This window comes from Zingiber officinale, chromosome 8B (genome assembly GCF_018446385.1).
Source record: "Zingiber officinale cultivar Zhangliang chromosome 8B, Zo_v1.1, whole genome shotgun sequence".
Lineage (NCBI taxonomy): Eukaryota > Viridiplantae > Streptophyta > Magnoliopsida > Zingiberales > Zingiberaceae > Zingiber > Zingiber officinale.
In genome coordinates this window covers 25068043-25126506 of record NC_056001.1, presented here as the reverse complement: position 1 = coordinate 25126506, position 58464 = coordinate 25068043, and the positions used below count along the sequence as shown (strand labels likewise).

The 58464-nt window shown below is 34.7% G+C and overlaps 5 protein-coding genes and 1 pseudogene across 8 annotated transcripts; 4 read left to right on the top strand and 2 right to left on the bottom strand.

The window, feature by feature from the left end:
• Positions 1–22034: 22034 nt before the first annotated feature.
• LOC122015311 (protein disulfide isomerase-like 5-2) lies at positions 22035–27089 on the top strand. Its single transcript, XM_042572136.1, has 5 exons — positions 22035–22364; positions 23352–23455; positions 23699–24069; positions 24457–24764; positions 26574–27089. The coding sequence occupies exons 1-5, from the start codon at positions 22125–22127 to the stop codon at positions 26889–26891; spliced, it is 1341 nt and encodes a 446-aa protein (XP_042428070.1). The 5' UTR covers positions 22035–22124; the 3' UTR covers positions 26892–27089.
• Positions 27090–33122: 6033 nt separating this feature from the next.
• LOC122015312 lies at positions 33123–35183 on the top strand (annotated as a pseudogene).
• Positions 35184–39513: 4330 nt separating this feature from the next.
• Positions 39514–41974, top strand: LOC122017793 (probable alkaline/neutral invertase D). 2 transcript variants are annotated; one of them, XM_042575486.1, is made up of 5 exons: positions 39514–39627; positions 39732–40164; positions 40343–40774; positions 40855–41413; positions 41501–41974. In XM_042575486.1, exons 2-5 carry the CDS (start codon positions 39742–39744, stop codon positions 41794–41796), a joined length of 1710 nt encoding a protein of 569 aa, XP_042431420.1. In that variant the 5' UTR covers positions 39514–39627; positions 39732–39741; the 3' UTR covers positions 41797–41974. The 2 variants fall into 2 exon arrangements, with proteins under 2 accessions (XP_042431420.1, XP_042431419.1); XM_042575485.1 differs by having other exon boundaries at positions 39557–39622.
• A 645-nt stretch (positions 41975–42619) lies between these two features.
• Positions 42620–44863, top strand: LOC122016802 (V-type proton ATPase 16 kDa proteolipid subunit). The gene is made up of 3 exons (XM_042574201.1): positions 42620–42828; positions 42917–43202; positions 44475–44863. The coding sequence occupies exons 1-3, from the start codon at positions 42753–42755 to the stop codon at positions 44605–44607; spliced, it is 495 nt and encodes a 164-aa protein (XP_042430135.1). The 5' UTR covers positions 42620–42752; the 3' UTR covers positions 44608–44863.
• Positions 44864–45648: 785 nt separating this feature from the next.
• LOC122016003 (magnesium transporter MRS2-F-like) lies at positions 45649–49818 on the bottom strand. Its single transcript, XM_042573133.1, has 6 exons — positions 49293–49818; positions 48296–48538; positions 47488–47616; positions 46663–46802; positions 46354–46486; positions 45649–46107 (listed from the first exon to the last, which is right to left on the bottom strand). The coding sequence occupies exons 1-6, from the start codon at positions 49689–49691 to the stop codon at positions 45829–45831; spliced, it is 1323 nt and encodes a 440-aa protein (XP_042429067.1). The 5' UTR covers positions 49692–49818; the 3' UTR covers positions 45649–45828.
• Positions 49819–52304: 2486 nt separating this feature from the next.
• LOC122014775 (flagellar attachment zone protein 1-like) lies at positions 52305–58143 on the bottom strand. Of its 3 annotated transcripts, none has more exons than XM_042571194.1 (3): positions 57794–58143; positions 55123–55218; positions 52305–54903 (listed from the first exon to the last, which is right to left on the bottom strand). In XM_042571194.1, exons 1-3 carry the CDS (start codon positions 57953–57955, stop codon positions 52567–52569), a joined length of 2595 nt encoding a protein of 864 aa, XP_042427128.1. In that variant the 5' UTR covers positions 57956–58143; the 3' UTR covers positions 52305–52566. The 3 variants fall into 3 exon arrangements, with proteins under 3 accessions (XP_042427128.1, XP_042427129.1, XP_042427127.1); XM_042571195.1 differs by adding an exon at positions 56800–56935 and having other exon boundaries at positions 52305–55218; positions 57794–57930; XM_042571193.1 differs by having other exon boundaries at positions 52305–55218.
• Between the last annotated feature and the right edge of the window lie 321 nt (positions 58144–58464).

Sequence of the window (58464 nt, the reverse complement as noted above, 5' to 3'; positions counted from 1 at the left end):
CATTAAAGGAGACTTTTTCTAGTGCGCTTTTCATCGCCCTGGATTAACAACTTTCTTGGTTGTAACCAGGTTAACTGTTGAGTTTATGTTTTATTTCTGTTTCTTTATTTCAGTTATTTTATTATTGCTATTGCACTTTTGAGTTGAAAAATCCGAGAAGGATATAGTTTTTATTTTTCAGAAGTAATTCATCCCCCTCCCCCCTCCCCTCTTACCGGTCTCCGCTGCACCAACATCTTGTACTCGTACGGCCACAGTGTTTCCTTGATTATAGAGAATCCTTACCGAATGGGTTCTCTTCAGTCTCAACTTCTAACGTTCCTTGACGCGAGATTGACCTTAACAAGGTAGCCTACGGTAAGAGTGATACCTGGCTAATAGCTTGACTGTGCCAGAGGTACAGTTCAACAGCTACTGCCCTTAACGCACTATCCCCACACTTGTGGCCAGCGAGCAAAACTTCCCTCGCGCAGTCGCCAATGTGGCCCGCCTAGGACTCGTGTGACAATCTACGTGGATAATCCCTCTCCTCAATTATATAAGGTTTTACGTATATGGTAAAGGTATGATTTTTTTTTTCTCAAGTGAAGACTGCTATTCTCCCTCATTATGGCTCTCTCTATATGTCTCGGAGCTGACTGAACCGTCAGAGGTACCACGCTAACAACGTTGGCCCCTCTTGACGCACTTTGATTTGTAGGCCGTCGAGTTTTGACTAGTCAGACAATGAACCCCCTGCAATTCCAAGGATAAAGGGAGAAGAGCGACTCGAGTGCGAGGAAGAGCACCATCAGTGTAACGATCTCAACTGCAATTAAGTTAAAACATGGAGAGTTATTTTTTATGGTATTATTTTCCCATTGGGTTCAGATGTCAACAAACATTAGGAAGGGTATCTAATAATCAGAAAAGGTTTTGATTTTCTCTTGTATAGTTTACTGGGTAAAAATTATATGAGCACCCACTATTTGTAAAATTGTCATGGGCGTCACATTTCTAATTAAAATCAAATAGGTGCTCCATTTAACATGAATGACCTAAAATATCCTTACATTATGAGATCATTTGATTATGTAGAAACTAACAATTAACTTCTACAGTGGTAGAAGCTAGTTGCTTGATCCTATAATATTGATTTTGTATAATTTGAATTTACTTTTTTGAGTGATAATTTAATTAAAATAATATTTCAATGAGTAAAATAAACGATAAGGATTTCATGATACTCATTACATTTCAAAATGAACATTATTTGATCACGATTGACCATGTAAAAGCTAGCATGTCGCGCCTACAACGTAAAGAAGCTAGTTGCTAGTTCTACAATAATGACTTTATATCATTTTGATTTTATTTCTTTGAGTGATAACCTGATTAAAATAATACTTCAATAAGCAAAATAAATGTGTACACTCTATGACACTCATTATATTTTGAATGAACGTAATTTAATCATTAGAGCAAAAGGTAATATCACTCACCCAAGCGACCTAGTATCGTCGGACCCACGACAAGATGCAAGCGGATAAATCACAGGGGACATTTTATCCTAGTGCAGTGACTCTTTGTATGAGGGAGGTCAGACACCCAAAAATATATTTTACACTCGTTAGGAATTGACCCTAAGATCTATTAAAGTAAGCACTCATATATGTACCAACTACGGTAACCTGTGGGGGCAAAAATGTAATCTAATCATAATCATGCGTGTAGAAACTAGCATATAGCTTCTACAACGTGTAACAACTACCTATTAATTTTTACATGTTGTAAATGTTAGTTGGTAATGTTTACACCTTATAGAAACTACTTGGTAGCTTTTACACTAGTGTTAAATTCATAAGTATCTTTAGAATAAAATCATGGGAGGGTGCCCATTTATTTTTTTTTTAAAATGCTAATTTAATGTTTCTCTTCATGTGGGATGTTTTTATCCTAATTTATTTACTTTTTCTATTTTGCCTCCTACTTTAGAATATTTTGTTTTACTTTTATAGTTTTTAAAATAAAAAATAAATATTTTCTCTTATGTAATTGAAATGATATTGTTCATCATGTGCGCTCTGACTAGGAGTTCAAGTAAACAAACATTATTTGTTTGTCAAATTGTTTACTATGTTGCTTAGACATTTTTACTCTTTAACCTTTTTTAATAAAAAAAACCATTTTAAGCCTTAGCATGATTTTTTCTCAAATGAATTTAAATTTTAAAAAAATGTTTTGAAAGGATTCCTTACCTTTTTATTTCTATTGCTTTATGATTTAGTTGCTTAGTGTCTTTTTATTACATATTGCATTGACTATCAGTTTAAGCATCTCATTTATTATATTATTCAAAGAAAGTAATTATGATGAGTTTAAAATAATAATTTTATGTAAGTTAGACACTAAAAAAATAATAGGACGATTGAATTTTCCATCGCTATTTTATCAGTAATTGGGATTATCAATGGAATAACGATGAAATTTGTGATATCAAAAGTAATTACGTCGAAAGTACAAATTATCGATAGAAATGATATTCCGCGACGAAAAATTATATTTCATCAGTAAAATTTAATGATAAAGTAACTATCCTGTCGTTATAGAGTAAACAGAGGATAACGGAATTTATCGATGGAATCGTCAATTCCGTCGGTAATTACCGACTGAATCGTTAATTCTGCCGGTATATCGAAAGTTTACGGTGTCAATTCGATATTTTTACCAAAGGTATGGTATTTTCCGTAGGAAATCACCGACGGAATCATATTTCCGTAGGTAAAATTTAATAAAAAATTTAAAAAAACTCCTTTTATTTAAATGTATCCTATATATAATTTTTATATCAATAAAAATTTTCACAAACGATGACAAGACAAATACAATCCACACATAAATCACAATCCATATAATATACTCACAAATACAATGCTCACAACATACAAACAATCAAACTATCGAAAATTCAAATACAAAATACAATCATAACTGTCCAAAATTCAAATATAAAATATAATCATAAAATCTTTGGTCTCCTGGTCTACATATCTCCATGTAGTAGTAGAAATGCAAACTCTTTCTTTAAATTTTCTGATAATATATGTCACTACTCGATGACCATCAAAAGTAAATCTGCACATAAAAAATATTAAGAAATAAGATATATGTTATATAAATAAAGAAGTTGAATTATTAATAATAAAAAAATACTTAGGACTCTCCAACAACCCTAAGCACTGTAAATCTATAGAGTGGTGTTGGATGTTCTGCCATGATATATAATATCTACAAAATAACATTATACCAATCATAATAAAGTTTACTAAATAATAATTAAGCAACAAAACATGATTGAAGCACAACTTGATGAATAATAATGCTAAAATTTAATCAATACTAGACTCTAGAGGTATTTCTACTCAACATTAACAGTTTCTAAGTCATTGTCGCTTGACTCTGTTAGTTCAACAAGATCCTCACTGCTAGATATCTCTCCATCATCTATCTCCTCGTAAGTGACATTAACATCTACAAGTAATTGTGATGTAGATTCGAATTGTGAATCAATTGAATGTCTCTCTACTTCGTCATTCTGAAATGCATCATGGTTTTGATCAGTGATGGTGTTCGACATTTCTATAGTCGAATGAGGCTTCATTCGACAAACATATAATCATTCACTAGATCTTCTTCTCTTCGTAGATATTCAAGATAAAAAACTTGACTCGTTTGTACCCAAAAATGAAAGGTTCAAACTTATTGAACCTTCTATTTGCATTAAGCTCAACTAAATTATAATTTGGATGTATTCTGATACCTGTTCTTGGGGTCGGATCTTACCATGAACATTTAAACAACACATGTCTTTTTATAGGTAATGCAGGATATTCAACCTCTATGATTTCCTCAAGTCTACCATAGTAATCAAACTCAGTGTTATTGTTATTGATAGATCTTTTAACGCAAACATCAGAATTATAAGTTAATTTTCGTGAATCTCATTGTGTCATGTGGAATTTGAGATCATTAACATAGTAACTAGAGTAAACCATGATATGACGGAGGGGTCCTGATGCAAGATTCAATATTCTATCATCTTACACATTTGATATTCTGTGATTTTTCACCTATCAAAATAGTTATTATATAAATTAAGATCGAACTTAATTTAATGAAGATTAATGAAAATTTCTCAAACTTACCTATATTTGAAACCATAATGCAAATTCGGTCTCTAACTTTTCAGCTACCTAACTTGCACCCATTGATAGATCTTGTAGATATAATTGTTGTTCGTACAAGCTATGAAAGAAGGTAATTTTAAGACAATTAGGATATAAAAAAAAAACAATGAGATAAATGTTTGATTAGAGAAATCAACTTACTTTATGTATGATTTAACTTCATCACAGTTTAAGGGTATGTATGTTCTTGCAACATGGTAATCTTGTTGAGTTAACCATGTTAGAGTGTATACTAAAAGCCTAGCTTTTGGTATAAATATTTATCTAGAAATAAGAATCTTATTGGTCAAATGTCTACATTTATGATAAATGTAGTTGCTCAATTAATTTATATTGTAGATAACATGGTGTGTGGTGTCACACACAGAAGATCATGTTATTGGTTCCTTATAAATTATAAACAGTAGCTCACGACCAAGATGGAAAGGAGCAAACCATTGGAAGGTCGTAGTGTAATTAGGTATTAGTTTATCTTAACTATATAATTACACTAGTACACTTAGAGTGTATTGAGTAGGACCATTTGAGGTCGTTCCTTTTATACTGACTTTATGAAGGAACAAAGACCTCAGTTATTATGGAAGTGTGTGCTCTTAATCCTAATATAATAACAAGCACATATATTTGATATTTATTTCTTTAATTTATCAATGGGTGAGATTTAGTTCGATGAATCAATAAGCCCGATAAGTTGGAAAATGATATCACTTATAGTGTGTGTTGTTGATTATAGAAGGAAACTGTGTCCTAGTAATCTAGGTTGAGAATGTCCCCAAGAGGAGCTCATAAGGATTGTCATGTTAAACCCTGCAGGTGGACTTAGTCCGACATGATGATGAAGTTGAGTGGTACTACTCTTGTAGCTAGATATTAATTAAGTGAGTTGTCAGTTAACTTACTTAATTAGTGGACATTGTTATCTTAAACACAGAGACTAACACACTCATAATAAGAAGGAGCCCAAAATGTAATTTGGGATTGGTGCGGTAGTTCAATAATAATTCTCTAGTGGAATGAACTATTATTGATAAAATTAAGTTGTGTGTTCGGGGCGAACACAGGATGCTTAATTTTATCGGGAGACCAAAACCAATTCCTCCTCTCGGTCCCTATCGTAGCCTCTTAATTATAGAGTACTATACACACCTATACCCACCTTCTTACCCATCCTATAGAGGGCCGGCCAAGCTAGCTTGGAGACCAAGCTAGGGCCGGCCATGTTTTGGTTCATGGGTGAATTCATGTGGCCGGCCCTAGCTTGAACTCAAGCTTAGGTGGCCGGCCCTATTAAAATTAAAAGGAATTTTATTTTTTAAAATTTTCTTATGTGGATAATATGATTTAAAAGAGAGTTTAAAAATTTAAATCTTTCCTTTTATAAGATTCTACAAAAGATTAAGAGAAGAGTTAAATCTCTTTCCTTATTTGTAGATTAAAAGGTTGATTTTAATTTTGGTAAAAACTTTCCTTTTAATCATGTTCATGATTTAAAAGAGAGTTTAAAAATTAAATATCTCTTTTATAAAGCTTCTACAAAGATTAAGAAAAGATTAGATATCTTTCCTTATTTGTAGATTGGAAGAGATTTTAATTTTTAAAGATAACTTTCTTTTTAATCCACATGTTTAAAAGAAATATTTTAATTTATAAAATTTCCTTTTTATTTACCATCATGAAGGGAAAAATTATTAGAGAAATTTTTTATAAAATTTTCGGAAACAAATTAGGAAAGTTTTAATTCTTGATTGAATTAAAATTCCTTTGCTTGGTTTAAAGTGGCCGGCCACATTGATGATGAGAAAAAAATTATTTTTAATTAAATAAATTTTCCTTATCAATTGCAAAAGAATTAAGGAAATTTTTATTTAAATTTCCTTATTTGCCAAGGCCAAGGATTATAAAAGAGAGGGTAGAGGTGCCTTCATGGCTAACAACTCTATTATTTTTCCTCTCTCTTTTTCTTCCGTGGTATGGCCGGCCATCCTCTCCTCCTTTCTTCTTTTTGATGGCCGAACCTCATCCTTCTTGTGGAGACTCATATGGTGGCCGGATCAAGTTTAGAGAAGAAGAAGAAGAAGGAGAGAAAGAAAGCTTTGTTTCTAGCATCCCTTGGAGCATGGTGGTGGTGGTCGAACCTCTTCATCCTAGAAGAAGTTTTGATGGCTGAAATTTGCAAGGAAGAAGAAGGTGCTTGGTGGTTCTCATCTCGGAAGATCGTTTCCCACACAACGTCCGAGGTTAGAAGAGGAATACGGTAGAAGATCAAGAGGTCTTTCTAAAAGGTATAACTAGTAATTTTTGTTTCCGCATCATACTAGTTATTTTTGGAAATAATACTAAATACAAGAGGCATACGATTCTAGAGTTTCGAATTTGTTTTCGATATAGTGTTCTTTTGTTTTTCTTTCCCTTGTAATTTGATTGTTCTTTTCGGTTGACCTAAAGTTATTTTAGGAAATTAAATATTAGCTTTCCTTAAAAGGTTTTGTCTAGTCAGTGGTGGTTGCTCCCATATCCAAGAAGGCCATGTGCCTCGCCACGTCAGTACTGAGAACCAATTTTGAAAATTAATATTTAATGGAATTAAATAACTTAGGTGATTTGGATCAAACGTGTTAAGTTCCGCAGGAGATCCAAGTCAAAACCTAAAAGAATAAATAGATTAAGTTTTGGATCAAACGTGTTAAGTTCCGCAAGCGATCCAAAATTTAATTTAAAAGAACACATGGTAGCTAGGAAAAGGTTCAGACCTTTGTACAAAATTTTTGTACAGTGGAACCTCTAGGTTTTCCGAGTAGCAACCAACAATTGGTATCAGAGCTAGGGTTTTGCCTCTGTGTATTTGGTATTAGGTTAATTATGCACATGTCATACATAATTTAGGCAGGTTAATAGTAGGATGTGCTAACTTTGTGGATGCAGGATCCAACTATTATGGCTTTTAATTATTATGTGTGTGATTGGACCCTTGGACATGTCAAGGGCATTTATATGTGTGTGCATGATTGTATTAAAATACAGCAGGAGCTGTATTTAGTTTTATTAGGATTTTATTTTTGATCTAAATATATGTACATTCCTTTTATGGAATATAGGATCAAAATGTAAAATTCTATTTATGTCGTGGATCGAATCTTGCAAAGCGTGGAACCTTCTAAGGACCAGAGGCGCAACGGAACTAGGAGCAAGATGGATGCGACAGCTAGACCCGGTGGCGGTGGCCAAATATAGCAGCAGCTTGGGATGACAACACACGGAGGACAACTAGAGATAAAAGCCATAATAGTTGAAAATTAGATTTTCTATTTATTGCTTTTATATTGTGCTATGTGTGCATGTTAGTTTACAAGTTTAGTAGGCTAGCATAGTTAAAATTCCTCATTTATAAATAACTAAGTGGGAGAGGGATTTTTAAGTAAATCCCATGGTCTCCATTACTGGTTTGTAAGTGATGCAAACAAGCTTGCGCGTTGGCTCTGAGTGCCTTCCTCCATAACGGATGAGCTTGTTTGCAGATCACTAGAACAGACTTCCATTTTTGGATGACTATAGGAAGTTAATTAAGAGCGTGTGATCTTCCCCAACGGAAGGGGCATAATCTTATTAATGGACTTAGTGTCAAGTAATGGTATACACTTAGACACATCTAATAATATCCTCCCCATCGTAGTCACTGCTATTATTTGTGTGACCAAATGAAACCAACTATTAATTTGTCATAAAACTAGGTTGACAAGATAATAAAATTAAAGGGTTAAACCCCCTCTTACAAATGATTGATTTTGTATACGTCCACACTAACGTGGCATACAAAATTAACGGTGTTTGAGATAATTTTATTTGTCATAAAGTTACGTTGACAAGATAGTTAATGGGTAAAACCCTCCTCTTACAAATGTTGATTTTGTATACGTCCACACTAACGTGGCATGCAAAATTCACGGTGTTTTGAGGTGTTGGTAAATTTAAATAGTATTGTTAGAGGAATCAATATTATTTTAAATTTAGAGTCTTGACCAAATATTTGATTAAAGATAGACCAACTATTAATTTTATTCGTCATAAAGTAAGCTTGACGAGATAATAAAATTAAATGATAAAATTTCCTCTTTGAATTTGTATACGTCCACACTAACGTGGCATACAAAATTCATGGGGATTTTTAAGGAGTTGGTCTTAATCAAATATTTTTGTGGTTCTTAGGATGATGGTCAATCCCTAGCTGATATACTTTAGGATAGACTTAAAGGTCCCAATTATAATTGATTGGAAATAGGATTTGGACATTAAGGTAGACTGTCCTATTAGAACTAAGAACAATATAGGTGTATTTTATTCATTAGTTGATACATGTTTAGTGGAGTTATCTACCGGTACCTGGTGTGTAGATATGGGAGCCACTGATCATGTCTGCAATTCATTGCAGGGTTCCAGACCGACAACTAAATGAAAATAAAAAACACCGTCCACATGGGCACTACTGCAAAAGTAGCAGCTGTTGCAGTGGGAGAGGTTTATTCTCTAATAGGAATAAAATTTGGATTATTAGGAATTGTCTTTACATACTAAGTTTAAAAAGAACCTGATTTCAGTTTCTAAACTATTATAGAATAGATATTGTGTCTATTTTGATAACAAAGTTGTTATCAAGAAAAATAGGCAAGTTATCTATTCTGGTATGTTGGTTGACAATTTATAATCCAATAACTCCCACGATGCAACAAATGAAAATTAATAACACATCTTCTAACATAAGAGAAAGCAACCTTCGAAAATGAACCAATTATATCTTTGACATCTAAGGCTAGGTTATATTAACTTAAGTAGGATTCATTGGTAGCTGATGAACTTTCGGGTTCATTAGTAGTGGAAATCTTTCCAACCTACGAGTCTTACTTGGAAAGAAAATAACCAAGGAGCTTTTAAGTCTAAGGGGTATGGAGCCAAAGATATATAGGAATTGGTTCATTCTGATTTGTGTGATCCTATGACTATCCAAACAAAAGGTATTTTCAAATATCTTGTCTATTTTATAGACAACTATTTGAGATACGAATACATTTACTTGATGTGTCGCAAGTCTAAGTGCTTTGATTAGTTCAAAGAGTACGAGGCTGATGTGGAGAAACGTCAAAGTAAACGTATCAAGACACTACGGTGAGATCGTAGTGGCAAGTACCTTTTTGGGAGAATTTAGGAGTCACTTATCAGAAGTAGGGATTCAATCTCAACTAATTGCACCTGGTACACCCCAACAGAATGGTGAAGAAAAAGGAAGGTATAGAACTCTTATGGAAATAAGTAGATTGATGAGTTATTTAGAATATTACTAAAATCATTTTAAAGATATACTCTGGAAATGGAAATGAATATAGTACCTTCCAAAGACAGAACTCTCTACACATATAGAATTGCTGAATAGGTGTAAGCCTATTTCGAAGCATATTCGGATTCGGGTAGTCCAGCACATATGCAGAAGAGAGACAATGATAAGTTGGACAGGAATTCACTTGTTTGTGGGATATCCTAGTAAAATGAAAGTAGGTTTATAGTCTTAAAAATCAGAAAGGTCATTGTTAGCATCAATGACCGATTTTTAGAAAAAGACTATGTAATAAACCATGTACCCATAAGAAAATTTGTTCTTAAGGAAATAATAAAAGGCATGTCTAATCTAGTACCAACTGTACAAGATTAGATACCACAAGGAAACTGCAACACGTATCACAAATGATACACAATTGCAGAAAGTGTCTTGTCGTAGTGGGAGGGTTGTTAGGCAACCTAAAAAGATTCAAGTTTTGGGAGAGTTTTTTGGACTCGATCCCTGGAGGACATGAACCTGATCTCCGGACATATGACGAAACACTCCAAGATAAAGATGCAACATCTTGGCAAAGAGTAATGAATAACAGAATTAGAATATATGTATTCTAATAAAATCTGGAAACTTGTAGAACCACAAAATGGTGTAAAAGCCTTTGGGTGTAAAAAGGTCTATAATAGGAAAAGAGGGATAGAAAGGAAGGTAGTAACTTTCAAAGCAAGGCTTGATGAAAAAGAAACTTTTTCACTGGTAGTCATGCTTAAGTCTATCCGGATTCTTTTATCTATTTGGCAAGTGGATGTCAAGACAGCATTCCTTAATGGAAGTCTTGATGAAAGCATCCATATAAAGCAACCAGAAGGGTTCATTGCAAAGGGCTAAGAGCATCTTGTGTGCAAGTTCAATCAGTCTATGGACTGAGACAAAGCTTCAAGGTCTTGGAACATCCGGTTTATCAAAGTAATCCAGACCTATGGATTTATTGAGTAAACGGATAAGTCTTGTGTATACAAAAGGTGTGATGGAAACGTGGTGGTATTTCTTGTACTATACGTAGATAACATTTTTGGTAGTTGGAAATAATATCAAAATGTTGTCAGGAGTAAGGGTATGGTTGTCCAAATAATTCGATATAAAGGACTTGGGAGAATGTATATATTTTTGAGATCAAAGTGATAAGGGATCGAAAGGAAAAATATATTTTACTTATCCCAAGCTTGATATATCGGAAAATCCTTGCTCGTTTTAAGCATGCAAAACTCCTCGAAAGGTTTCTTACCTTTTAAGCATGGAGTGTCTTTATCTAAAGAGATGTCTCCGATGACATCAAAGGAGATTGAGGACATGTAGGCAGTTCTTTATGCTTCGGCAGTTAGACAACCTAATGTATGCTATGCACGAGATCAGAAATCTATTTTGCCAAGGGCATAGTTAGCAGATATCAAAGTAACCCTAGACAAGGACATTGGACAATAAAGCATATATTAAAGTACCTTAGAGGCGCTAGAGATTATATGCTAGCTTACAAGGCAGTTAATTTGGTCCCTGTGGGTTACACGGATTTTGACTTCCAATCGGATAGGGACAATAATAAGTCGACCTCGGGGTTTTGTGTTTACTTTAGGAGGTAAAGTCATAACTATGGAAGAGTGATAAGCATAGGTATTTTTCTGGACTCCACCATAGAAATTGAGTATATGGCAAGCCTCTGAGGTAGCCATAAAAGCTAAATGACTTAATTACCTCAAGATAGACTTAGATATGATTTCTAGTTTGTCCAAAGATTATTACAATTTATTGTAATAATGATGGTGCAGTAACAAACTCGAAGAAATCATGAGTCTATAAGGCAAGTAAACACAATAGAGCGCAAGTACTACCCAATACGAGAAATTGTATAACGAGGAGAAGTTGTTGCCGTCTAGATTGCATCAGATGATAACCTAAGGTTCTTAAGGCAAGAGCTTTTTGAAAGGCATGGGAATCATATGTATGGCAGCAGATATGGCAGCTTAGTCTTTTAGTATAAGTGGGAGATTGTTAGAGTGTATACTAAAAGCCTAGCTTTTGGTATAAATATTTATCTAGAAATAAGAATCTTATTGGTCAAATGTCTACATTTATGATAAATGTAGTTGCTCAATTAATTTATATTGTAGATAACATGGTGTGTGGTGTCACACACAGAAGATCATGTTATTGGTTCCTTATAAATTATAAACAGTAGCTCACGACCAAGATGGAAAGGAGCAAACCATTGGAAGGTCGTAGTGTAATTAGGTATTAGTTTATCTTAACTATATAATTACACTAGTACACTTAGAGTGTATTGAGTAGGACCATTTGAGGTCGTTCCTTTTATACTGACTTTATGAAGGAACAAAGACCTCAGTTATTATGGAAGTGTGCTCTTAATCCTAATATAATAACAAGCACATATATTTGATATTTATTTCTTTAATTTATCAATGGGTGAGATTTAGTTCGATGAATCAATAAGCCCGATAAGTTGGAAAATGATATCACTTATAGTGTGTGTTGTTGATTATAGAAGGAAACTGTGTCCTAGTAATCTAGGTTGAGAATGTCCCCAAGAGGAGCTCATAAGGATTGTCATGTTAAACCCTGCAGGTGGACTTAGTCCGACATGATGATGAAGTTGAGTGGTACTACTCTTGGAGCTAGATATTAATTAAGTGAGTTGTCAGTAACTTACTTAATTAGTGGACATTTGTTATCTTAAACACAGAGAGACTAACACACTCATAATAAGAAGGAGCCCAAAATGTAATTTGGGATTGGTGCGGTAGTTCAATAATAATTCTCTAGTGGAATGAACTATTATTGATAAAATTAAGTTGTGTGTTCGGGGCGAACACAGGATGCTTAATTTTATCGGGAGACCAAAACCAATTCCTCCTCTCGGTCCCTATCGTAGCCTCTTAATTATAGAGTACTATACACACCTATACCCACCTTCTTACCCATCCTATAGAGGGCCGGCCAAGCTAGCTTGGAGACCAAGCTAGGGCCGGCCATGTTTTGGTTCATGGGTGCTTCAAGGTGGCCGGCCCTAATTAAAATAAAAGGAATTTTATTTTTTAAAATTTTTCTTATGTGGATAATATGATTTAAAAGAGAGTTTAAAAATTTAAAACTTTCCTTTTATAAGATTCTACAAAAGATTAAGAGAAGAGTTAAATCTCTTTCCTTATTTGTAGATTAAAAGGTTGATTTTAATTTTGGTAAAAACTTTCCTTTTAATCATGTTCATGATTTAAAAGAGAGTTTAAAAATTAAATATCTCTTTTATAAAGCTTCTACAAAGATTAAGAAAAGATTAGATATCTTTCCTTATTTGTAGATTGGAAGAGATTTTAATTTTTAAAGATAACTTTCTTTTTAATCCACATGTTTAAAAGAAATATTTTAATTTATAAAATTTCCTTTTTATTGACCATCATGAAGGGAAAAATTATTAGAGAAATTTTTTATAAAATTTTCAGAAACAAATTAGGAAAGTTTTAATTCTTGATTGAATTAAAATTCCTTTGCTTGGTTTAAAGTGGCCGGCCACATTGATGATGAGAAAAAAATTATTTTTAATTAAATAAATTTTCCTTATCAATGACAAAAGAATTAAGGAAATTTTTATTTAAATTTCCTTATTTGCCAAGGCCAAGGATTATAAAAGAGAGGGTAGAGGTGCCTTCATGGCTAACAACTCTATTATTTTTCCTCTCTCTTTTTCTTCCGTGGTGTGGCCGGCCATCCTCTCCTCCTTTCTTCTTTTTGATGGCCGAACCTCATCCTTCTTGTGGAGACTCATATGGTGGCCGGATCAAGTTTAGAGAAGAAGAAGAAGAAGGAGAGAAAGAAAGCTTTGTTTCTAGCATCCCTTGGAGCATGGTGGTGGTGGTCGAACCTCTTCATCCTAGAAGAAGTTTTGATGGCCGAAATTTGCAAGGAAGAAGAAGGTGCTTGGTGGTTCTCATCTCGGAAGATCGTTGCCCACACAACGTCCGAGGTTAGAAGAGGAATACGGTAGAAGATCAAGAGGTCTTTCTAAAAGGTATAACTAGTAATTTTTGTTTCCGCATCATACTAGTTATTTTTGGAAATAATACTAAATACAAGAGGCATATGATTCTAGAGTTTCGAATTTGGTTTCGATATAGTGTTCTTTTATTTTTCTTTCCCTTGTGATTTGATTGTTCTTTTCAGTTGACCTAAAGTTATTTTAGGAAATTAAATATTAGCTTTCCTTAAAAGGTTTTGTCTAGTCGGTGGTGGTTGCTCTCATATCCAAGAAGGCCATGTGCCTCGCCACGTCAGTACTGGGAACCAATTTTGGAAATTAATATTTAATGGAATTAAATAACTTAGGTGATTTGGATCAAACGTGTTAAGTTCCGCAGGAGATCCAAGTCAAAACCTAAAAGAATAAATAGATTAAGTTTTGGATCAAACGTGTTAAGTTCCGCAGGCGATCCAAAATTTAATTTAAAAGAACACATGGTAGCTAGGAAAAGGTTCAGACCTTTGTACAAAATTTTTGTACAGTGGAACCTCTAGGTTTTCCGAGTAGCAACCAACAAACCATCTAGAAATAGCTGCACCCATTGGTTTACTAGAAAATTTGAAAATAGAAAGCATCGGTTGGTCTATATTCTGAGCATCATCGGAATTTCTAGGACACTTGCAATGTCTGGTTTTAACATTATCAGCAAAATAATAGGAGCAGAAGGAAAATGTTTCCTCAACTAGATAAGCATTACATATTGACCCCTCAACTCTTGCTTTGTTACGAACATTATTCTTTAATTTTCTCAAAAACCATTCAAATGGATACATCCATCTGTACTGCACAGGACCAGCTATTCTTGTCTCATATAATAAATATACTAGTAGATGTTCCATTGAATAAAAAAACTAGGTGGAAATATGCGCTCCAGCTTACAAAGTATGAGAGGAATATCTGCTTTTAACCGAAGCATATCGATTGTCATAATACACCTTACTGTCAAATCTCTGAAAAACAGACTCAACTCCGTAAGTGCTTGTCAAATATTATTGGGAAGTAAATCATGAAAAGTTATTGAAATAAATCTTTACATGAACACGTGGCAGTCATGACTCTTCATTCCAAACATCTTTAACTTGTTCATATCAACGCATCGAGCCATATTCGAAGCATATCCATCTGGGAATTTGATTTCTTTCAACTAACTACATAAAGCTTGTTTACCATCTTTGTCGAATGTATAACAAGCTTTTGGAAACTTATTGGTTGTTTCATTCTGATGTACCTCTGGTATGTTGACTAGTTCTTTTAATTCCTTAGTGATTTTGCAGTATCCTTAGTTCTTTCATGTACATTTATCACAGTGTTAAAGATATTATCAAAGAAATTTTTCTTAACATGCATCACATTTATATTATGTCAAATGAGTAGATACTTTTAATAAGACAACTCTTAGAAATTGCTCCTTTTCTTCCAACTACATTTGCACATCCTAACATGATATTTAATTATCTCATCAGAATTAGGCTGAGATATTGGGAGAAATCCATAACTATCTATTTGTTCAATGATTTCTTCACTTGAAGCATGGACTATTGGGGGAGGTTTTCTCACTACAATATTCTTTAAAAAAAAAATTCTTATTTCGCCTAAATGGGTGATCAACTGGTAAAAATTTATGATGATTATCAAACCAAGATACCTTCCCACTGCAAGGTAATGAAAATGCATCGGACTCTGTCATGCAATGTGGGCATGCTAATTTACCAGCTGTGTTCTATCCCGATAACATTGAGTATGCTGGAAGATCATTGATCGTCCATAATAAGGCAGCAAGAAATGTAAAATTAGTTTTACTTGCAACATCATAAGTTACCGACCCTACATTCCATAATTTATTTAGCTCGACAATCAGAGGTTGAAAAAAAATATCTATCTTATCTTTGGGATTGGTTGGACTAGGAATAAACACGGTAAGGAACATAAATTCATCTTTCATGCACATCCATGACGGTAAATTGTTAAGTGTTAATATGACTGGCCAAGATGAATATTGCTATCTTGACTGATCAAATGGTTGAAATCTATTTACAGAAAGCCCCAATCTCACATTACATAGTTCCATTGCAAAGGAGAGAAATACAATATCAAGATGTTTCCATATAGGGGAATCACAGGGATGACACATTATACCTCCTTCATGCTCATGATGCTACATCATGTGGCAAGTTGTAGCGGCAGATGCATATAAGAGTTGAAGTCTAACAGTCAACGGAAAATAATATATTACTTTCCAAGCAATATTTTTCTTCTTCTTCCCTGGTATGCGAGTACGATGCTTAAAACGAGGGTGAGTACAGATTTTGCATTTATTCATATCACTGTCTTTATTCCAAAATATCATGCAGTTATTTATACAACAATCAATCTTCTCTACATGCAAATCTAAAACTCTGATCAATTTCTTTATTTCATAGAAGCTATCAGTCATTATGTTATTAGCAGGGAGTAACTCTGACATTATTTGACATATGTCTTCGTAACATCTTTCAGAAAAATGATGTTCTGCTTTCATATTCAATAACCTTGCAGTAGCTGATAGTTGAGAATGGCCAGAAGGAATGTCTTCCCACACTTCTTTTTCACTAGCCTTTAACATTTCATATAGTTGCTGATATTCAGGTGTTGATATTTCATCTATATTGAAATAATCAACTGCATTCATCGCATCGTGAACCATTGATTGCATTGTAATATCAATATTAGTTGATGTTTCAAGAGCGATAACAGTTGTCCTAGATGACGAACCACTAGAAGGCTCAATTGTTTCATGTAAATAAAGCTCTCTGTGGCAGTAACAATTGTTGTAATTTGACACAAAACTATTTCTACATATATATGTATTTTTACAGTATCCTCATCACAGAAATCTCTATTTTGACATTTTCTATGATTACATGGACACCGTAACTCGGCACTATTCATACATTCTGGATGACTTTTAGCAAAGTTCATAAACTGTTCAACTTCAACAATAAAATCATCTCTGATAAATCCATTTTCTAATCGATTGTATATCCAAGCATTGTTCATATACATTGTTACCTAATGAGAATATAATTTAAAAAGTTATTAAATTTGTATCATTTGAAATAAGTTTAAATAAAGCATGTGCAATTTCATCTCACGATTTTCGTATCATATTACCGAAAATCTCCTCTACACTAAAACAAATGAATGATAAACTTAGAATATAATGGTATTGCTTAGAGTATCATTACAAACTTAGAATATCATGTTATTTCTTAGGGAATCATTACAAACTTAGACTTTCTAATAAACATATGTTGTTGCTTAGAATATCATTAAATGAAATAACAATACATATAATAAAACTAACTCTAATAAACAAAAGATAATGCAAGTAAAATAAATCTAATATATAGAACAATGGACATGCAAACTATCAAATCCACATGAACATCACATCTAAGTTTTATTTATCTCGGATATTTGAGATCCTCTACATGAGTTTAAATAGGTTCAAACAAATAGATATTAGCCACAAATATGCAATGAAACAATTAAGGAACTCTATGGCTGAGCAAGCGCCTACAACTGGTCGCTAGCAGCTCCTATGGTGGTCGGTTGCGGCCACGAGCTAACTCCTGCGATAGTCGACAGAGGCCGTGAGCAGGCCCCTACGGCTAGCCACGAGCAGGCCCCTACGGCTAGCCGCGAGCAAGCCCCTGTGGCTGCCGGCCGACTACGAACAGGCCCCTGCGACGGTTGACCGCTCACGTGCACGTGAAACGAAAGAGATAAGGGAGGAGGAGAGGAGCATACTTGAGTTGTCGGTTACCGATCGCCGAGAACGCGGAGAGGAGAGGAGATCACCGAGAAAGTTCACGGGGGAGAGGAGAGGGAGATCTGCCGAGAAAGTTCGCGGGGAGAGGAGAGGGAGATTGCGTGCCCTAATTTCCAATTAGGTTTACTGACAGAATTCAAATTCCGTTGGCAATTTCCGACAGAATTCAAATTCCATCAGTAATTACTGACGTAATTTGAATTTCATAGGTAAACTATAACCCCCCAACCCATAAACCCCTAATGAACCCCTAAACCCGTAAACCCTTAAGCCCCGATTTGCCGACTGAATTAAATTCAGTCTTTACTTATCGACTGAAATTATCATTCAGTCGAGAATCGCCGACTGATTAATTAAATTCAATCGGTATTTTTCTGACTGAATTAAAATCAATCGGTAATTAGTAACTGAATTATATTTAGTCGGGGATACCATCATTACTTGCATGATTTTTTATATTGTGAAATGATTTTAATAAGTAATTTTTTTTTATATTCCCTGAGTTCTTATTTTGTCAAACTAATTTGGATAGTTTTTTTCCCTAATTCATTATAATTTATGCACATTCAGAGGCACTTCTAAGCTATTTGTTCATATGAGTAATTTATTATTACACCATACTAATAGGGAGATTTTTAATGAATATTTTGATTTAATAATTTGTTTGTCTATTAATTTTAATAACTACAATAAATAAATATTTTTAGGATGAAACATATATTAAAATATTATCTTGATTTTTTTAAAGGATATTTTTAATGAAAATAATAATAAAGATTATCGACACTTCATGAGTATGATGCAATAATAAAATACTTAGGAGAATAAAAGGCAGTCCAAGTTTTCTTTAATATGGGATATTAGAAAATGATCCATTGTAACTTTATCTTGATTTACTCGAGATTATTTTTGAGTTTCGAATCCATAACCTCTAGATTCCATAATATCAAATTTACTATCGGCTAAGGTTCCTTTTATTTAAGAGAATAAATAATAAACTCAGAGCTTCAATCCTAATTAATGGGCAAAAAAGGCAATTCACTTGTTCTCAGTGTCCCCGACAACCTATTCTTAGATTAACATGGAGGAGATAACCATTAGTGTAGTGGCCAAGATATGGAGGTAGACATATTTGAACGCGTTGAGTTTCAATATCATGACCCAATATGACAACACCTCATGCCTTAATCATTACACCGCCCCGAAGGGTCTTGAATTCTAATAAAGATGAATATTCTAAAAGTCAATTAAGTATATATATGATAAATTATTGAACCACATAGTCAAAGTTGTCAAATACCCAAATCACATAGGTATTCAAAATTTCAAATCATGCACTCCATATTCATTTTGTCCCTCTATATTTACTTCAATCAATTACTATAGTGTAGCAATCGATTCGGAATACTATTCACAAGCACAGTAAAGTACTGAATCGACTATTATACTATAGCTATCAATTAAAAAAATTCAATTCGTGTTTAAAAAATTATTACTCTCAAATATTTACGTATAAAAAAATATACGAGAGTATGAATATAATCAAAAGAACTAGACGAATACATATGACATGATTTCATGTCATTCGGAACTCTCTAAGTCCATCGGTTGATTTTGACTGATTTTAGCTAAAATCGGCTAATGGAATTAAAGAGTTCAGAATAACATAAATTCAGATCCTATGTGTTCGTCTAGTTCTTTTGATTATATACATACTCACTGTTAGGGTCGAAATATGCTAGGGGTGGTGAATAGCTCGTCGCGCTCGTCGTTGCTTGCTTCTTGGTGATGATATGCAGCTGAAAAAATAAAAAATAAAAATACAACGCTAACACAAGGATTTACTTGGTATCTACCTCAAGAACAAGTGACTAATCCAAGGATCCAAACACACGAGCACTCTCCACTAATGAAAACACTCTTTTATAGTAATTACCAAAGGCTAAAAGCCTTGTACAAACCCACACAACAAATACAACTCACGCAAGAAGAAAACACAAAAGATGCAAATAAAAACTCCTTCTTCTTGCTTACTTGTTGTTTGTTGTTGCCTCTTGAACCTTGAAAGTGTACCTACACTTATCTCCAAGAGCCTTTAAGATCTGGCTATGAGAGTGGAGAAATCGCTGGAAAGGTCGCTGTGATCCCGCGGAGAAGAAAGTCGAAGAACTGCCAAGGGAATCACTCGCCAACGGCTATAACCTGCGCAACGGTCAAATCCCAATCGATTGAATTGCTCTTAATCGATTGGGGAGACTTTGAATCGATCGGTTGATCGATTCAGAGCACCTCTGTGCTCTTTGAAAATCGCCTGAATCGATTGCCCGATCGATTCAAGGCTTATCGCGTGATTTCCAGTGCTCCAATCGATCAACTGATCGATTCAGAAGCTCACTGTTCGCTTAGAAACTCTTCCAATCGATTGGGGAAGTTTTGATCGATTACCCAATCAATCCAGACCATTTCTGCATGAAATTACATCAACCAATCGATCGAACCCCCCAATCGATTGGCCAATCAATTGGCAAGTAGAAAAATGTGTAGAGCTTGAAATGAACTTCGTTTTGCATCCGAGATCATCTTATTCCGATACCCGAGTCAAAAGTTATAGCCTTCGGAAGTTTACTATGTTCGAATTTCCTAGTTCTATGCCAACTCCCTATTGGACTTACGACTGTTAAGTGTTCGATCAACTTTTGACCCATCTGGACTTTTTCTCCTCGCCCCAAGTGTCCAGTCAACCTTGACCCACTTGGACTTACCATCTCGTGCTAAGTGTCCGGTCCTCCATGACCCACTTGGACTTCCTTCCACCAGATGTCCGGTCATCCTTGACCCATCTGGATTTCCTCTTGCCAAGTATCCGGTCAATCCTTTGACTTACTTGGACTTCCAAACACCAGGTGTCGAGTCAACCTTGACCCACCTAGATTTCCACATGTCTGGCTTCACTCACCAGGTCTTTCCATCTGCTTAGCTTCACTCACTAGGACTTCCCATCTGTCTGGTTTCACTCACCAGGACTTTCACCTAGCTTCACTCACTAGGGTTTTCACCTGGCTTCACTCACTAGGATTTTTCATCTGCCTAGCTTCACTCACTAGGACTTTCATCTGCTTGGTTTCACTTACCAGGACTTTCACCTAGCTTCACTCACTAGGATTTTCACCTGGCTTCACTCACCAGGACTTTCCATCTGCTTGACTTCACTCATCAGGACTTTCACCTAGCTTCACTCACTAGGATTTTCACCTGGCTTCATTCACTAGGATTTTTCATCTGCCTAGCCTTCAAATATGACTTTCTCAGTCAAGTATCCGATCAACCCTTTGACCTACTTGACTCTTCTTCACTTACTAACTGGTCAACCTTAACCAGAGAAAAATTGCACCAGCAATCTCCCCAAACGAACGATTGCATCTGCAATCTCCATGTATTGTCAAACATCGAAACTCAAACATCAAGACTCAAGTTTGAGCCAACTCAAGCCTAGTCAACCTTGACCCAGAGGATATTACGTCAACACTCTCAAACATCATTTCCATACCCCAAATTGAGAACATTAATTTTTTTAGCATAAAAAAAACTAATTCATGTTAAAATAATATTACTCTCAATATGGCATATGAAAATGATATTTGAGTGCATAGATATAATCAAAAAAATTAGATAAATATATATGACTTGATTTCGTATGATTACTAACTCTCTAAATCTATCAACTGATTTTAATCGATTTTCAACATTATTTCCATATGTCATGTTAAAAGCATCAATGTTTTGAACACTAATATATTAAAAAAAATTCAATTCATGCTAAAATTTTTTTATCATTTTCAATATATATATATATATATATATATATATATATATATATATATATATATATATATATATATATATATATATATGAAAATGATAATATAAATATAATAAGGAGAACTAAATAAATACATAAAATTTAATTTCATATTATTTCGAGTATTTTAAGTTCATCCGTGATTTCGATCAAAATCGATTGATGAATCTAAAGAGCTCAAAAAGATATAAAATCATATTAAAATTATTTATTTAATTCTTTTGATTATATTTATACTCGTAAAATATTATTTTCATATATCATATTGAAAGTAATATTATTTTTGTCAAATTTTTTTTTTATTGATGGTTAGAGTATAACAGACTATATTAATGAACCGTATCTCAAATTGAGCGTGTGATATGAATGTTGTAATTTTAAAATTTACCGAGTATTATTCAGTAATTTGCAGAAGTATATATAAGCTGTGTTTTGAATTTATAACGGATAAGTGAATCAGAAAGGAATTGTTAAAAAATAATAATTAAGATGCTCCAAGGAAGTTTTCACAGCTGCACCATAGCCGGGGAGTCTTTATTGTTTATTATATTATATATATCTGAGGGAGTACATTGGTAATGTATTATTTCTCATCTACATATTTACCGAGAATTAAGCTAATTAAAAATGAATTAATATTGTGGCAATGATATTAAGTTGATAAATAAAATCTAGCCTTTGAAATCACACGTCATCATATAATTTCGGGGTTAAAATAACTACATGATAATAATAATTTTGCCAATGTAAAACCCGATCCGATCGACGCTCCCAACTGCGAGTCTGCGACCTGAACAACTCCCCGACCCTAAACGACGGGGATGAAGACGACCAAGCACGCCCGCCGCCGCCTACTCCCACCGCTGATCTCCGTTTGCGCCTCCCTTTGGTGGCTTTCCACCGTTGCTTCTGTAGCGGCTACTTCCGATGAGTTCCCTAGGGATGGCACCGTCATCGAACTCGACGACAAGAACTTCGACCGCGCGATCTCCTCCTTCGACCATATCCTAGTCGATTTTTATGCCCCCTGGTGTGGACACTGCAAGAGGCTTGCTCCTGAGGTACGCATCCCTGCCAAAGTTCGTTTTTTTTTTCTTTCTCAACTATGTTGAGTTTGTTCGAGAAGCGGATCTGAGATCTGAGCGTCAGGAGATGAAAGGGTTTTACTTTCTTTCACCCTATTTTTCTAACCTTTATTTGAATATCATGCAAGTGGATGTGGTTCGAGCATTTTTCTGTTATGCTCGGGATCAATCAATAACCTAACGAGGAGTTTCTAGAGTTAGGTTTCAGTAACTGACCGATCTCTTACTGTGCACATTCCCAAATCATTTTAAACAATAAAACCTTGATTGGAGTTTACTGACCGAATAATGATAGGTTTTTCTGGATTGTTATGGATTGCATACAAAAGGAAAATTTCTTTTCTTTTCGCTAACTAACTTGATTGACTTGACAATGAAAGTAAGTGATTTAGTGTCTTATAAGTTTTGTTCTCAAATTGTCCATGGTAGCCAAATCAAGAGGGATTCTACATTAATGGTTCTTAAATAGTACGTTTATGTATGTTCTACAGCAAGTGCATAGCTACATGAACTCCGACATATTTGGGTTTATTATTTAGCTAGATCAAGATTTTGACTAGTTGTATGTTTTTGCATTATATTGCTATAATCTTATCGAACATCATACCAAGTTCCTCATGCTTCAATAAGATGCTTCACATTAAACTTCAAGATGCAGTGGTATCTCAGTATCTTTGAAATAGCTTTTAATGACTATGCTGCAAGCTACTTTTTGTTCATATGATATTTAGTTGGAGCTTTTGATCTTGCTTTCTTTTTTAAAATTAAACTGAAGGTATGAGGCCCTCTAGATTGAGGGTTCAAGATTGGAATCCAATTAAGATAGTAAATTACTATCCTAGAACTCAAAACATTTGCTCTGTAAATTACACTCGGACACTCTTCTAGCAATATATGTATATAATATTCTGGCAATGAGATTATTTCAAGATGCATTAATAATACATTTTTGCAATTTTGCAGTTGGATGCGGCTGCTCTAGTGCTGGCTCGGCTAAATGAACCAATAGTGATTGCTAAGATAAATGCTGACAAATACAGAAAACTTGCTTCCAAATACGACATAGAGTATATGTTCTTCTTTTCACTTTGAGTTCCTTGAAGACCTAGTCTATCACTGCACCATGAATCCTGCTTTGTTCAAAAAGTAAATTTGTAAACAATAATATGATACAGGTTGAGAAAGTCGAAGATGGGCTAATGGGATCTTAATTCTTTACTGAAATGTGTATTATCTATGTATATATCATGCATGATCTGTGGCATTTGGTTTTACATTAAGCTATTTTTTTTCCATTATGTCAAGTGCAGTGGCTTTCCTACAATGAAGGTTTTTATGTATGGAGTGCCTATGGAGTACACTGGCCCAAGGAAAGCTGACTTGCTTGTGCTATTTCTAAAGAAGTTTGTTGCTCCTGATGTTTCATTCCTTGAATCTGATAATGCAGTCCGTAACTTTGTTCAAATGACTGGTTCCGATTTCCCTTTGTTTATCGGCTTTGGATTGGATGAATCTGTTATTCTGGAACTCGCCCGCAAGTACAAGAGAAAGGCCTGGTTTTCCATAGCAAAAGATTTCTCTGAGGAAATGATGGTAGCATACGATTTTGACAAAGTTCCAGCATTGGTATCTCTTCATCCCAAATATAATGAACAAGGAGTTTTCTATGGCCCGTTTGAAGGTGAGTTCAAAAAAGGAATAACTAAAGAATGCGGGTAGCAATTCGTCTTATTAAACTACAAAAGTTGAGATAGGATGTAGTACAATAAAAGATAAAACATAGTTCCTCAAGAAATGCCTGTCTAACTATGTTGCTTTGCTTGCTAACTGCTTGCTAAGGGCATAATTGAACAAAGCCAGTGAGTTGCTTTATGATCACTGGTTGCTTGAAATTATTAAATTTATTCGTAAAGAAGGAAGTCTTATCTGTTTTTGTTTTCATGTCCTATATTTAAGCTGGTTGAAGTGATAAAAGAATCAAATGCTTCTCAGATATCTATATTTTGACCGCATACATTATACTTTGTCCGTACAAGACTGAATTTGGTTCTCAAACTTGAATTTGCAGGGGAATTCTTGGAAGATTTTATACGGCAAAACCAGCTGCCTCTTATTGTTCCTATTAACTTTCAAACACTCAAGTTAGTGAATGATGATGAGAGGAAAATCGTGTTGACAGTTGTGGAGGATGAGTTAGATGAAAATTCACTAAAATTGGTCAAAACATTGAGGTCTGCTGCCAATGCTAATCGAGATTTAATATTTGGTTATGTCGGGTTAAAGCAATGGGGAGATTTTGTTGATTCATTTGATGTCAGTAAGAGCTCAAAACTTCCGAAGCTTCTTGTTTGGGATGGAAATGAGGAATACCACGTGGTAAGTAGGTACTTGCATTCATAAAAATTAAGCCAGTTTTTTAAATTAGTAATTGAATGTCATTTTTGTTAACCAATGTCATATATCTATCATCCAAGCTTCTATGATGTAATCTTCTGATTATTTAGTTGTTAATAGTTGAAATATAATTCATCTTATCTCTTGTCCCAATTACTTAAGTGTTTCTATGCACTGAGTTGACCAATAACTTTTAGTTACATTATGCTGCAGAAGCTGTTGCTTAAAGTTATGATGGTTATCATTAAAACATTTACATTCATAAGAAGCTTACTTGATGGACAGATGGAGTACTAACCATATTCTGCCAAATTCCTGTAATTTGGAATTTCAAACTTAGCCAACTAATGAATGTGAAATACTGGAGAAATTAAGACAGTGTTTGGTTTGGTTATTTTCCATTTCCATTTTCTGAGAAAAGGGAAAACATTATTTGGTTGGCAATTTCCACATTTGTTTTCTAAAAAAGGAGATATCATTTTATGGGAAAATAGAGTATGTCTAAAAGTAATTTTCTAAGAAAAGGGAAAACGTGTGTTTTTCAGAAAATGAAAATGAAATCAAACACGCTCTAAGTGTTCCAAAGTAAAAACAAGAAACACTCATCTCATTCACCTTTCATTTTGTGCTAAGTGGTTATACCGTGTTCTTGTTCTATATTTTGTAAAACAGGCACAGATATCACATTCTGTGTATTATCCTCATTTGGATGATAGATTGAAGCATCATGCTATTTCTAGTTCTTTCCATTATTTTCTCATTTATGAAAAATAGTTATAAGAACTTAATGTGCTCATAGATACCATAGAAGGAGCTATAACCCAAGACTTATTGGACCATGCTTAGATGCACTAACCATCCAGGCTAAAAGACATGTGCTTCTTTCCCAAACTTATTCTTTTATCTGAAAAAACTTTTTAAATTAGAGACTACGATCTGGCTTGGTTCTTCTCCTTTTGTTAGTTGACATCATTTGGAAGACGCACATTGGCTCAGATTAGTGCAATGGCAGCAATCGCTAAATAGTAGTAATACTCTACATTAGTAACAAAGTTGCTGCATGGAAATATTCTTCAGAAGTTCCACCCTTTTCTGAATATGATTAAGTAAGCCCACTAAATACTTTAAAATAAAGAGGGCGTGTGGTTGAACAAATATTTTACATGATCTATTTTTATATTTTGATTCATGATTGTAAACTTGTAATTAATTGCAGCCATAAATTAAAAAAACATTTTTTTATTACTTAAGACCATCTTAAAGATAAACCCTCATCTTGAATTTCCCTGAAACCAAATGTAAGAACTGCTTCACTCATAGCAGAAACCAGATATTCACATTTACTAATATGCAGAAGCTCTTCCGAAAAACAGAGGTTTCTTGTGTTAATATACTTGTCCACACTTGTGACAATATGATCCAATTGTTAGTGATTTGTTTTTTTTTTTTTTTTTGCTATAGATGGCATAAACTCAATTTGTTTGTTAGTGAGATTAGTGAGATGGCATATCGAATGAAGTTCATGTCTACCTAAATTAAACTATACAGGATTTATTTCAGTAGTTTATTGCAGATGAACTCATTCAATATCTTGCACAAGAAACTCTATATTGTTGGCAACGTTTACTTGCTTTAGTGCATTTTCTATCTTAGCACAGATATGCCCTTATTGTCAAACAAAATTTTATTGATAGCCTTCACTACTAAGATTCGTTTGTTCCCTTTATAACAACCTGAACCAGTTATCATATTTCCCTGTATCCTGATGATGGTGTCTAATTTATGGTGAAGGTTGTTGGCTCAGAAACCCTAGATGATGATGATCAAGGTTCTCAGATAAGTCGTTTCCTTGAAGGATATAGAGAAGGAAGAACGATAAAAAAGAAGATTGGTGGCCCTTCATTCATTGGCTTCATTAACTCGTTGATCGGCATTAGGACAGTCTACCTCATTGTATTCATAGTTGTTATCATCATGGCTGTTCGAAACTTTAGTCAAAGTGAAGATACCCCGCCAACCCAACCATATCACGCAGCTGAAGGAACAGAAGCAAGCATTTCCGAGACCGAAAGTAGTAGAAGCTATCAACCAGGTGACAAGGAAGATTGAAATGGTGGCCATTTCAATAGTTTGTTACATCATTCCTTATTTCCCAACGTAAGACTCGCTTTAGTTCTTCCTGAGACTTAATGATAGAAATCTATAGTTTATCAGCAGTCATTTTGCTTTAGATTATTTATACAAAAGAATAGATTTACTGAATAATTAGTGGTTTTGGGGGGTATTATATCAACTTTTTAAAACAAATTTATCAGTACCGAGAAAATTAGCTTTTAATTTTTTCATATAAATTTTCTTATTAACAGCTTTAACATATTTTATTAATTTAACAATTGTTATTGTTTTTTAACCATATTATGATTTCATCTGACATTCTTTCTATGGCATTTTAAATATTGATTGTTTGGGCCAAGCAAGAAATTTTAGTAATTAAATATGTTGTACAGTTTCATATGATTTAGAAGTTACATTACAATTTGAAATTAAAATTGAGATATAAAGAGTAGTTTCATCTTTCTATTCTTATTCCAAGGGAGGAGGCCATTCGGGGTGCTGCTAAAACTTGCTTATCATGAAACTTTCCAGGAAGAAATTTAGTTGTTTTCATTCGAAGAACTGACTTCTAGATTGCTCGAAGCCAAAGGGGATTTTGCTTTTGGGGGTTTGAAATTCATTGATGAGGTTTCAACTTAGGATGACAATTGATTTAGAGAATTGGGAGAAGCTTGTCTAAGACTAAAGGGGCATGATGCTGTTGACATCTTTTAACCATCGCGATATTAAGGATCTTACTCATCATGAAAATAAGAGAATGATCGGTAAGAACGATCAATCTAAGAAAACCTCTCTTTTTATTTGGGTTGGCCTAGATAGATGCCTTCTAATCCATAAATCTTGTACATCAATTAGCTCACTTTAGGTTAATTACTACCAATTCTCTAAGTGGAGCATTACCTGCCTAATTAGTCTAGTTGTCAACCCATTTAGGCTAAATCATCATTAATGCAATGCTCAAATACGAGTTTACGCTTTTGTCTAATTGCAAATCAATTCGAACTAAATTTCCCTCATACAATATTTTCTGTTACTAAATTAAGGTGGCTACTTTGGCTAGTAACATTGGTTGCTCCGCTAAGACTGATTATTTTTGGATTTATTCTGATGAAAATTTGCATGAAATCGAGTAAGTTAAATTGCGTATTGATGACATCACAAATGTCATTAATATAAAAAGGCAACTCGGATTTGACATAATTAATGAACGCATGTAGGAAAGCAATATGTGTCTCACGTCTTACTCACCCAAGTCATTTCCACGTCGTCGGCAATAAATTAATAGAATAATTAAAATAATAAAAGGAAGACGAAGTGTTTAAATGTGTGTTAGTCGTGGTGGTCATTAAACTAAGTCACTCATTAGTCAAAGTTTAAAGATAATGAGGCGTTGACTTTTAGGCAAATTCACTGATCAGTTTGATTTTTACGAAGTGGAAAAGTTTGTCTTGGTGAGTTATGTAGTTGTTCATTCCGTGCACTTGTTGCACGCTTCACGTTATCTTAAAAATGGGAGTCAAAGTCAAAATCGGATGCTTTGAACGATTTTATCTCTCATTTTCATTCGGTCAAACTTCGAAGGAAGGAGACATCTGAATTCCTTGCAAGTTTAGAGGAGACATCCTTCGGCCTTGGGATGCAACACCACACATGAGTAAAATAAAGGTTTTATTAAATAAAGGTTTTATTTATTTATTTATAAAAATCCACTTGATTTAAATAATTCTAGAGATGATTAGTTTGATTTTATAGAAATATTTTACTGACCAATAGGATAAATTCAGATGTATTCTGACGGATAACTTAATATCATAAGTTATTTTCTCAAGTGTAGTGCGTTGAGATTTAAATCCTCATTGTCTAGAGAACTTATCCCACCTCTTATGGTCACATCATAGTCTCAAAATAGATAATAAATAGTTTTAGAGGATTAAGCGGATGGATATGATGAATTATTTAGGAGGGGAATTAATGTTGTATGAAATTAAGTTAAATTAAATAATATTTCCTTATCTACTTATCGTATGTGTTTTTAACAAATTAAATAAAAAATTAATAATTATTTTCTTTTCTTAAATTCAGTTATAAAAATGATATTTTTTATCATACAATTATATATTTTTAATACTTGATATATTGATCCCATTTTAGGTTAAGAGGCTTTGCCTACTTATCCGTAATAATATTCTTATTTACTTATACTAAGATCTAAGATCGAAAGGGTAATAATCCAACGGTAGGAGGTATCATCTCAGTTTATCGGATAAATAATAATTGAGTCTGATAAATTAGTAGATAATTTTTGTTAACGGTCCTTTGGTAACGCCAAACCTTTTTAAATGCAATAAATAAGGTGTCATTTGGTTAAATGATAGGAATGACTATGAGTAAAGATTTGATAGTAAGGTGAAATGAAAATGAGAATGAAAATAAAATTCACCTAGTTATATGGGTTTGGTTAATTCCCATAAATTTACAAATCATTTCTAAATTGTCATTCCCAAATCTATAATCCAAATACTATTTTTTACTATCATTTAATTTTTTTATTCCTAAACTCATCAATCAAACACCCCCTAAATTCTAATAATAAAATTTGACTTTGTGATTTTTCTTTGATTGGATCTTCTTTTGAGATTCAACTCTATTTAATAAAACTGACCGGAAAAGCAAGTCAATATCACTTTTTTTTAAAAAATAATAATAAAATTAAAATCTTAATTTTAATAACTATAATATACAATAGTTTAACAACAGTTATAACTATAATAACTATAATATACAATAATTTAACAACAGTTATAACTATAATAACTATATATAATATACAATAATTTAACTAAATAGTATTTATAGTTGGATGCTATAATATTAAAATAAACATATTTGTGGATGAAAGCAATATAGTTTATAAAAGGCATTACTTTTACTTTTATTTATTCAAATCAATTTTGATAAAAGGAAATTTTAAATTATATTGGGTATGATTTGAAATTTTAATCGTTAGTCAACTTTTATTTCTATCCTCTTTTATTGCATTATTTTTTATATTTTTTTGGAAATAATATTTCTTTACTTAAAAATATCAATTTCCCTGATTATTAAAAAAATAACATCAATTGATTTAATTTATTATTTAAGACTCTTAAATATTTTGAATATCAAATTGTAATTGAAATATTTTTTTGATAAATTATAAAAGAATACTTCTGACTATATAAGTAAAAAAGGGTCTTTTAATTCTCTGCTTTAATTAATTATACACTGATAAATATGAAAAGAGATTTGATCCAATCGGAACTGGATCCGCACCCGGAACCATGCAAAGACAACAATAAATAACTTCTTTACCACATAATTATGGTGAATAACGATTTATTAATATTAATCTGGATAATTTAACCGGCAACTAACTATTATTATTATTATAAAAGCAGTTATAACTATAATAACTATAATATACAATAATTTAACTACTTATTATATATTGTAGTATTTATAGCTAGCTGCTATAATATTAAAATAAACGTATTTGTGGACTAAAGCGATTTAGTAACGTTTATAAAAGGCATATTGACTTTCTTGCTTTTACTTTTATTTATTCAAATATAAAGGAAATTTTAAATTATATTTAGTATGATTTGAAAATTTAACGTATATACTTTTATTTCTATCCTCTTTTATTGATTATTTTTTGTAGTTTTTTTTTGAAATAATATTTCTTTACTTAAAAATATCAATTTCCCTGATTATTAAAAGAATAACATAATTGATTTAATTTATTATTTGAGACAAAGAGATATTTTGAATATCAAATTGTAAATGAAATATTTTTTTAATAAATTATAAAAAGAATACTTTTGACTATATAAGTAAAAAAATGGTCTTTTGTGGACCCATTAATCACAACGGTAACCATGCAAAGGCAACAATAAACCAGCTTCTTTATTGCACTTAATTATGGTAAATGGTGATTTATTAATACTAATCCGGATAATTAATTGACAACTATTATTATTATAATAGCAGTTATAACTATAGTAACTATAATACACAATAATTTAACTAGTTATTATATATTGTATTTGTGGAAAAAAGTGATACAATAACATTTATAAAAGGCACATTGCTTTTTTAAATTGTATTTGGTATGATTTGAAAATTTAAGGTATATCTGTGAGTAAACTTCATTATTTTTTGTAGTTTTTTTTGGAAATAATATTTCTTTACTTAAAAATATCAATTTCCCTGATTATTAAAAGAATAACATTAATTTATTTAGTTTATTATTCGAGACTTGTTAAACAAAGAGATATTTTGAATATTAAATTGTAAATAAATATCTTTTTGATAAATTATAAAAAGAATACTTTTGACTATATAAGTAAAAAAAATGGCCTTTTAATTTTTTACCTTAATTAATTATACATTGATAAATATGGAAAGAGATAAGATTCAAAATCAATCGGATTCGGTGGACCGGTGGACCCGTTAATCATACCCGGAACTACGCAACTTCTTTATCTCACTTAATTCACCATAATTATGGTGAATGGCTATTTATTAATACTAATCTGGATAATTAACAGACAACTAACTATTATTTTTATAATAGCAGTTATAACTATAGTAGCTATAATATACAATAATTTAACTAATTATTATATATTGTAGTATTTATGGCTGGCTGCTATAATATTAAAATAAACGTATTTGTGCACATTGCCTTTCTTCCTTTTTACTTTTATTTATTCAAATCACTTGATAAAAGGAAATTTTAAATTATATTTGGTATGATTTAAAAATTTAACCTATATACTTTTATTTATATCCTCTTTTATTGCATTATTTTTTTATTTTTTTGGAAATAATATTTCTTTACTTAAAAATAACAAATATTTTGAATATCAAATTGTACAGGAAATATTTTTTTATAAATTATAAAAAAGAATACTTTTGACTATATAAGTAAAAAGAAATGATTTTTTATTCGTTGCCTTAATTAATTATACACTGATAAATATGGACTGATAAATATGGAAAGAGATAAGATCCAAATCCAATCGGATTCGGTGGACCCGCTAACACCCAGAACCACGTAAAGACAACAATAAACCAACTTCTTTATCTCAATTAATTATGGTGAATGACGATTTATTAATACTAATCCGGATAATTAACCCGCAACTAACTATTATTATTATTATTAAAAGAATAATTATTTGAGACTCGTTAAGAGATATTTTGAATATCAAATTGTAAATGAATTTTTTTTGATAAATTATAAAAATAATACTTTTGACTGTATAAGTAAAAAAATAGTTTTTTAATTCTCTGCCTTAATTAATTATACACGGATAAATATGGAAAGAGATAAGATCCAAATCCAATCAGTTTCGGTGAATCCGTTAATCACCCGAACCAGACAATAATAAACTAACTTCTTTTTTTACTTAATTATGATGAATAACGATTTATTAATACTAATCCGGATAATTAACGGTAACTATTATTATAATAATAGCAGTTATAACTATAGTAATTATAATATACAATAATTTAACTAATTATTATATATGGTAGTATTTATAGCCGACAGCTATAATATTAAAATAAACTTATTTGTAGATAAAACGATGCAGTAACGTTTATAAAAGGCACATTGCCTTTCTTCTTTTATAAAAGGAAATTTTAAATTATATTCGGTATGATTTGAAAATTTCATGTATATTATAAGTAAACTTTTATTTCTATCCTTTTTAATGCATTATTTTTTTGTTGTAGTTTTTTTTGGAAATAATATTTCTTTACTTAAAAATATCAATTTCCCTGATTATATAAGAATAATTGATTTAATTTAGTATTTGAGTGAAAGAGATATTTTGAATATTAAATTGTAAATAAAATATTTTTTTGATAAAATATAAAAAGAATACTTTTACTAAAAAAATTTGTCTTTTAATTCTCTGCCTTAATTAATTATACACTGCCTTAATTAACCGAAGGAAGTTGTGTTCATGTCTGCTGTTGGTTCCTTCCCTCCTCTTCTTTATAAATTTCCCCCTCCTCTCTTTAATCTCCTTCTTTCTCCCTTGTCTCTCTCTGTGGGTGAAGAAATTTGAGTTAGTTTTTAGGTTTAGTTTGTGATTTTTCTCTGGTTCTGGAGCTGAATGCGGTGGATTGATGCAGACCGTCGGGATGTCTCTCTCGCGAATGGTGGAAGTAATGGAGAACGGTGGCCGCGAGGTGATCGTACTGCTCAAGGTTGACTCGCGCGCCTCCATCACGGAGGCGGACGACCTCGACCTGGCGCGGCTGCCCGACCGACCGCGGCTCAAGATCGAGCGGAAGAGGTCGTTCGACGAACGCTCGCTCAGCGAGCACTTGGCCGGGGGGAATCTCCCGAAGGTTGACAGCATCGAAAGCATTTTCTCCAACGGCGGGCCGAGATATGTGCTGGACTCGCCGGTCTCGTCTAGGTACCTCTCTTTCGAATCGCATCCGATGCTTGCGGAGGCCTGGGACGCTCTCTGGGAGTCCATCGTGCTCTTCCGAGGTCAACCAGTGGGCACCATCGCCGCTTTGGATCACTCATCAGAAGAGGCCCTCAATTATGATCAGGTAACAGATTATCGATAGGGCTTCCATAATACAATGGAGAAGGAAAAGTTTAACCTTTCCTTTCTTTCTAGTCCTAAATCGTGGATTTTACCTATTCCATCCTTGAAACATATTTATTTTTACTCAATTATTTTGGGAATTCATGCCAAAATCAATCTCGTTTCCACTCTTGTGCTCAGGTTTTCGTCCGTGACTTTGTACCAAGTGCTATGGCTTTCCTGATGAACGGAGAGCATGACATAGTGAAAAACTTCCTCGTGAAGACCCTCCACCTCCAGGGGTGGGAGAAGAAGATCGATCGATTCAAGCTCGGGGAAGGTGTTATGCCTGCGAGCTTCAAAGTTCTCCATGATCCCATTAGGAAAACCGACAATTTGATCGCAGATTTTGGTGATAGTGCAATCGGAAGGGTTGCACCTGTGGATTCTGGTTTCTGGTGGATCATTCTTCTCCGGGCGTACACAAAGGCTACCGGGGACATGACTCTGGCAGAATCACCGGAGTGCCAGAGAGGGATGAGGCTCATACTAGCTCTGTGCTTGTCCGAAGGTTTCGACACATTCCCGACATTGCTCTGCGCAGACGGATGCTCAATGATTGATCGAAGAATGGTAAAAAAATCAGCCATGGATTCAGTTTCCCTCTATTCTGATCTCCAATTTTGTTGCTGCTATTCAACAAACTAATCTCGCAGGGCGTTTACGGTTACCCTATCGAAATCCAAGCCCTCTTCTTCATGGCATTGCGATGTGCTCTGTCCATGCTCAAAGAAGACGGCGAAGGGAAGGAGTTCATCGAGAGAATAGGCATACGGTTGCAAGCCCTGAGCTATCACATGCGGAACTATTTCTGGCTCGATTTCCAGAAGCTCAACGTTATTTACAGATACAAAACAGAGGAGTACTCTCACACGGCAGTCAACAAGTTCAATGTCATTCCGGACTCCATCCCCGACTGGATCTTCGACTTCATGCCGAGCCGCGGTGGATACTTCATTGGGAACGTGAGCCCTGCGAGAATGGACTTTAGGTGGTTTGCTCTCGGCAACTGCATTGCCATCCTATCATCTCTCTCGACTCCGGAGCAGTCTGCGGCGATCATGGATCTGCTGGAAGAAAGATGGGAGGAGCTCGTCGGAGAGATGCCACTGAAGATTGCATACCCTACTTTGGACGATCATGAATGGCGGATTATGACTGGATCTGACCCTAAAAACACCAGATGGAGCTACCACAACGGAGGAAGTTGGCCCGGTGAGTTACATTTTTTTTTTCTCGTTGATTTGCAGGTTGAATGAATATCGACCTATTTCTCATACCAGCTCGGTGATATTCCATGCAGTGCTCCTCTGGGTTTTCACTGCAGCATGTATCAAAACCGGTCGGCCCCAAATGGCCCAACGCGCGATCCATCTAGCAGAAAGCAGGCTGGCTGTCCAAGGACGGTTGGCCGGAGTACTACGACGGCAAGCTCGGTCGGTACATCGGGAAACAAGCGAGGAAGTTTCAGACATGGTCGATCGCAGGTTACTTGGTAGCAAACATGATGCTGCATGACCCTTCGCATTTGGGTATGGTCTCTCTCGAGGAGGACAGAACAATGAAGCCCCCCGTAAAGAGGTCTGCTTCATGGACTAACTGAAGGCAGGAGAGCCTGGGAAGGAGAAAACTAAAATGCTTTACACCGTTCTTTCAAATATATGTTTATAATATAGCGATGGAAAAGTCTTGTAGTTTTCTTTCAGTAGATGAACAGCTCGGGCAGTGTTTGGTTCAAATTTATCAACTAGAATGGTTATGAGTTTGGTTATGAGGTTCATAGGAATGAAAATAAGAATTGATAATGTTTATTTCGAAACAACATTAGTATATATGTTCTTTCAAATATATGTTTATAATATAGCGATAGAAAAGTCTTGTAGTTTTCTTCGAGTAGATGAACAGCTCGGGTAGTGTTTGGTTCAAATTTATCAACTAGAATGGTTATGAGTTTGGTTATGGGGTTCATAGGAATGAAAATAAAGATTATATTATCAGTATTTGATTTAAATTTCAGAATAAATATGATTATAATTGATAATGTTTATTTCGAATCAATATTAGTAATAAAAATCAAATAAATTTTCAATTTTATCCTTATTAGATAATGCATTAAAAAATATTAAACAAATAATATATCTATTCTTTTTTAAATAACATACATGTTAAAATTATCATAAAAGATATATTTTGTTTTCCATTTTACTTGTTTATGTGGGGCTTTACCACAAAAAAAAAAAAAAGGTAGATCCGCTACCTTAGCGGCCCCACGGATATGGAGGGAGGTTCATGCAGGTACACAGGCCATAGACGCATGGCGAGATAAACCCCAGGTCGTCAGTTCCCGAGAATCGACCCCTGGCCATTACGTCAGAGATACCATGCGCCCACCGTCTGTGCTACGCCCTGGGGGCGGGGCTTTACCACAAAAGATATGACTTTGACTACGTCTGGTTGGGGTGTAATACAATTGAGTTTGTAATGTAATGTAATCTTGATTACATTACTACATTTGGTAATGTAATATATGTAATCTTTGATTACAAGACTAATTACATTCTTTTATTTGATGTCCATTATTTTTTATAAGAAATGTAATTCGTATTATTATAAAATGATAAAAATATCCTACGACCTCTACCGGTGGGCGCTACATCTCTGTCGGAGTTTGCGGTCGTCGCCGTCGCCGCCGCCGGTCGTCGGCCGCGACATTTAAATTTTTGTTAAACGATGACCTTGTAATGTAATCGGATTACAATGTGTTTGTTTTGTAATCCAGATTACAAAACTTCATTACATTTTGTAATCCAGATTACACTATATTACAAGTTAAAAATGAAACCAAACAAATTAATCAGCCTTGTAATGTAATCTGGGTTATATTACAAGGCAAATTACCTCCTACCAAACGCAGCCTTTAGGTTAATTACTATCAATTCTCTAAGTGGGGCATTACCTGCCTAATTAGTCTAGTTGCCAACCCATTTAGGCTAAATCATCATTAATGCAATGCTCAAATACGAGTTTATGCTTTTGTCTAATTGCAAATCAATTCGAACTAAATTTCCCTCAGACAATATTTTCTGTTACTAAATTAAGGTGGCTACTTGTAACATTGGTTGCTCCGCGAAGATTGATTATTTTTGGATTTATTCTGATGAAAATTTGCATGAAATCAAGTTAAATTGCGTGTAAAATGTTATATATTTTCTATCCTTATAAAGGCGGTTAAATTGCGTATTGATGACATCAGAAATGTCATTAATACAAAAAGGCTACGCGGATTTGACATAATTAATGAACGCATGTACGAAAGCAATATATGTCTCACGTCTTACTCATCCAAGTCATTCCCACGTCGTCGGCAATAAATTAATGAATAATATTACATGGTCAAAATCTGACTAGCTAGAATCAATACATGCAAGTATACACATGAATATTTTAATAATATCATATGTATACATTAATTACATGCATGTACATGCATATATTTTAATTGGAGGATAAAAAATTTTAGCTGGCCAGATTCTGGCCAACAAAAATTATCGTAAATTAATATAATTCATAATTAAAATAATAAAAGGAAGACGAAGTGTTAAATGTGTGTTAGTCGTGGTGGTCATTAAACTAATTCACTCATTAGTCAAAGTTTAAAGATAATGAGGCGTTGACTATTAGGCAAATTCATTAATCAGTTTGATGTTTACGAAGTGGAGAAGTTTGTCTTGGTGAGTTATGTAGTTGTTCATTCCGTGCACTTGTTGCACGCTTCACGTTATCTTAAAAATGGGCGGTCAAAGTCAAAATTGGATGCTTTGAACGGCCTTTATCTCTCATTTTTATTGGGTCAAACTTCGAAGGAAGGAGACATCTGAATTCCTTGCAAGTTTAAGAGGAGACATCCTTCGGCCTTGGGATGCAACACCATACATGAGGAAAATAACGGTTTTATTTATTTATTTATAATAATCCATGAGTAATTTTAGAGATGATTAATTTGATTTTATAGAAATTTTTTACTGACTAATAAGATAAATTTAAATGTACAGATGAATTCTGATGGACAACTTAATATTATATATATTTTTTTAAATTTCTCAACTGTAATATGTTGAGATTTAAATCATCGTAATTTAGGGAATCTATCTCACCTCTTATAGTCATATTCATAGTCTCAAGATAGATAATAGATAATTCTAAAAAGACTTAGAGGATAAGTATGAAAAATTATTTAGGAGGGGAATTAATGTGGTATGAAATTAAGTTAAATTAAATAATATTTCCTTATCTACTTATCTTATGTATTTTTTTAACAAATTAAATAAAAAATGAATAATTATTTTCTTTTCTTGAATTCAATTATAAAAATGATAAATTTTATCATATATGTTTAATACTTGATTTATTTATCCCATTTTAGGTTAAGAGGCTTTGCCTACTTATCCATAGTAATATTCTTATTTACTAATAATATAGTGCTCGCACTGATGTATCTATCTCAAATTTTCAGATAAATAAGAATTGAGTTTGATAAATTAATAGATAATTTTTTTAATGGTCTGTTGATAACGCCAAACATTTTTTTTAATGCAACAAATTAATTCTAATAATAAAATTTGGCTTTGTGATTCAGCTTTGATTGGATCTTTATTTGAGTTTCAACTCTATTAATAGAACTGACCGGAAAAGCAAGTCAACATCACTTTTAAAAAAAAATAAAATAAAAATCTTAATTATTATTATTTCGGTCTTCACATCGCAATTGCCACATTTCAAAGCTGCTGCCAACGTGGACTTCCGCGTCTGCCAACTCTGGACATTGATAATGCTCACGTTTGCGTTGACCGACAATCGCCAGTATCCAATCACATGGAATTCAAATATTATAGAGCCGGTTGCATGAATACGGAGGGAGGGAGATACACATACATAAATGAAATGTACATGACAAAGACGTTAATTCAGACAGTGATACCTTGAGGATTGACCTCTGGACCTTTCAGCGATAGAACCATACAGTCTTCATCTGTGCTACACCCCGAGGACTATATATTGTAGTATTTATAGTTGGTTGTTATAATATTAAAATAATGATAAATTTATCTAACTTAGAATTTGATGGGTCAAAATTCAATTATAATATATACATATAATTAATATATAAAAAATGATATTATTAAAATATTTTTAATAATAACTTATAAAATATATTCTGACTTATAAAATTCTAACTATTTAAGATTGTCCTTAAAATAAGCACACGTCTTTGTATATGAAAGCGATATATGTAGCAATGTTTATCAAACGCACCTTTCTTCCTTTTATTTTGTATTTATTCAATTCACTTTTGAAAAAGGAAATTTTAAATTATATTTGGTATGATTTGAAAATTTAACGTCTATCAAATCAACTTTTATTTCTATCCATTTTTATTTCATTATTTTTTTTTGTAGTTTTTTTGGAAATAATATTTCTTTACTTAAAAAATATCAATTTCCCTTATTAAAAGAATAACATCAATTAATTTAATTTATTATTTAAGAAACGTTAAGCAAAGAGATATTTTGAATATCAAATTGTAAATGAAATATTATTTTGATAAATTATAAAAAGAATACTTTTGACTATATAAGGTAAAAAATGATCTTTTGATTCTCTGCCTTAATTAATATACATTAATAAATATAGAAATAGATAAGATCCAATTCCAATCGGATTCAGCAGACCAGTAATCGCAACCGGAACCACTCGCACTTAATTATGGTGAGTGGCGATTTATTAATACTAATCCGGATAATTAACCGGAAGTTGCCGGCGTGTGTTGAGAAGTCAACACGTCTGACTTTCAGTGCTGGGACATTCCACCCTCGAGCCTTTTACCGGCTATGACCCGTCGCATTTAGAACAGGGGAAAAATTGGAAGGACCGGTTCCTTCCTTCCTCTTCTCTATAAATTTCCCCCTCCTCTCTTTAATCCCCTTCTTTCACCCTTCTCTCTCTCTGTTTTCTAGATTTCAAGGTCGATCGCTCCTTCCTCGTCTCCGCTGCCGTGTTCTTGATCTCGTAAGGTTCGATTCTCTCCTTTATTCTGCAGATTATATATCCGTGGAGTTTTTTTTATAGTTTGTGATTTTTCTCTGGTTCTGGAGCTGAATGTGGTGGATTGATGCAGACCGTCGGGGATGTCTCCCTCGCGAATGGTGGAAGTAATGGAGAACGGTGGCCGCGAGGTGATGGTGCTGCGCAAGGTTGACTCGCGCGCCTCCATCACGGAGGCGGACGACCTCGACCTGGCGCGGCTGCCCGACCGACCGCGGCTCAAGATTGAGCGGAAGAGGTCGTTCGACGAACGCTCGCTCAGCGAGCACTTGGCCGGGGGGAATCTCCGGAAGGTCGACAGCATCGAAAGCATTTTCTCCATCGGCGGGCCGAGATCTGTGCTGGACTCGCCGGTTTCGTCGAGGTACCTCTCTTTCGAACCGCATCCGATGCTTGCGGAGGCCTGGGACGCTCTCCGGAAGTCCATCGTGCTCTTCCGAGGTCAACCAGTGGGCACCATCGCCGCTTTGGATCACTCATCTGAAGAGGTCCTCAATTATGATCAGGTAACAGATTATCGATAGGGCTTCCATAACACAATGGAGAAGGAAAAGTTGAACCTTTCCTTTATTTCTAGTCCTAAATCGTGGATTTTACCTATTCCATCCTCGAAACATTTTTTTTTTACTCAATTATTTTGGGAATCCATGCCAAAATCAATCTCGTTTCCACTCTTGTGCTCAGGTTTTCGTCCGTGACTTTGTACCAAGTGCTATGGCTTTCCTGATGAACGGAGAGCATGACATAGTGAAAAACTTCCTCGTGAAGACTCTCCACCTCCAGGGGTGGGAGAAGAAGATCGATCGATTCAAGCTCGGGGAAGGTGTTATGCCTGCGAGCTTCAAAGTTCTCCATGATCCCATTAGGAAAACCGACAATTTGATCGCAGATTTTGGTGATAGTGCAATCGGAAGGGTTGCACCTGTGGATTCTGGTTTCTGGTGGATCATTCTTCTCCGGGCGTACACAAAGGCTACCGGGGACATGACTCTGGCAGAATCACCGGCGTGCCAGAGAGGGATGAGGCTCATACTTGCTCTGTGCTTGTCCGAAGGTTTCGACACATTCCCGACCTTGCTCTGCGCAGACGGATGCTCTATGATCGATCGAAGAATGGTAAGTTCAGCCATTGATTCTGTTTCCCTCTATTCTCATCTCCAATTTTGTTGCTGCTATTCAACAAACTAATCTCGCAGGGCGTTTACGGTTACCCTATCGAAATCCAAGCCCTCTTCTTCATGGCATTGCGATGTGCTTTATCCATGCTCAAAGAAGACGGCGAAGGGAAGGAGTTCATCGAGAGAATAGACATACGGTTGCAAGCCCTGAGCTATCACATGCGGAGCTATTTCTGGCTCGATTTCCAGCAGCTCAACGTTATTTACAGATACAAAACAGAGGAGTACTCTCACACGGCAGTCAACAAGTTCAATGTCATTCCGGACTCCATCCCCGACTGGATCTTCGACTTCATGCCGTGCCGCGGTGGATACTTCATTGGGAACGTGAGCCCTGCAAAAATGGACTTTAGGTGGTTTGCTCTCGGCAACTGCATTGCCATCCTATCATCTCTCGCCACTCCGGAGCAGTCTGCGGCGATCATGGATCTGCTGGAAGAAAGATGGGAGGAGCTCGTCGGAGAGATGCCACTGAAGATTGCATACCCTGCTTTGGAGAGTCATGAATGGCGGATTATAACTGGATCTGACCCTAAAAACACCAGATGGAGCTACCACAACGGAGGAAGTTGGCCCGGTGAGTTACATTTTTTTTTCTCGTTGATTTGCAGGTTGAATGAATATCGATCTATTTCTCATACCAGCTCGGTGATATTCCATGCAGTGCTCCTCTGGCTCTTCACTGCAGCATGTATCAAAACCGGTCGGCCCCAAATTGCCCGACGCGCGATCCATCTAGCAGAAAGCAGGCTGTCCAAGGACGGTTGGCCGGAGTACTACGACGGCAAGCTCGGTCGGTACATCGGGAAACAAGCGAGGAAGTTTCAGACATGGTCGATCGCAGGTTACTTGGTAGCAAAAATGATGCTGGAAGACCCTTCGCATCTGGGTATGGTCTCTCTCGAGGAGGACAGAGCAATGAAGCCCCCCGTAAAGAGGTCTGCTTCATGGACTAACTGAAGGCAGGAGAGCCAGGGAATGAGAAAACTAATGCTTTACACCGTTCTTTCAAATATATGTCCTTATGGTATATGCATAATATAGCAATAGAAAAGTCTTGTAGTTTCCTTTCAGTAGATGAACAGCGTCGGCATCACCAATTTTTAAATAGTTAATAATATTTACAGGGGTCAATGCAGTTGATGTCTTTATAAGTATTTATTGCAATACTGTTGGATCATTTTTAACAGAAATGCCTCGTGCTTGATTTCTCCCAGGTAAAGGTACATGGGTTTAGGATCGCCCTAGGGTCATCTGGAGATACTAAGATCGCTAGATGAAGAAATACGATAGATATATAAAATAATAGTGTCCATAAAAAATAAAATGATGGATTGAAATAGTAATTTAACTACTGAATCTGACAATAGAATAAAATATCGTACATTCGACTTCGATTAAAAAATTATCAAACATGGCCCAAATTCGACAAGTGGAATACAAATCAAATATTTGATTGCTTTTGAGTTGAATTTTGTTGCTAAATTAAAATATAAAATAATAAATAAATTTTATACAATCGTAAAATGAGAAAAGAGACAAAAAGAAAGGGTATTTTTGGTAATTGCTGAACTAGATTGAAAATTACGGACGGGATTTTTAGAATTCCGGCACTGGTAGCCGAAGTAATAAATAAATAATAATCACGATTTATTGGGGTGGAGATTTTAGGAAAGAGATAATTATTGGAGCTGTCATTAGAATTCCATTAATACCCTCCCCCGCATTACTAATTCGTTCACAACGCCATCCGTAATTATTAGGAGATCGAAGGGCATTTTGAGAATCTTCTCCGACGACTCCACTTTCCTCCCTCGATAACGCGAGCTCAATCTCCACGTTGAGGAAGAAATCGCGATCGGAAGGTCAAATTTTCGCAGGATTCGGAGGGTTTCTTTGTTCTTCCCGGCGGAGCCATGTCATCCTTCAGCGGCGACGAGACAGCTCCGTTCTTCGGTTTCCTCGGGGCCGCAGCCGCCCTCGTTTTCTCCTGTAATCACACGATCCCTCAATCTTGACTGTTGTTAATACGATTATGTACTTGTTATTTCCCTATGATATGTTTCCCACCCGTTTTTAGGCATGGGAGCGGCGTACGGGACGGCGAAGAGCGGCGTCGGTGTGGCGTCGATGGGCGTGATGCGGCCGGAACTGGTCATGAAGTCGATCGTGCCTGTGGTCATGGCAGGAGTGCTCGGGATCTACGGGTTGATCATCGCTGTGATCATCAGCACCGGGATCAACCCTAAGGCTAAGTCGTACTACCTCTTTGATGGATACGCTCATCTCTCTTCCGGGCTCGCTTGCGGTCTTGCTGGTTTGTCTGCGGGCATGGCGATCGGGATCGTCGGCGATGCTGGCGTCCGGTATTTTCATCAGATCTCTTTTCCTTTTACAAATTCTGTCATATTTTAGTTCTAGATCTGAATTCTAATCGTATCAACGATTACTTCAGACGCATCCATTTACGATTGTTGTCAACTTAAATATTAATACTGATTATTTTGATTTCAACATTCCGAGCCATAATTTTGATTCTTCCTGCAGAGTAAATGACTTCAATAGTCTGCTAGGATAGTCCATTGTAGTGTTTCATTAGACTTATTTTGTTGATGCACATCTCTTCTATCATTGAACATCTAGCTTTATCAATTTGAAATATAAGTCATCTTGATTACTAATTTTCTACTTTCTTATTTGTGCATTTAGCTTTTTAATCGGTAGATCTCGCTATGTGGAATGCTTTGGAGTTTCTTAGTTCTAGTTCGTCCTTGATCTATTTGGACATTTATGTCGATGGGGAATATAGATGTCTGTATAGTTCTAGCTCAAGATGCAGTAACTTTCTCCAGATTGGAATTTGATTCGAGAATTGCTATCAAATTTTTTGCTTAATTTCCCTCTCCATTGTTTGATTCATCCTTTTCTACATATTTATCTTAAATCTTATTGTAGCAACATATTCTGATCAGCTATTTTAATTTGTTTATGTTTCTTCACCTATAAAGTTACAACTAGTTCTCTTCTGTTGATCAAAATTACTCATATTTTTGAGTTAGAACTCTCTTTGATTTCCTGTGGATCCTGATGACTTCCTTCCCAAATGACCTCATCATATCTTGGTGGAATTTCTTACTAGTATATTAGTTATCCTTACAATCTAACAGCGCTTCCATTTCCTCTAATATTTTCATTTTATTGTCAAAAAAATACCCCTCTCTGAGTGATTTCGTCTAATAAATATCTCGTTCAGATGCTAAATGAATTTATCAGCAGTTTAAAAAATTTAGAGTTGCAAATAATAATGGAAAAATGTTTGCATCCCCAAACTGGAGGCATGTTATGCAAGCTTGTTCCTTGTAGGTTCATAGATTTTGGAGATGGATGATCCAATTTAAATGGGTCCCAATGGTTGACAAGATCTTATCCCAAATAACTAGATTTTTTGCTCCAAGATTAAAAAATCGTCATTGCGATCACCGCATATCAAGCATGTACACTAGCATTTTGTTCTTGTTGTAAAAGTGATAAAGTAGCATAATTAAGGCTATTCTGATAACCTTATCACATAAAATAGATATTTCATTCTGTATTTGACAGCATCAACAATTTTATGTACCTGTGTGTGTTGATTTCAGGGCCAATGCACAGCAGCCAAAGTTGTTCGTTGGCATGATTCTTATTCTCATTTTTGCCGAAGCGCTGGCACTCTATGGCCTCATTGTTGGTATCATTCTTTCCTCGCGTGCCGGTCAATCCAGGGCAGATTAGTCACCTAAGCTGCTACTTATTGCATCTTCGTATGACTTGTGCTCCTTGCACTTGCGGCCTTTTCTTGATTTTGCATCCATTCTGATGGCTATGTTTGTACCAATATAACTTTTCACAAACTACATATTTTGAGAGATTGTTTTGGTTACCATGCAAATCTGTGATGTAGATTTGCTAATATCATCTCTGATGGATAAATAATTGTTATTATTCCTATACGAGATCCACTCAAAGATGCTTCTGCTTTCTTGCTTTAGTAATTGTATTTGCGGTTTGTGATTCCTTTAGGTAGCGCTCGATTATATATCTGGTAGGCATACTTTTTATTATTTCATTTGAAATCATTTCTCTACTGAATGCTCATATTGGGTCAAGTTTAGCGAGTATAGACGAGTCTGCATTTGACTCATTGAATCAGGATAACATATTTATTTTAATATTATGGGATGTGCTCTAATAGAGGAATGAGATATCAAATGCATTTGGTTACTAGAATTCTAAATGAGTAATGCAGCAGAAATCTACCTTCAAAGTGTAGATCAATAAGGAAACTTTTTTGAGGGCTGGCTCAATTGATAAGTGCATGAAATAATGATCATAATGATCATGGGTCGATCTTTGTGGATTTCTGCTTATGCATTTACCAATTTAGATGACAGTCATGAGGGGCCACTAACATGACAGTACTATGATAACGAAACTTTCTCTCAGTCTATGGCCAGCCCTACATAGATTAAAATGTGTTAAAGGGTTTGTCCGGAGTTATCCCGATGGGGCCGGTCAGATTGAGAGGGAGTAAGAGAAACATCCTTGTCCAGGTTTTCTTCATCTTTTCAATGTGTTTCGCTCATTTTTTTTAACGGACGGCATCAATTGATATAGCGAAATCTACCATTGCACCATATGATAACTTAATCATCAGAGGAACCTCTTTGGGACAACTCCTGACGAGTCTTCTAACACGTGTTAATCTATGTAGGACCAGCCAATGAACTTCACCAGGACTAACAATCTGTGTAAAAGTCATAAACTTGATAAAAATAGTATTACAATCAAGTAAACAGCATAACGCCATATATCATGCTTCATCAACAATGGCAATCACTAAATGCTAAAGGCAATGTTTGATATCCCGTGATTATTATGAATACCCATAGAAACACTGAAGTAATTGCAATCGCCTGACCAGATTAATGGAAGGGCATTTGCTTGTGTTTGTGATCACTGCAGTAGTCCACTCTGGGTTCCCCTCCAGAAGAAGAATATATACAAAACTACTCCACCTCCTATTAGACTCCCCAGCGTTTGCCAAAATTTGATGGGAGAAGACTTGTAGAGCGGTATATGTATATTCATTCCGAATACAGCAGTCACAACGATGGCTGCAGTTGTCACGACGGTTGCAGTGGTCAGCATAACTCCCATCTGAAGCAGCTGGTTCTGCTTGTCATCAAGCATGATTTTGATGTAATCCTCCGTATCATCCATGTATTCCTTTAGCTGTATCAAAATAAAGATATCAGTCCATGACTTTGTCTTCGCAACCACCTTGTGCACATTAGGAACAAAAATCTAAGTTATTTGAAGTTTCAGTTTTGCTTAGTTCAAAATGCACATTAGAAATGTCAACTTAAAGCAACAACAACCAAATCTTATCCCACTAGATAGGATTTGTTAAGAAATGTCAACTTTAAACATGAAACAAAAATATAAAAAAATATTATTGAATGAAAAAAAGAACTTTACCGTGGATAGTTTACGTAGAGTCCCATCAATCTGAACAAAGTAAGCCTCTAAAAGCATTTCGAGTTCATGGATGTCAGGATTGAAACCTACTATACCACCATTACTGCTTCCAGCATTAGATTCGAGTTCATTTCTACATAGAGAAGAGATAAGTTAAATAGAAGGCACTGGATCAGGTGTAGGCCTAAAATCAACAGTAAAAGAATTCAAGTTAAAGGTGCAGTGAATTAAATGAAACAGCTCAACCAAAGGGTTATCCACTTATCCATTTAGATTCCTTTATTTCTTGAAGTCCTTAAAAATGCGCACCTTTCATCATCCAGTTCAACGTTATTGCACATTCCGAATCTTGCTGATGCTCCAACTGGCCGATGGAGAAGCTTCTCTGTCAAGTACATTCCGGCAATGTCCATCTCATTGTCCAATAAGCATTCAATTTCATCCCTTACCTATAGGAAAAATACAATCAAAATGATAACCTAAATGGGAAAGCAAAATTATGAAACCCTTATGAAGTTACTCGTCACGTCAAATAGATGCGCATGAAGATGCATAGCTAACAGAGGAGATGAAAAGTAACACTAATAAAACATGACTGAAAGACAAAACAGAGTCACATTAACAGAATAGTACCATATGGGACAGAACAACAACTACCTTCACGGAGTAGAGATATCTTAGCTAATGAAGTTTAATTTTTGAAATACTTATTAAATTCTTAATGACTATTGGATGGTCATAGGAAACATTATCTCATTAGAAGTTAATAGGACAAAGAAGTTCACAATTAACTAATTGCTTGCTTTAAATGAAAATGAAGAAATAAATGAAACTTTCAGCATACAGGTATGTGGCAAGACAATAAACATCCATAAATTTGGTACAGAATAAAAAGTCAAAGTATTAAGTACTAACAAATTTTTATACTTCAAATTGAATGGTCTAAAAATTTCATGATATGAGAGTTATATTTTGTTCTTGCTATAGAATATCTTCCTTTGAATTGCAGGAGGGAAACCAATTATGAACAAGTGTAAACTGATTTTTTGATTAAAGACAAAATTCCACATATTAAATTTTTTAGCCACCAAAATATTGTACAAATCTCTTAATTCACTTTTTCTTGTATAGTACCTTCTGCACACGTCCAGATAGTGCAACTAAACAACTCTTTATCTGTCTGACTCGCTCAAGGTTCAATGTGCTTAGTTTAGAAGTCAGCTCATCTGAAGCAGGATATGCCTCTTTCTCCAGTTCAGTAGTCTGAAAAGAAAATGCCTAAGAAGTTGGGTTCCCAGCATCTTAAATAATTGCATAAACAATGTGTAACTTGACTGCCCAATGGATTTTTGCATCATTGAAGATCAAGTAAAATAAACCCAGCCACATTAAATTCTGAACAAAAAGGTAAATTTTATTATCAAACTACATCAATCCAAGTTTCTAGCTTGGTTGCTTGGCATAGTTTCATGATATTCATCTATAATCAAATGTATAATTAATTCAAGGGAAAAAAACCCAGCCACATTAAATTCTGAACAAAAAGGTAAATTTTATTATCAAACTACATGAATCCAAGTTTCTAGCTTGGTTGCTTGGCATAGTCTCATGATATTCATCTATAATCAAATGTATAATTAGTTCAAGGGAAAAAAAAGAATCAATGTTATATTAAAGCATGGCATCGTAAAGCCTATAAATCAAATTGAGCAAAGCAAGGAAAGGGGCATGTCTAAAGGATTTACACTCATTAGAAGCTCTCAGACAATTTGAAAGACTACCATATAGTGCCTTTGCAAATGTTTTACATGAAAAACTTTGTTAAATAATCCCTCCAATATTTTCTTTAGTTTTCTGAATATTTGAAACACCGACTTTATTTTATTCCTTAAATTAAATTACAAAAAGATGAGAAAGGCAACTAGCACGAAGAAAACCAAACCTCTAATTCAAGAAACTCGCATGCAGATACAAGACATACTTCGAGTGCTCTGAACTCAAAAGGCAAAATTTTTGTCCCTAAATATCTCGCTTCATCCATATTGCATTGAGGGCTGCTCTCTTTCATATCATCATTCGCCATGAGCCTTTGCAATGTCACACAACCTTTTGAAGCATCCCTTGCAATCTCCATTTGCAACCCATCAGTATCCAGATATGAAGGAGACCTTGAGATGCCAACATCCTTCCAAATACAGAACCAAGTGTTAGCCAATAGTCTTGATCAGTTCATGAAGGTGAGTAAAAAAGTATAATCTAAAATTCTATGAATCATAAAGTCCATGGGCAAAAGTCGAAAAGTTAATTCTTGAATGAATCTAATAGGTTGAGTTTACTCCGAAAACATGAGGTAAACATCGAGGAAGAAGGAAAAGAGTCAAAAAATTATGATTGGTGTATGTATCACTCATGTACATTTTTGTATTACTTTCTGATACATCCTCCATCTTTCTATCCATCTAAATCAAGCTTCAGTAAAACTTTACCAAGACAAGGATCTTTCTCACACCAGCAATGGAGGGAAATAAAATAGTTTAAATGAAATGTTAAAAAAGAAATGAATTATATCATCTTATTTTTACTCTATTTCATGTATCAAATATACGTAGGCAGAATTCTAACTTAATTATGTCTACGAGATGTGTATATATCAATTCCGTGCATTTTCACTATTTGGATGGAAATAAAGTTGAGTAAATGAATGAAATGAGATTCCTTCTTCTTCTTCATTTTCTTCCAAAAAAGTTTGACGATCTTATTTGATTTCATTAATTGATGATCATAACAACGCACATTTTCAAATTTCAAGTCACTAAAAGAACCTACATCCATTCAGCTAAAGCAATTGTTTTTTTTTTTTCCTTTCAAAAAGATAATTCCTAATTATAAACAATTTGGATAGAAGAATGGAGTAAGATAAAAGATTACTAATGTTCTACCAGTTGAGGAGGACTAGCCGACGTGAAAATCCTAGATTGGAGATCTCGGACAAAGGGGGCGACTAAGGGATCCTTGGAATTGGGGACGAGAACCTCCGTGGCTGTAATGATCGCTCGGATATGCTCAAGACTGATCACAATGGCCCGCTCCCGTCCGAGTATAGTGGAGGGGTAGGACAGCAACGTGTCCAAGACCCTCAGATCCCGCGCGGGGATCCCCGTGCGGTGCATGATCGAGAGCTTTCCGGCCTCCTCCTGATACGAGCATCCCGAGGCGGAGATGACCATCCACTCCCTGATGGAGCTGGGGTTCCTCCGTCCGGCGACTGCGGTCAGCGGCGTGTCGTTGGCGGTGGCGACGCGGGAGAAAAGAAGACCCCTCGCTCGGCGCGTCGCCATGAGGGGTGTGAGAGAGAGGTAGGGTTTGGTGGCGGTACATTAGGGCAACGATGACGATGGTGGCGTAGTAGTAGTTGGAGGTCGTCAGCGAGAGGGAAACTGGGGAAGGGGCGATGCCTCGAACTAACTCCAGTTTCTACTGGTGAAGGACTAACGGAAACGATGCAGTTTTATGGTCTGAATAAAACTTAGAAAAAACTTTCATTTTACTTTTTCCTTTTTTTTGTCCTTTTTTTTCCTTCGTAACTTAAATTTTCTAAAATACTCATTTTAAGTTAACTAGACATATTAAGTTCGATTCTCCCAATCCATAATTTTTTTTTTTGTTAATGAAATGATAAATCTATGAACATCCATAATGAATGCACCAACATAAATACTTTCTGATTTATAATAAAAAATATTCCCGTGAAATTGAACTGACCTTTAGAATGAATAGAAGAGTTGGGTAGCTGAATAATTAAAAAAATAATAAATTGTAATTATTAAAATATGTATCAATTTTATATAATACCTCTTACTTTATGGAACTTAATTTTCCTTCCTATAACGTTTTTTTAGATAAAAATGAAAAGGATGTTTTTATTAGAATAATAAAAAGAAATAATGCTCCTTTCCTATTTATTATGGTAACAGTGCTTTATTTCGCATATATATATATATATATATATATTATCTTTATTTTTAATATTATTATAATAATAATAAAATATAACTGTTATATAATTATAACAACTACAATACCTATAATTAATTTGATAGAAGCTACCAGTATTTATTATAATATAATTATCAGTATTAATTATAAATAAATTTTTATATGGTAGTAAATATGATCCGTAGCTACGTTGAATGTTTTTATGGTAACAATTATAAACTATAATTATTACAATATAATATTATTATAGGACGCATGATTCTCGTAAGAGATTGAGAATGAGAATATAATTGTAAACGAGTCAAGCTCGAGAAAATTAAAGAGACTCGGTTGGAGCGAGTTTTTGAATTTGAGCACAAGCTCAATTATTTAATCATGGGCCCGAGCTCGACTAAAAAAATAATAAATTTAAATGTAAAAACACATGTGCACAAACATCTCCTCAACTTATTACTTAATTTTAAAATAATAATTATTTTAAATATTAAAATATTAAATTAATCGAGCTCGACGAACTTTCAAGCCGAAAACTCGGTATTAAATGGGCTCGAGAACTCATCATAATCCTCAAACTAAGTATTACTTTTCCATTCATTTTCCATTCCCCATTTCTATGTCATTCAACTAAATATCTCTTATTTTTTTTTATCAAAATTAAAATATTATAACATAATATTGATCTTATTGATAGAGATAAAGTAATTATATTTGTAATAGTTATGAACTATAACTATTATAAAATAATGTTATTAGTATTTATCAGAAGTATATGTTATAGGAATTAGGAATATAAAAATATAAATTTTGAAAATAAAATATACCTACGTGTGATAGGTCGTTGTTTTCATAATAAATATAAACAATATGATCTTTTATTGATTCTAATAAAATTTTTTATAAAAAAAAACTCTTTTGATTTTTAATTTTTAATTTTTTTAATCCTCTATCTACCTGACCATTTGGCAGCATCCGCTCAAACAAGCGACGTGTGAAAATATAGTGATGATAAATTTTTTGAATTAAAAGTAGTTTTTTTTCTTTTCTCAGAATTTATTAACAATTTTTATTGATAGGAGGAGAAGATTATATAGCTGTTTAATTTATTTTTTTATTATAATTATATTTTTAATATAATATTAATTTTAATATATTTATTTAATGATAATAGTTGAATAAAAAAAAGAAAAATTATTAATGTTAAAGATATTCGATTTGAATACCAAGAGTATGGAATCCAATCTGAACCATAAAAATTTAAAAAAAGGAAAAAATTCTTCTAAATTTTGATTTAAAATTTTTGTTTTTAGTTTTGTTTAATCCTCTACCATCTGGCAGCACACGCTCAAACAAGCCGCACGACTGTGAAAGTACAGCCATGATAATTTTTTCCAAATTTAAAGTAGGATTTTTCTTTTCTAAAAATTTATTAACGATTTTTATTGATGAGGAGAAGATTATATAGTTGTTTAATTTATTTTTTTAATTTTAATTAGATTTTTTTAATATAATATTAATTTTAATATATTTTTTTAATGATAATAGTTGAATGAAAAGAGGTAAAATTATTAGTATTAAAGATATTTGATTTTTTTTTAATGGATATGAGTATGAGATGAATATCCAGTAAATATGAATACCAAAGACGAACCCGTACGTCTCTTCAGCATTTCACCGACGGCGGAACAGACGAACCTGCTCGCCTTTAAAGAGTACGAATTGTTTTTCATTACAAAGGGAATAGGTGATGAGAAAAGAGAAGAAACCAAAGAGAGAATGAAACAGGGGCGTCGAAGAGGAAAACTAGGAGAGGCCAAGGGCAACCAAAACAGAGGAAGAAGTAGAGATGGCAATCGGACCGTAGTAGGATTTGTAGCAGCTATATTGTCCTCAAGCAAGAGCATACAGAAATTTTTTTTGCAAGTTTATATATGAACCTTACTAACAAAACAATAGGAGAATAGGAATGGCTTACAATGCAAACCCGATATTTGTTGTCTTGTTTATACTAATTTATAATGAAATCAAGTAGCAATCACGGAATGCACAAATGTGGCAACAAATACAGAGAACTGAGACGCAGAGGCTAGACACATTACACAACCATGCACTCAAAGCTAAGAACATTAATGTCATCGGATTTGCCCAACACAATCTTTCTAAATACTTTGCAATAATGAGAAAGAATGGAATCACACACCTATTTACTACTGGACTGTTTTATTTGTCAACTTGTGTGGAAGTGGGTTTCAGCGCCTCCAGTTTAGCAGTGTCTGTAGAGGTTTTCATTTTGGAGTCCAATGCTTCCACATCAGATATGCATGAATCACAATTTGCTATCACAGAAGGAATAGATGTCTCCAGTGGTGTAGCATTTATGGTAGCTTCACTAGTATTAGTTTCAGATAATTCAATTGAAGGCTCTACACTTCGTTGAGGTTCTGCTTCCTTTATATAGGCCTGATATACTTCAGTAGGTTCTTCTGTTGCACGTGATTCTTCTTCCACTTCAACTTTAGATACCTCACTAGGTTGATCTTCTGCCATACATGAAACTTCTTTCATTTGGGCTTTCGATTTCTCAGGAAGTTTTTCTTCTAGATCAGTAGGTTCTTCAGTTTTAGTTGATTCTGCTTCCTTTGTTTTGGCATTAACAACCACTGTACTTTCTCCTTTAATTTCATGGGGTTCTGCTTCCTTAGTTTCTGGTTTAGATGCCTCAGTAGGCTCTTCTCCTGTGTCTTGTGGTTTGGCTTTGCTCATTCCAGCATTAGCTACCTCAGTAGATTGTTTTTCTGCTTCATGTGGTACTGCTTCCTTCATGTCGAATTTAGATGCTTCATTAGGGTGTTCTTCCTTTTCATGTGGTTCCACCACCTTATTTTCTAGTTTGGATAACTCGGTAGGGTGTTCTCCTGTGTTATATGGTTCACTTTCACTCTTTTCAGCTTTAGATACCTCAGTAGATCGTTCTTCTGTTGAATGTGGTATCAATTCCTTGGTGCCAACTTTAGATACTTCATTAGGTTGCTGTGTTTCATGCAGTTCTGCCTCCTTGATTGCAACTTTAGATAATTCAGTAGATTGTTTGTCCTTCATGTCAACTTTAGATGCTTCAATATGTACTTCTTCCTTTTCATGTGGTTCCACCACCTTATTTTCTGGTTTAGATAACTCAGTGGGTTGTTCTCCTGTGTTATATGGTTCAAGTTCACTCTTTCCAGATTTAGATACCTCAGTAGATCGTTCTTCTGTTGAATGCGGTATCCCTTCCTTGGTGTTAACTTCAGATACTTCATTAGGTTGTTCTGTTTCATGCAGTTTTGCCTCCTTGATTGCAGCTTTAGATAATTCAGTAGATTGTCTGTCCTTCGTGTCAACTTTAGATGCTGCATTAGGTCGTTCTTCCTTTTCAAGTGGTTCCGCCACCTTATTTTCTGGTTTAGATAACTCAATAGGTTGTTCTCCCGTGTTATATGGTTCAACTTCACTCTTTCCAACTTTAGATACCTCAGTAGATTGTTCTTCTGTTGAATGTGGTATCACTTCCTCGGTGTCAACTTTAGATACTTCATTAGGATGTTGTGTTTCATGTAGTTCTGCCTCCTTGATTGCAGCTTTAGATAATTCAGTAGATTGTTTGTCTGATTCATGTGGTTCTGCTTCCTTTGCAAATTTAGATGCCTCGATATGTTGCTCTTCTGTTTCACATGGTCTTGCTTCCTTGAGTTCAGTATCACATATCTCACTAGGCTGTTCTCCAGTTTCATGAGATTCAACTTCCATAATTTTGAGCTGTTCTCCAGTTTCATGAGATTCAACTTCCCTAATTTCAAGCTGTTCTCCAGTTTCATGAGATTCAACTTCCATAATTTTGAGCTGTTCTCCAGTTTCATGAGATTCAACTTCCCTCATTTCAAGCTGTTCTCCAGTTTCATGAGACTCAAGTTCCTTTTCATGCAGCCCAACTTCCTCCATCTCAGGTTTGAATACCTCAATATGTTCTTTGATATCATGTGATTGTTCTCTGTTTGTTTCACGTATAATCTTAGCAAGTTGTTCCTTCTTCATTTCAAACTGTTCTCCAGTTTCATGAGACTCAACTTCCTTCAGTTCGAGCTGTTCTCCTGTTTCATGCAGCCCAACTTTCTTCATCTCAGATTTCAATGCCTCAACATGCTCTTTGGATTCATGTGATTGTTCTTCGTTTGTTTCAGGTACAATCTTAGCAGGTTGTTCTGTTTCCTGCTTTTTTGCTTCAGTCATTTCAAGATCAGATACCTTAGTAGGTACTTCTGTCTCAAGTATTACTGTTTTCTCAATTGCCCTCAACTCGACCACTTCTCCTGTTTCATGCAGCCCAACTTTCTTCATCTCAGGTTTCAATACCTCAACATGTTCTTTGGATTCATGTGATTGTTCTTCGTTTGTGTCAGTTATAATCTTAGCAGGTTGTTCTGTTTCTTGCTTTGTTGCTTCAGTCATTTCCAGATCAGATACCTTAGTAGGTACTTCTGTCTCAAGTATTACTGTTTTCTCAATTGCCCTCAACTCAACCACTTCTCCTGTTTCATGCACCCCAACTTTCTTCATCTCAGGTTTCAATACCTCAACATGTTCTTTGGATTCATGTGATTGTTCTTCATTTGTGTCAGGTATAATCTTAGCAGGTTGTTCTGTTTCTTGCTTTGTTGCTTCAGTCATTTCCAGATCAGATACCTTAGTAGGTACTTCTGTCTCAAGTATTACTGTTTTCTCAATTGCCCTCAACTCAACCACTTCTTCCTTTGCTACTAAAGGTTCTGGTATATGAGGCTCTGATGCAACACTTGTATGGGCTACAGTGCCAGAGCGTTTGATCGTCTCTTCAATCTAAAGATAAGATTCAATTAGTATTAGGTTTCAACTAGGTTATAAGAACATTTTCGATAACCACATTGAACATTTCATCCTGCAGGTATAAATTTTGACATATAGTGAATCAAGACTTGGTCCATCCAATTTCTAACAAAAGTGAGATTTAGATAAAAATATCTCTAATTGGAAAGCATTTACAATTAGATGGAATAAACTATAGCAAGATAACTAAAATTTTCTGTGAACTATAGCCTGCACTTGTAATCACACTATTCTCATAAAGGTAGTAAATGTTCATGGTTATAAAACTGTGCTTTAGTTTATGATGGTCGTAATATATCTCATACACCATTATGAATGTATTGCCTTTCCATTGACCAAAAAGAGAACAGAAGAATTGTAAAAGTTTGTCAGTCAACATGCCTTTAGATGACCTGGAAATCAAAAGTTCCAGGTGCAGAATAGCAATAGTACGGTCTTTCATTTCTTGGCTTCTAGGTGACAGCAGGTAGTAGGATATAGAGAAACCTAAGTAATCAGGAGGGGGCATGATAAGTTCTTTGCTAAGCATGTATCAAGTGCTGGATTACTTGAGTAGGATAGGAGGGAGTTAGAAGTAGAACAAACTTTAGCGTTGTACATGATGGCAAAGTTCAGCACAATTAACATATTCAATAAGAAACATCTATATGACAAACAACAATAGCCGATAGGTGGGCGCAAGAAGTGTTTAGAAAGAAAAAAGTCAATGAGTAGCATTTAAAATAACAAATGAAACACCAGAAAGCAAGCAGTAAAATGATGGTCAGCAGCCTTTTAGACAAAAAAAAATAATAAAATGGTGAAATCTTTACAACCCTAAATAAATAAAAAAAAACCCTCTAATTTTGCATGGTCACACTTAAAGTTTAGAGGACAGCCTGGAGCAATAAACACAACTAGAGCAAATAGCACCATTGTTATTCTTTGACGGATATTTATGAGTTGGTCAGAGATTATAAGAGCTATACCAATATTTGTTTACTGCAGGAATAAGCTCATTGGGTCATATAAGAATGAACATAGAAGACTAGCTAAATGCAATTATCTGCATTCAAGCTCAAATAACAATAAGCCTGAACCATAGAATTTTAGGAAAGGAAATCCCACATTTTAACTACTACTTGGATCTATGTAATCAATCTAACTAAAATCCTTGCCCAATATTTGTAGGCCCTTTAACCTTCCAAAAGACTGAAAATAAGAGAGTTCACACGAACAATAGATTATTAATGAATTAAATAGCACTAGAGAAAAAGGTAGAGTGTGGTATACTCATTGGCTCTAGAGTAAATTTTGTGAATCTGTGTACGCTAATAATGACATGTAATATGGTGAGCATTTATTTTATTACTTGTATTTAAAAGTATAAAATCATGGCAACTATGTAAACTCTTACATATAAATTCTGTTAAAATCTCCTATGCCAATTATCAAGAAACATCTTATCATTTTTTACTGAATCAGTTAATGTTGTCCTATTGCTGGGTTTATATGCTCATATGGAATATTATATTCCAGTAATGTTGGAGGAAAAAAAAGGAGAAGAAAACTGACTTGTATTTCTTCCGGTATGCAATGAAAGTTCCAAATATGAACTTAAGAATCTTCACCTCAAATCTGGGTTGTTGTCTCCAAGTAGTGACAGGATAGTATCCATCAAGTGGACCGTTTTCCACCACAGACATAAATGCTATGTCACCCAAACATACAGATCCAGAAACATACCAAATGATTCAGTGGTTTTGCTTCCAGTTTCAAACGTGATTAAAAAAATGCCCAGCACAAATATGCAAACTATTATTTTCTTAGTATTATGTGAAGTTCTTATTTACTTTCCCGAAGCGTGTGGATTGAAATAGTAAAGTACTAAGAACAATCTTTAGCAGAATAGTGGATATGCCATAAAACTTTGAAACTTGGAAGTCGGTATCCTTCTCGAGTTCAATTGTTTCATTTGTTAGAATAGAAGCAGAAAAAACAGCTACAAAGCAATTAAAACAAAATAAAACCTTGATGGATATCCATCAAAGCAAAAGAAAGTTAAAGATAAATAGGCATGTTCCTCCATTTGGATCATATACCCTTCATAGTTTTACCAATTCCATGATTTTTTTTTACTTGACGAAGAAATCTACAATGAACAGGGGTCAAGCTACTTTCCGATCATATTATTGTATCCAAAAGCAGTGCGAACCAATAATTCACAAACATGTGATCTTGCCTAACAAATAAATGCAAGGGCTGACACCAAAATAATTCGCATTTGTCTTTTGTTTTCACAATGTCAGCGGAGTTATTTGCCAACCGGTGGCGTTGGGAGGGAAACACAAAGGGATCGAAGTTCGCACACAAATCGACCATTTTTTCCCCCACAATAAATGCGCCGAAATGGCGATCTAAAGAGAAATAATAATAATAATAATAATAATAATAATAATAATAATAATAATAAAAGAATGAACAGAACAGAACACGCCAAAAGGCCGCAACCTTTTTTTCGTCCTTTTCGGCCGAAAAAGGAGGCTCTGACAGAGTAGGTGTAACGCACCTTGAACAAATGGTCGAGGGTTTTCCGGCGATTCTCGTCGAGCACCGATCTTGACTTGATCTTCTCGTCCCGGAAGGCATCGTCCTCCGCCTTGGAATCTGGCAAGGGCACCGGCGCCGAATCGTCCGCCTCCGCCCTGGGCTTCGTCGCGCACGCTCCCATGATTCCGCCTCCCTTCGTCGCCTTACGATCGCTCTCCTGCTCTAGCGCTCTGCTACGCCGAGCGAGACTGTGAGAAAGAGGGATTAAAGTATAATTTAAGCGAATGTTGGAGTGGCGCGAGCCGCGAGTTAATCCCGCTGTCTCCAGCGTTCTGTCTCCAGCGCATCATATTATTATACGCATTATGATGCAACAACATTATTCCTACTTTATTTTAATTTCCCCGCTTAAGGCACACGCTTTCTTCCCCCGGTGGCCATTGGCCAGGCGGGGTCAGTGGCGGAGGATTGGGCTCGGTATACCTCGCCAAAGGTGCGAGGTCCCTTTTTTTGTTATGTGGTAATTAATGTTCATTTTTTAAAAACTGGAATGGAGAAATAAGGAAAAGGAAGAATAAAAGAGGAGAGATATTAAGGCGGAGATAAGAAAGATTTTATTAGTTTTTAGAGAGGTTTTGGTAAGAAAATTGAGGGAACTACATATTTTATTTTTATTTTAAATTCACTATC

What these genes read in the sequence shown, in the direction of transcription:
- LOC122015311 (XM_042572136.1), top strand. Translation starts at nt 22,125, where the DNA reads ATGAAGACGACCAAGCACGCCCGCCGCCGCCTACTCCCACCGCTGATC. An exon ending in GCTTCCAAATACGACATAGA is followed by an intron (nt 23,456 to 23,698) that starts GTATATGTTCTT and finishes TGTCAAGTGCAG; the next exon opens with TGGCTTTCCTACAATGAAGG. An exon ending in TTTCTATGGCCCGTTTGAAG is followed by an intron (nt 24,070 to 24,456) that starts GTGAGTTCAAAA and finishes TTGAATTTGCAG; the next exon opens with GGGAATTCTTGGAAGATTTT.
- LOC122014775 (XM_042571193.1), bottom strand. Translation starts at nt 57,955, where the DNA reads ATGGGAGCGTGCGCGACGAAGCCCAGGGCGGAGGCGGACGATTCGGCG. An exon ending in CCCTCGACCATTTGTTCAAG is followed by an intron (nt 55,219 to 57,793) that starts GTGCGTTACACC and finishes TCTTATCTTTAG; the next exon opens with ATTGAAGAGACGATCAAACG.
- LOC122016802 (XM_042574201.1), top strand. Translation starts at nt 42,753, where the DNA reads ATGTCATCCTTCAGCGGCGACGAGACAGCTCCGTTCTTCGGTTTCCTC. An exon ending in AGCCGCCCTCGTTTTCTCCT is followed by an intron (nt 42,829 to 42,916) that starts GTAATCACACGA and finishes ACCCGTTTTTAG; the next exon opens with GCATGGGAGCGGCGTACGGG. An exon ending in GTCGGCGATGCTGGCGTCCG is followed by an intron (nt 43,203 to 44,474) that starts GTATTTTCATCA and finishes TGTTGATTTCAG; the next exon opens with GGCCAATGCACAGCAGCCAA.
- LOC122017793 (XM_042575486.1), top strand. Translation starts at nt 39,742, where the DNA reads ATGTCTCCCTCGCGAATGGTGGAAGTAATGGAGAACGGTGGCCGCGAG. An exon ending in AGGTCCTCAATTATGATCAG is followed by an intron (nt 40,165 to 40,342) that starts GTAACAGATTAT and finishes TCTTGTGCTCAG; the next exon opens with GTTTTCGTCCGTGACTTTGT. An exon ending in CTATGATCGATCGAAGAATG is followed by an intron (nt 40,775 to 40,854) that starts GTAAGTTCAGCC and finishes CTAATCTCGCAG; the next exon opens with GGCGTTTACGGTTACCCTAT.
- LOC122016003 (XM_042573133.1), bottom strand. Translation starts at nt 49,691, where the DNA reads ATGGCGACGCGCCGAGCGAGGGGTCTTCTTTTCTCCCGCGTCGCCACC. An exon ending in CGGCTAGTCCTCCTCAACTG is followed by an intron (nt 48,539 to 49,292) that starts GTAGAACATTAG and finishes TGTATTTGGAAG; the next exon opens with GATGTTGGCATCTCAAGGTC. An exon ending in CTCTACGTAAACTATCCACG is followed by an intron (nt 46,108 to 46,353) that starts GTAAAGTTCTTT and finishes ATTTTGATACAG; the next exon opens with CTAAAGGAATACATGGATGA.